This window comes from Urocitellus parryii, chromosome 6 (genome assembly GCF_045843805.1).
Source record: "Urocitellus parryii isolate mUroPar1 chromosome 6, mUroPar1.hap1, whole genome shotgun sequence".
Taxonomy (NCBI): Eukaryota; Metazoa; Chordata; class Mammalia; order Rodentia; family Sciuridae; genus Urocitellus; species Urocitellus parryii.
This window is the reverse complement of record NC_135536.1, coordinates 131070345-131142433: the sequence shown is the minus strand read 5'-3', so window position 1 is coordinate 131142433 and position 72089 is coordinate 131070345. Positions and strand designations below refer to the sequence as shown.

Below are 72089 nucleotides of genomic sequence, written 5' to 3'. Positions count from 1 at the left end.
CTACTAGCCTGTGTCTCTTAATTGGTGAGTTTAAGCCATTAACATTTAGGGTTATTATTGAGATATGGTTTGTTCTTCTATCCATATTTGTTTATTGATGTTACTAAACCTGATTTGTTATCCTCTTTGACTACTTTCCCCCCTTTACTGTCCTACCTCCCATTGTTGGTTTTCAATGTTATTTTCCATTTCCTCTTCCTGTAATGTTTTGCCAAGGATTTTTTGAAGAGATGGTTTTCTAGCTGCGAATTCTTTTAACTTTTGTTTATTGTGGAAGGTTTTAATTTCATCTTCTAACCTGAAGCTTAATTTCGCCGGATACACGATTCTTGGTTGGAGCCCATTGTCTTTCAGTGTTTGAAATATGTTATTCCAGGATCTTCTAGCTTTCAGAGTCTGTGTTGAGAGATCAGCTGTTATCCTGATTGGTTTACCCCTAAATATAATCTGCTTTCTTTCTCTTGCAGCTTTTAAAATTCTCTCCTTATTCTGTATGTTGGACATCTTCATTATAATGTGTCTAGGTGTGGATCTCTTATGATTTTGCACATTCGGCGTCCTGTAGGCTTCTAGGATTTGGGATTCTGTCTCAATCTTCAATTCTGGGAAGTTTTCTCGTATTATTTCACTGAATAGACTGTTTATTCCTTTGGAATGGAGCTCTGTGCCTTCCTGTATCCCAATGACTCTTAAATTTGGTCTTTTGATATTGTCCCATAATTCTTGGATGTTCTGCTCATGGTTTCTTAGCAGACTTGCTGAGCTGTCTATGTTCTTTTCCAGTTGAAATACTTTGTCTTCATTGTCTGATGTTCTCTCTTCTAAGTGATCTACTCTGCTGGTAGTATTCTCAATTGAGTTTTTAAGTTGGTTTATTGTTTCCTGCATTTCTAGAATTTCAATTTGTTTGTTTTTTATTACCTCTATCTCCCTGTGAAATTGATCTTTTACTTCCTGGATTTGTTTGTCAATGTGATCTTTCATTGTCTGATTTTGCTGTCTCATGTCTTCCTTGAGACTCCAGATCATCTGAAGCATATATATCCTGAACTCTTTATCTGATATTCCATCTGTTGCTGCTATTACCTCTTCTAAAGTTGAGTTGACCTGCATTGCTTGTGGTCCTTTCTTTCCTTGTCTTTTCATACTGCTCGCATTTCTTTCTGCTTGGTGCAACTGTTGTGTTTTGAAATTTACCCCCTATTTATGTTGCTCTTGTATACTTGAAAAGTCTCCCTTGCAGGTGCGGGCGGCGGCTGTGCCCCTACTCCAATTGGGGTGACGTGTCTACCACGCTGGCGGCTCTCTGGGCCTGTTCCGGGAGTGGAAGGCGGCTCTGCTCTGTCCCTATTCCAATTGGGGTGTCGTGACTACAATGCTGGCAGGTCGCTGGGCCTGTTCCGGGCGTGGGCGGTGGGCTTGGCTGGCGGGATTCCACCTAATGGCAGTCCCTAACCTCCCTGCTTGCTAATTAATGGCTTCTCTGAGGCGCCACGCCTTCTGTAGCTGCGGGGCAGGAGGCGCGAATCAGTTGGCCTGGATCTCCGGGGTCCTGCTGCTGGCTGTTTTGATGTTGCAAGCTGTTGGAGAGTGGTGGTGTATTCTTCAGCTTTCCCGGATGGTGGCCGCTGACTGCCTGGATGGAGTGTCCGCTGTTTTGATGTTGCACTCTGAAGGAGAGTGGCGGTGTATCCTTCAGCTTTCCCGGATGGTGGCCGCTGACTGCCTCGGTGGAGTGTCTGCTGTGGGGGATGGGACTGTACCGCTTCCTTCCCCTTCTGAGATCCCGTGCTCGGCCCAAGGGTCCGTGTGGGCTTGGCTGGTGGGATTCCACCTAATGGCCTTCCCTAACCTCCCTGCTTGCTAATTAATGGCTTCACTGAGGCGCCACGCCTTCTGTAGCCGCAGGGCAGGCCACGCGAATCAGTTGGCCTGGATCTCCGGGGCCCTGCTGCAGGCTGCTGGGATCCCTGGCACTCTATCACTTTCTCAATTGAACTTTTAATTTGATTTTTTCTTCTTTCATTTCATGTATTTCTATTTTTTTAAAGAACATCTATCTCCCTATTGAATATTCTTCTTATTCCTGTATTTGTTTATGTAGCTCTTTGTTGAAATGATCTTTAGCTGCCTGTATTTGCACTCTTATATCATCCTTTAATTCACAGAATATTTTATTTTATTTTTAAAAATGTTTATATCTTTTAGTTATACACAATACCTTTTCTTTTTTTAAATTTTTATGTGGTGCTGAGGATCAAACCCAGGGCCTCACACATGCTAGGCAAGTGCTCTACCGCTGAGCCACAACCCCAGACCCTCACAGAACATTTTAATTATGTACATCCTGAACTTCTTTTCTATAATTTCTTCTGCTGTGATGACCATGGATTCTAATAATGTTGTATCTTGATTGTTTGGGGGCACTTTCTTCCCTTGTCTTTTCATGTTGCTTGTGTGTCTTCCTTTCTAGCTCTGTGGATCCAAGACATTACCTTTTTTACCCTATAGGCTTATAATGTTCATGTAGGGTTCCAATACCTCTCCTTTGAGTGGAAGGACAATGTTAACAGATCCAAACATAAACAATATACAACCTTAAAAACAATTAGTTGCTATTAAGACGTTTACAGTTGGTCACATTGTACAGAAATGGTGGATTAAATTATTATCTACACTATAATCAGTAGGTTTTTAAAAGGGTTTAGAGTTTCTGATGGTGGACAAAGAACCAGTGGTGAGGTGTAGGATGATATACTGAGGAGGTAGGAGGTGAGGATATAGAGTTATTATATTTTAGGAAGTGTGTAAGAGAAATCTAAAGAGGAAGATTAGCAGCAGGAGAATAGAGAGGAAGTAATTTTGGATAGACAAGTAAGTGGGAAGACAGTAAAGTACATAAAACAAACACACATATATATTAAGAAAAATAAATGTTAAAATAGTAGAAATTGGAGGAAACAAAAAAGAATATATAACACAACTCTAATATACTATTCAGATGTCCCAGTCCTCAAAATCCTAATTCATTCAAATTACTTGGTTTCACATAAGTTTGGGATGTAAGGGCAGGAGAATAGGGAAGAAGAAGGAAACAAAATCTAGAAAGAAGAAACAAGGATTATTTTGGTTGGAGATCTGTGTCTTTCCTGCTTCCCTTCTTATCCAATAAGTGGGGTTGTCTGTTGTTAGCTGGTATCTCCATCCTCAGGATGGTGAAGGTAACCAGAGTGTCACTATGCTGGGTGAGCTGCTGCTAGGGAGAATGGGGAGTTAGAGACTGGGTATCTGGCTAGCCGGAGTTCCAAACTGGGAGTTGCTCCCACTAAAGTTGGTGATGAAGGTGACCCAAGATGGAGGCAGCTGCTTTCAGTGATAGGGTGTTGAGTCAGGTGCGGGGAGCTGGGTGAGGTGTTGGATGTGGATGATGTGTTCAGAGAGAGCTCTGTGGCATGCAGTATGTGGTTTCAGCTGTCTTCAGAGCCTATGTGAAGTTCCTGGGTGCAAAGTAGGCTACCGCGTGTAGGGGACTATCTTGATTGCTCCAGATTCCCAAGATGGCAGTGATCTGGGGAGCCCCATGGTGGTAGATGGGGGTCCAAACAGGAGTGGTGGCCAGAGTTCCTGTGCATGGGTAGCTTCTGGGTTTCCTGTGTAGGAATGGCATCCAGGATTTCTGTTCAGATAGGTGGCTGAAAGTTCTGCATGGGTGCTGATGTCGATGATCCCCCTCAGGCACCTGGTTGTCCTGTGTGGGAAAGTAGTTGGGAGATCTACTCTAATGATGAGGTCTAGAGCCCTGCATGGGCATGGTAGTTGTGATTCCTGCATGGGAGCAGAAATATTGTTTGAAGAGAAACAGTATTCTCACTACTTGAGGCCCACATCATGGAGTGACATAGAATGCTGCCTCCCTCTGGCCCCTATCTTGGATCCCCCAATTCTGGTTTTTAATTGAAATTAGTTTCTCCTTTGATTGACTAGTTTCTAGTATAGTTCTTTCCCTTGCTGGTTTTCACTTTTATTTTTCATTTCTTCTTCATGAATATTTTATTGAGTATATTTCATGGTTCAGGCTTTTTAGTTGTGAATTCTTTTGTTTGTCATGAAAGGTTTTTATTTCACCATAAATTATGAAGCTTAATTTTTCTTCATATAGTATTCTTGGCTGACATCCATTTTCTTTCAGAGCTTGGTGTGTGTGTATATATATATATATATATATATATATATATATATATATATGCTAAGACCTTCTAGCTTTGAGATTCTGGGTTGAGAAAACAGCTGCAATCCAGATTAGTTTCCCTGTAAATGTGACCTATTGTTTTTCTCTAGCAGCCTTATTCTGTACCTTAGGTATTTTCATAATAATGTGACTTGGTGTGGGTCTGTTGTAATTTTTTATATTTGGGGTCCCATAAGTCTCTTGTATTTGATTTTCCATTTCATTCTTAAGCTTTGGGAAATTTTCTGATATTATTTCATTGAAAATGTTGTGCATTCCTTTGGTTTTCATCTCTTCACCTTCATGTATTCTAATAAACCTTAAATTTGGTCTTTTCAGGTTATCCAATATTTCTTGGAAGTTCTGTTCATGGTATCTTAACATCTTTTCTCTGTGGTCAACTTTATTGTTAAGATTATGTATTTTTTAAAAAGTTAAAATATATCTATTTTAAGTGAATTGCAAAAGTTCTACCAACTTTAAAAATCAAGGTTATTTAAGTTGGCTATTGAAATGGATGTAAACAAATTCTAAAATCATTGATGTTTAAACTCCTTTGTATTTAGGGTCTTCTCTGTGATCTCACCAACATGTTCTAACAAAAATAGACGTGTAGGTTATATGAGAAGAAAGGCAATAAAACTAAATAAAGATCAGATGATAAGAATAGAAGAAACTTCGGAAAATAAATTAATGTCATTTATAAAAGAATGCTCAGAAGGGACCCAGTAACTAGAAATTCTGTATCTTACAGGTAATAAATAGCACAGTGAAGGGAAAGAATTATTCACAATCTCTGAAAATAGTTGGATAAAGAACAATAGCTAAAATCACAAGAACATAAAGAAGTAAAGAGATAAAAGAAAAAATCTGAATATAAAAGGAAATGGGCAGAAAAGAGACTTGAAGAAAGACAAAAGTTGTTATGGTATTATGTAAAAATGTGGATGTGTAACCAATGTTATTCTACAACTTGTATGTGGGGTAAAAATGAGAGTTCATAACCCACTTGAATCAAATGTATGAAAGATGATATGTCATGAGCTTTGTAATGTTTTGAACAACCAATAAAAAAAAAATAAAAAAAATTTTAAAAAAAGAAAAAAAAAAGATTATGTATTTTTTCTTCATTGCCTGGAACTCTGTCTTCCAGGTGATCTAGTCTCTTGGTGATGCTTTCCATAGAATTTTTAATTTGGTTTATTGATTCCTTCATTTCAAGGATTTCTGCCGCTGCTTTTTTTTTTGGAATCCCAATTATTGAAGTGATCTTCACTTCCTGTATTTTCTCTGATTTCAATTCTTATACCATCCTTTACTTCACTCCTTTCATTGTCCTTTACCTCACAAATCAGTTTAACTATGTACATTCTAAACTCCTTCTGTGACATTTCTTTCACTGTGGTGTAGATGGATTCTGTTATTGGAATATCTTGGTTTGTTTGGGGCAATTTGTTCCCTTGCTTTTCCATGTTGTTTGCCTTTGCATCTAATAGTGTAAATGTCAGATAGTAGAATTTCTACCCTGTGAACTTTCAGTGTCCCTGAAGGTTTCCAGCACTTCACTGTTTACAGGGAGACAAATAATAACAATAGCAAATGCAAACAATATAACAGAATTAAACTAAATACTTCCTGCTATGATATCTACAATGTTAATTGTCACAATAAACAGAAATGATGTGATCAGTTATTGCCCATAGTAATAACAGTAAGTGTGGGAGACCAATCTTGCATGTGACTGAGTCACACTCCCCGGCTGGGTGCTGAGGCGCTCAGTTGCAGAAATGTGGCAGAGATTTCCCCACCTTCTTGGGTCTGAGGGTTGGTGTCTCATGCATGGGTGTGTCTTGCTACAGCCCCATGGGTGAAGCAACGCTCACCTGTTCCTTTGTAATATAACCCCTTGCCCTGTTTAGGGTAGAATCTTCCATGGAAGTGCCTTGTATGTGTCCCCGTCTCTTACTGTGCCCTTGGGTGTGGCCTACCCAGGTGTCAGTCAACCTGCTGACAGTGGACATCATGAAGATAGACTCAGCCCCCTGAAACCTGACCCCTTGCCTCATTTGAATAGTTTCTCCTTAATAAAAGGGGTCAGCACGTGCTCTCACTCTCTCTCTTTCTATGGACCCTTAAGGTCAGAGGAGATGTCACAGCGACCCCAAAGAAAAAGGTATTTGTGTCTTTTGTGTGGTTATTTAGTACAGCCAAGTTAGCCCAGTTTAACTGGAGTAACCCCTGAGCCTTTTAGTTGCGAGAACAGAAACCCGGCAAGTAAGTTTGCAAAAAGGTTTACAATTTTGAATGGTGGTCAGGGAGAGACATGATGTAGGGTGAATATTATAAGGGAAGATGAAAGAAAATTGAAGTAAAAATTTAAAGAAAGAGTAAAAGAGAGAACAATAGAAATTGGCTGTTAGCAGAAGAAAGAGAGAAAGAGAATCAAGAGAAACACACAAGTGAGAGAAAAATATATAAAGTAAAAGTTTTCAAAATTAAAAATAAAAGAATTCAAAACAGGGCTGGGGTTGTGGTTCAGTGGCAGAGTGCTTGCCTTGCACATGTGAGGTACTGGGTTCAATTCTCAGAACCACATACAGATAAACAAAAAAAGATGTTGTGTCCATGTATAACTAAAAAAAAAAAAATAAAAAGATTTCAAAACAGAACTGAAATATACAGATCAAATATCCTGGTCCTCAAAAAACTGATCTGTAAAAAATAACTGTCTTCAAGAATGTTAGGAATGAGAAAAAAATATGAATATGTATAAGTGTCCATAAACCATTCAGGTTACAATTAAACAGAGAAAAGAAAAAAGAAAAAAATGAAATAAAAAAAAAACTTGATGAAAAGTTAAATAATTGTTTCTGTTAGAGTTCAAATGATTCTCAGCTTCCCTTCTCAGCAAGTGTTAGGTAGGGCAGTCTGGAGTGAGATGCCTGCTCCACCCTCAGGGTTGCTGGAGTGTAAGAGGAAATCCTATAGAATGGTACTCCTGGAGGCAAGATTTAGGCTTAGGTAGTTGCTGAGTTTCTCGTTGAATGACGATTGGTTTGAAGATTTTAAATTAGTGTACCTACAGGGCCCAGCAGTTGGTGGTCCACACCCGTAGACTGGACCCCAAGAATCTCCCCTAGGTTCCACTTGTGAGGTGGAGGAGCCAATCTCAGTCCCCTCTTTCACATGAGGACCCCACTTTTCCTGGTCTCTTGGGTTCAGTCTCCATACTAAATTTCTCCTGTCCCCTCCCTTTTGAATTCTTGGCCAGATACTTCTCTCCCAGCCAGTCTTGCAAGCAGCAGGATTGAAGGGAGAGGGGAGAAGTTGAGTGGGTTTCCACAACTAGTATTCCCCTGTGTAAATCGTACTCCATGTTTGATTTTTCTCTTGGTCACTCAGGCACACTCTATGTTTTGCAATGTGGGTTTGCCAGGAATTAGCTCCCATGGCTGCTGGCCCCATGCCACAGTTGCATAACGGTCCTTCCTCTTTCCTCTGCAGGCAACCAGGAGAGATGCCGTTTCCTTCCTGTACAAAGATACCATGCAGCATGCCTTAAAGTTTAATAAGCAGTGTCTTTGATCTCTGATATCCCTGTACCTAGACACACTGCAGACCTCCTAAAAATGCGGGTTTCTTTAATTCCCTTATCCCTTCACTTTGCTCGCAGAGGGACCACTCTGGCTGGTGCCTACAGCTATGACAGTGGCAGTGGTGTCAGGGATCTCTTTCTTATTATATTATACTTAACCTCCTAAGTCCCTGATCTGCTTTTGAATGTCCAGTGTTAAATCCCAGTAAAGTCTTCCCCTGCCTTTTTTTCCTACCACCTTGCTGAGAAGCTGTCTATCTGCTTTCTTGGTTTCATGCCGTGGAGCAGCCAGAGAAACAAACTTCTCTAGTTTGCCATCTTGAAAAACTCCCTTTTCTGGTCTGGAGTTGTGGCTCAGTGGTAGAGCGCTTGCCTAGCACATGTGAGGCACTGGGTTCAATCCTTCACAACACATAAAAATAAAGGCATTTTGTCCGTCTATAACAACCAAAAAAAAAATTCCCTTTTTAAAGATTTTATATAATGGAATAATACAACAGGTAATCTTTTTTTTGGCCTGGCTTCTTTAACTCAACATACTTATTTTAAGATTCATTTATGTTGTCCTATATATATGTAGTTCAAGTTTTGGAGGATCAAGAGCATGGTACTGGCATCAGGTCAGTTCTGATGAAGGTTATCTTGCTGGCAGAGTCCTGAGGAGACATGTAGTATCACATGGCAAGAGACACAGGGTGCACATGTTTACCTGTGTCTGGTTTCTGTTCCAGGCTTTAATCATGTGCACTCCACCCTAATGACATTCTCTAAATGCCCCAACTCTAAACAGCATAGTCAGATTATTTCCACCCTCTTAATACAATTAAACATATGAGTTTTGGGATTAAATTTCTGTGATAATGTCAGGGGAATAAACCACATTCAAACCATAAGTGATGTCTAGTTTTTAACTATTATAGTTGTCATGAATGTTTGTGTATAAGTCTTTGCATGGACATGTGCTTTCTTTTCTTTTTAACAAGTACCTGGGAGTGCAGTGTATGATAGATGTATGCTTAACTTATTAAGAAACTGCCAATCTGGGAGTGTAGTTAAGTGTGAAGTACTTATGTTGCATGCACAAGGCCCTGGGTTCAATCCCCAGCATAGGGGGAAAATATTGCCAAACTATACTGAAAAGTGGCTGTACCATTTTATATCCCCATCACCAATATATGAAATTGTTTTGAATCCCAATAATATGGGGTCTAATTTTATTCTACTTTTTGGAATTTATATAGGTTTTCTTTATGGCCTAACAAAAGATTGATTTTTTTGTAAATGTTGTATTGGTACTTGAAAAGAAAGTGTTCACTATGCTCAGGATATAGAATTCAACCTTATTGATTATGTAATTCAGAGCCTTCATAAACCTACTTATTTTTTTGTCTATTGTAGCTGTCATGTACTGAAAGAAATGAAATATAGTCTTATTGCTATTATGTTTTTGCCAATTTCTTATTAGTTCCGCAGTTTTGTCTTATGAATTTTATTTGTTTTAAAAAGATTCATGACTGCTAAACTTCATTGTGGATTCATTGTAAAGCTTCTCTCTGGTTTGAATTACATTTTAAATTTAATTTAGCCTCACCCATTTTTAATATTATTCTTTCTGCTAATTTTTTAAAGCTTTTGATTATGTAAAATTTCAAATATTTGCAGAAGCATGAACAAATGTACAATGCATACACATTATATCTGTTATTCAGTTTCAATGATTACCAACTAGTGGCAAATCCTGTTTGTACTGTGTATTTCCTGTATATCTAGATTACTTTGAAGCAAATCCCTCATATAGTTTCATCTATAAATATTTCAATATGCATCTTCAAAAGATAAAGATATTTAAAAATAAATACAATACCACTATCATCCTTAAAATTGATAATAATTTCCTAATATCACCCAGAATCATACTCAGATGATTCACTGGGTTCAATCCTTCACACCACGTAAAAATAAACAAATAAAATAAAGGCATTTTGTCCGTCTATAACAACCAAAAAAAAAAAAACCCTCCCTTTTTAAAGATTTTATATAATGGAATAATACAACAGGTAATCTTTTTTTTGGCCTGGCTTCTTTTACTCAACATACTTATTTGAAGATTCATTCATGTTGTGCTATATATATGTAGTTCAAGTTAAAAGTACATATATATAGGACAACATGAATGAGGAGATTAAATTAACATGATTGTTCCATAAGATTTTTATGAACTATTCATTCAAATCATGAGTCAGATAAAGTTCATACATAGCAATTGTCTCTTAAATTATAGGTTTTATGTTCCATTTCTTTCTTTTATTTGCAATGTATTTGTCAAAGAGACAGATTATTTCTTTAGTTTTCCAGAGTCTTGATTTTGAAGAGTTTATCCCCATAGTGTTCTTTAAAGAGTTTCCCAGTCCCTTGTATCTCCTATAAATTGGTAGACCTAGAGGCCTGATCAGATTTGGGTTCAATATTTTGGCAAGAATACTTAATGAGTGGTGCTATGTACTTCCACCAGTCAGCATAAAATGTCTACTTATCTAATTTTTAATGTTCAATAACATTTCATTTTAATTGATCCATTAATTCATTATGAGTTATAAAATGGCACATAATTATATCTTATAACTTCTTCTTCATTTATAAACTGGAATACTTCTGTAAGAAAAAATATCCCCTTCTAATCAAATATTTGGTTTCCATAAGATAAATCTTATATAGGAAAGCCAGAATACATTGTTGATTTTTTCATTTACTTAAACTTCCACAATAATGAGTTGATTCTCTAGTAATTTAACAAAGATAATCCATTTATTTATCCCTTTTATTTTTACTTTTTGTAGTATTTTATGAATGGATTTAACATTTTTGAAGTTTTTAAGTCCATTGAAATTATCATTTTTGTTAATATTCAGTTGTCTCATCTTTTGGCTTTTGGGTACTCTTATTACATGTTCTTTTGACATGATAATCATAATAATCTTTGGGTATGATTTTTGCTTCCTGGTATAAGATATTTGAGATATATCTTTTAAATTTCCAAAGCCAGGCCATAAAATATAGAAGAGGGAGCTTCTTCTTCAAATGTACAGTTCATTTGGAATTATCCAGTCAGAGAAAAAAAAGAATAAAAATGAAAGGAAATCAAGAAAGCCTGCAGGATTTATGGTTTATGCAACCATACCTATTATAAGAGTCCTAGGAGGAAGGGAAGGTAGGGGAGGAAGAGGGGAGAAAATCTTATTTAAAGAAATAATAACTCTTCAAATCTGGGGAGGAGAATACATATCAAAATCATAGAAGCCCAAGGGCCCAGACAGGTTGAATACAAAAGGTCTACACCTCTTCATACTATATCAGCACATTACAATTAACTGTGAAAGACAAAGATTCTCTTTAAATAATTTTAGAAGAAGCACAAGAAACGTGTCTTGTCACACCCAAGGGAACTCCATAACACTATTAGTGAATTTCCCAACAGAAACTTTATTATAGGTCAGGAGAGAGTGGGATTATATGTTCAAAGTACTGGAAGAGAAGTACTGCCAAATAAGAATACAAAGAATAAGATGCAAAGCTATCTTTTAAAAATGAAGGAAAGAAAATTGAAGGAGTTTATCATCAATTATAGACCTTCCTTACAATAAGTCCTTAAGGGAGGTTTTCAAATGGAACACAAAATCTGTTAAATATCAACATGAAAGTATAAATCTCACTAGTAAAGATAAAGTATATTTGACTATCATATAACATTGTAATGGTGGTGCATGAATTACTATTAATACTAATGTAAAAGTTAAAAGACAAAAGTATTAACTATACCAACTATAACCACACAAATTGGTAATGGATTAATAATGTAAAAAGAAGTAAACTATAACTTCAGAAAGACAAATCATGTGTAGACTGGCAAACATATAGAATTTCTATATGTAATTGACCTTAAGTGGTTATCAAATTAAAATATATAGTAACAATTGCAAGCCTCATAGTACCACAAAAGAAAAACTTATAGTAGTTATACAAAAGAGAAAGATAAATGAATCAAATCAAACTATTATTTTAAAAAGTCATGTACTAATGAAGGAAAACAGCAAGAGATGAAGGGAGAACAAAATAAATGAAAACAGATAATGAACAAAATGGTAATAGTAGGTGCTCACCTATTATGTTAGTCAGCTTTTCATTGCTGTGACCAAAACACCCAACAAGAACAACATAGAGGAGAAAAAATTAATTTTGGTTCGTGGTTTCAGAGGTTCAGTTCATGGTCAGCTCATTCTACTATACTGGGTCCAACGTAAGGTGGAGCATCATGGGGAAAGGGCACAGCAGAGGAAACCAACTCAACTTACGGAGGCCAGGAAGCAAAGAGAGAGGGTGGGAATGGGCTTCAGGGAAGATGTACCTTCCAAGGAACACCCTCAGTAACCCACCTCCTCTAGCCATGTGCCACCTGTCTATAGTTACTACCCAGGTAGTCTGTTCAAACTAGGATGGACTGATTTGACTACACGTCTTGTAATCTAATATTTTCGCCTCCTGCATTACAGGAGTTTTGGGGGGACATCTCTTCTCCAAACCATAATGTCTATCAACAAGCACTTTAATTGTAAATGAATTAAATCCTCCAATCAATGAGAAGAAAGAGGCTGAATGGATAAAAGAAATGAGATCCAGTGCTATGCTGTCCACAAGAGTCTCACTTTAGATATAAGAACACACACAGACTGAGGTAAAGGGATGGAAAAATATATTCCATGCAAATGAAAACCAAAAGAAAACAGGGGTTGCTATACTTATATCAGAAAAAATGGACTTAGAGAAAATCAATAGAGACAAAGAAGGTCATTATATAATGATAAAATTGTCATTTCAACAGAAGGATATTACAATTACAAATTGTTATACCCAACATCAGAACCCTTACATACATAATCAAATATTGGCAGATCTGAAGGGGAAATTTGAAAACAATAAAATAGTAGTAGTGGACTTGAACCCCCACTTTCAATAATGATTAGAACGTCCAGGCAGAAAGTCAATAAGAAATAGCTGCTTTGAACAACAGTAGGCCAAATGGATCTAAGAGATTATATGCAACATTCCACCCAACAGCATCAGAGTGGACTCTCTGCATATGGAATGTTCCAGGTCAGATCACATTTTAGGTTGTAAAAAAAAAAAAACAAGTTTAAGAAGACTGAAATTTTATCAACTATCTGCTCAAACCACAGTGCAATGTAACTAGAAATAACAGAAAAAAAAGGAAAACTCACGAAAAACATGCAAACTAAACAACATAGTCTCAAATAGGAGGAAATAAAAAAGAATTTTAACAATTTTTAGACAAATAAAAATAAAACTTATTAACTTACCAAAACTTAAAAGTTGCAAAAAAAAAAAAAAAAAGCAGCCCTAGGAGGGAAGTTTATGACATTAAATGCCTATGTTGAAAAAAAAAAAAACTGGGCTGGGGTTGTGGCTCAGTGGTAGAGTGCTTTCCTAGTATGCGTGAGGCTCTGGGTTTGTTCCCTAGCACCACATTAAAAATAAATAAATAAACAAAATAAAGGTATTGTGACCATCTACCACTAAAAAAATTATTAAAAAATACAAGAAAAAAGATTACAATTAAACAATTTAACTTCACAACTTAAGGAACTAGAAAAAGAACAAACTAAACCCAAAGTTAGCAGGAGGAAGGAAATAATAAAGAGCAGAAATACATGAAATAGAAAGTAGAAAAACAATATTAAAAAATCAGTGAAACAGGTGGAATTAGTGAACAATATGATAAGTGAGGTAAGTCAAGTACAGAAGACAGATATTGCATAGTTTTACTTACATGTGGGAATCCAAAACAACTGAACTCATAAAACAGAAGGTAAAATGGTGGTTACAGAGGCAAGGGGGTGGGTTGAAAGGATACAAAATATTAGGATGAAATAATTTTTTATATCTATTGCACACTATAGTAATATAGTTAAAGTGTACTGTAAATTTCAAAATGGTTAAAGGTAGATTTTGAATGTTCTCACTATAAAAATGATCAGTATTTAAGGTTAAGAATATGTTAGCTTGATTTAATCATTCCACAATGTATTAATAAATAATGTCATTTTCTACCTCAATATATGTGTGTGTATATACTCACAATGATATGTAATCAATTTGCAATAATATAGAGTTGACAATGGCTACTTCTGGAGAATAAGAATAGGGTGGGGAGGCAGTAGGGGTCAGAGAATTTTAATAATCATAAAAGCTTTTTAGTGCTATTTGACTTTAAGAATTATGTACATCCACTACTTCCATAAAGATGAAAAATAGATGATTAAACAAATCCTTTTTGCTTTTAGCAAAGTAAAGGAAAATGATGGAAGGATGTTGGGAGGATGATAGCATTATAATGGGATCTTTTTCTAGTTTTGTCTTATTCTGTTTCTGTCAAGGTTCCCCTGGTCCCACTTTCAACAAGTTTTATTATTTTGCATTCAGAAAAAAAGCCACTATTTAGGTGAAGTTAATACCTTATTATATCTTCAGGTACTTACTCTGGTGCCTTAGATCTTAGGTCAGAGAAGCTCCTTTTTTCTTTAACAAAAACCATATTGCCCCCCCCCTTCCTTTTTAAGTATCATGGAACAGCTCCTTGCCTTCTTCCTTCAGGAAGCTACACAGTCCTGTCAGTGGCTGGCAGAGTGCTCTCTCACTTGAGAAGCTCTAGAAGAGCCAAGTGGAGGTGCAGCTGTGGGCGATGGAAATGGAGCTGAGGAAGGACACCTGGCTAGGCTGAATGCACTGGGGCCAATTGGCCAAGGAAGACTGCTGCCAGAAACTCAATCGAGAATCCATGACTGGTCTTGTCGTGAGAGAATAGATGTCTCCGGTGAAGGGTTTGAGTTCTCAGAGGAGAGGAGGAACTCAATGGAGGACCAGAGTGGTTCTTGGCTTATATGATGGAAAAGCATAGACAGAGGTTTATTTAGGAAGGTAAATTCACATGTAAGGGAGAATATGGGCTGTCTCAAGAATGAGAAGCAGCCCTGACTTGGGCTGGGGGTCCAATATTTCAGAAGGGCTGAATCAAGGGCCGGACTGGAGGTGGATCCAGGGTGGAGCTACACAATTTCTTGCCAGTTTTCCCATGCTTGCGTATTTCCCTCATTTTACAAGGGTGTGAGCCAAGGTTTACATCTGTGTTTTCTGAATCTCAACGGTTTGATCCTTCATTTCAATGGCTTGAGGGTGTATAATTCTGTATTTCTCTTTCCTTATCCTAAATCCCTTTCTCAGTCTCATTTACTCAAGTCCAGAAGAGGGAGAGTTGAAGATGATTGAGGAGAGGACAGGAGGGACTGGGGTCTGGAAGTTGGGAGAGCAGATGGCTGAAAGCTCTCTCCTCTTGAGGCCAGAGGTCATATGGGATAGTGGGAGAACACTAGACCTGGGAACTGTCCTGACCCTACAGTTCTGTGCAAGTCTTTGCCTGTGAAATAGAGCTCCTCTTGCAGGGCTGATGCAAAAATTAACTGTGTTAAGTGGTCTGTAAATTTATGGTGCTTTAAAAAAGTACAAATAATTATTAATCGATATAGTTTAATATTAGTCAGGAAACTGGTGCTGGCTCAGTTTATCCTTAGATTTTTGTCTGGGATCTTTCAAGTATTTATCATTGTGGTTTCGTCTCATGACAAAGACATGTAGATTTTTCCCAGCAGCTACTGTTGATTCAATGAAAGAATTTCAACAGACTTAATATTAACTTCAACAGAAGTTATTTCTTTAAAAATTCAACACTTTAAATCCCCACTTTTTTATAGTAGGAAGAAAATAGATAAGGTCTAGAATGGAATATTAAGAACTAGCAGTATAGAAATAAAGAGATAAAGGCATAAATACCTTCATAGGGGTTTGAACAAAACTTCACAGTGCCTGGCCTTTAGTCAGCCATTATGTTAAGCTTAATTATTATTATATTTTTGGGTACTGGGGATTGAACATAGGGATGCCTTACCACTAAGCTACATCCCCACCCCATCCCCCTTTTTTGGAGACAGGGTCTAAGTTGCTGAGGGTCGTACCAAGTTGCTGAGGTTAGCCTCAAACTTGATTGTCATACCTCAGCCTCCCAATTCACTAGGATTACAGGCATGTGCTACCATGCCTAGCTCAGGGTTAGATTTTAAATGTGAAATTTTGGGAAATGTTTTTACAATGGAGTGGACCAGTCTTCCTATCGAGGTTCCTATTACATCAAGCCTTACTGACCAACTCCAGTGAGGTTATATTTGAACTGGACCAAACATGATTTCTTCATAGAGAAGACAGAATAACCCTGAATTCCACAAGTTACTGAGTTTGTAGTTAGAAAATCAAATTTGAAGGAAGCTATTATCATTACACACACTGAGCATCTGGATGGGATTCAGGGTGGAAAACTTCAATCCTTACCACTCATTTTTGCCAAAAGCAGGCAATGGGGGAAGCAGAACAGAGTGACTTAACACATAGACAGATACACTTAAGGGGCAGAAATCAGAGAAAGCACTGGATGTACAATTTTCAAAGGAAAGGCTCTTTTTTTTTTTTTACCAGCAGATCACAGAATCAAATATTAAAGTTTAATACACATGATCCCTACCTTTTGATAGTTTAACTTAATGATTTTTTGACTTTATGATGGTGTGAAAGTGTACCCATATGTCATTCCAGTTTTCTCTTTCAGTACAGTATTCGATAAATCACAAGAGATATTCATCACTTTGTGATAAAATGGACTTTGTGTTAGATGATTCTGCCCATATATTGGCTGAATGTTTTTAGTATGTTTAAGGAAGGCTAGACTAAGCTATGATGTTCAGTAGGGTAGGTGCATTAAGTGCATTGTCAACTACATGTTCAATTTTTGATGTTTTTTTTTCAGGACATCAACCCAGTATGAATTGAGGAATGTTTGAGTGTAAAACCAGAGAGCAAGAAGAATGAAAACAGATTAGATAAGGGGCATCAAAACACAGATAGGAAGTAATTTGTTCTGGTGTTCTATAGCCTAGTAGGGTAACCATAGTCTACAATAAGCTATGGTATATTTTAAAATAGCTAGATGGGCACAAAGGTCCATCCAATAGATAGAAATGATTGTTTGAGAAGATGAAAATGCTAATTACCTTGATTTGATCATCATGTATTGTATACATGTATCAAATTACCCTACTGTACCACACAAACACACACAAATATTATGTGTCAAAACAAAAACAAAACAAAATCCCAAACCCAATCAGATAGAAGTAGAGTGAACTGTGGTGGCTGGTGGTTATCCACATGCCTACTCCTCACATCAGCTTTGGCTGAGCCTCCAGAAGGGTCTGTGAGGCCTCTTTGAGGTTTCCTAGAGTACCTCCAAGTACAGACTGAAACCACAATTTTACAGATGGGGAAATGAGGTCCCAACGTCAAGAGATAAATTAGAGAGAGCATATCCTTTCTACCACATCATTCCTCTGCCTGTGGACTGGTTGGAGATTCTGGGTGTCTCTTGATTCAGCTTCTGTTCCAGGAAGGCAAATACCAAATTTGGGAGTTGTAAAGGGAAGCCCATGTGAGGCCTACCCTGAACCAGTATTCTAGGAAGAGGTGCTCACCTTCTAGAAGTAGGCTTAAGATCACTCAGAAAACAAGTCTTCTTCTCAACCAGCCTTAAAATCGCAGGACAAGGATGGGATCTTGAGGGATTTTCTTTTTTTTTTTTTATTATTAGTTGTCCAAAACATTACATAGCTCTTGATATATCATATTTCATACATTTGATTCAAGTGGGTTATGAAGGCTCTGGGTTCAATTCCAAGCACCACCACACACACACACTAAAAATATGAATGGGCTTTTCTCATGAGAGATTTTTTAAACACATTTCCTACATCAGACAGGACTTGGTAGCATACAATGCCAACTGCAATAACATGAAATTCCAGCAGAGGGCACCATTACTCAACAATTGAAAATGCCCACCAGCTTCAGCTTGGAAAACCAAGATGTTTCTTTATAAAACGTTTTTCTTGCTGGCAATATTCCTAGTTCTCTGCAAAGAACATAAGAATAGTCATTCTGACAAATCAAAACTTATCAATCACACAGAAGTCTTCTAGAGTGTAACTTTCAAAGCGTTAGGTGACTACTAGACATTACTTCTTCCACACAGTTTGCCTATAGGCACTTTTCAACTCTCTTGAAAAATCTGGTTTAATGAATGGCCAGAGTCAACCTCTCAGAAGAAGACATTTTGAGTGAGGGGAAGGTGAGAGGGCCTGGGCTACCTGCTCAGCTGGTGTCTGGGGACTGTTGTATACTTTACTTCTAGCCCCACCATTGCCGGAAAGCCAGGAACAGAGTCTCACTTCCCCAGGGGAAATCTGGGTTCAAAGGGTTGCTCCCAGAGATTGCAATATCCTTTGTAGATGTCCCATAGTCTAAGGGGTAGGAAGGACAGGTGGAGAGGTTGCCAATGCCATAAATGGGATGAGTGACAGGACCCTTCTTTTTTAAGAATGGTTTAGATTAGTGGTTCTCCAGTGAGGGGGGGGGCATGTTTTATCACCACCCCCACAGGGAAATGTTTGACAATATGTGAAGACATTTTTTGGTTGTCACAATTTGGTGTATGCAACTGACATTTAGCAAGTAGAGACTAGGGAAGCAGCCTAACACTCTACAATGTATAGGACAGTCCCCCACAAGACAGATGATCTGATCTAAAATGTCAAATAATGCTGAGTTTGAGAAATTGTTGTCTAGACTTGGGATCAGTAATTTTCAAAGTGTGGTCCCCAGACGTAATGTGTCAGCATCACCTGGGGACTTATTACAAATGTAAATTCTTGAGCTCTACCTCTGACCCACTAAATCAGGAGCTCTGGGAGCAACCTGTGTTTTATACACCTTTCAGATGATCTAATGCAGGCTCAAGTCTGAGAAACTTGTCTAGGGAATATACCACATGAGACGGAGTCTAATACTGCTTCAGAAATAACGTGCTTACAGTCATTGCAGGCTTGTTAACATTTAGATTATGATTTAGTTGTAGTTAGAATTTATATTTCTTTTTTTAGTACCAGGGGTTGAACCCATGGTTGCAAAATTATTGAGTCACATCCCCAGCCCTTTTTAAAAAGTTTTAAAATTTAGAAACCGAGTCTCCCTAAGTTACCTACCGTGGGCCTCGCTAAGTTGTTGAGGATGGCTTTGAATTCATGATCCTCCTTCCTTAGCCTCCCGAGTGGCTGGGATTATAGGCATATGCTATCACTACTGGCTAGAACTTATATCACATGTTGATATAAAATAATGCTTCCAAATTTGCCTGTATAAAATATACTTGAAGTGCATTTTGAACTTTAGATTCCTAGGCTCCCCTGAGACCCACTAAGTGGGACATCTCCATAGACAGGGCCTAGGGATGTGTATTTTAAATAAGTGTCCCAGCGGGCTGGGGATGTGGCTCAAGCGGTAGCACGCTCCCCTGGCATGCGTGCGGCCCCAGGTTCGATCCTCAGCACCACAAACAAAGATGTTGTGTCCGACGAAAAACTAAAAAATAAATATTAAAAAAATTCTCTCTATCTCTCTTTAAAAAAAGAGTTTGATATTGGCAATATCTTCTACCTGTTTCCTAAACATCAAGATGATCTTGATTTATTAAAAAATAAATAAAATAAATGTCCCAGGAAAATACGATCAATCAGATCTGAAAACATTGACTTCAGAAGGCAGTTTTAAGAGTTTTTTTTTTTTTTTTTTGATCAATGACATCATCCCAGGATTACCCCTGTCTAAACTAAAAGTTCTCAAGGTTGAAGACAGTTACCTGGGAAACTTTGAACCCCTCTCCCCCTGCCCAGGCCATAAGGCAGAGAGAGATTACATCTGAACCTCTGAGGGTGGGATCTAGCAAATAGCACTTTGAAAAGCTGCCCAGATGATTTCAATGTGCAGCCATGTTTAGGAATCAGTGATCTTAGAAAACAGTCTGGCAGTTCCTCAAAAATCAAACATAAAGTTACCATATTACCCACCAATTCCACTCCTAAGCATTTACCCAGAGGACTGAAAACTTGTTCATACAAAAACTTGTTTACAAATGTTCATAGCAGTGCTATTCATATAGCCACAAAGTGGAAACCAAACAATGTCCATTGGCTGATAAACAGATAAACAAATTAAGATGGAATATTATTTAGTGATAAGAAGGAATGATATGTTACAACATGGATGAACCTTGAACAAATTATGCTAAGCAAAAGAGGCCAGATGCAAAAAGATCACATTTGTATGAATTTATTTATATGAAATATCAATAATAAGCAAAACCATAAAAGCAGAAAGTAGATTAACAGTTGCTAGAAGTGGTGTGTATGTGTCAGGTTGGGGGATGTACAGTGATTGCTTAATGGCTACTGGGTTTTATTTGGGGATGATAAAATATTTTAGGACTAGAGGTGGTAGAATATTGTGCATGTACTAAATGCCACTGGATTGTACAATTTAAAATGATTAAAATGGCAAATTTTATGTTAAGCAACTTTCATATCAAAGACAAAATCAAAACAATGAAAGAAGTGGTTTATGAACTTTCCTAATAGAGGTAGATTTTAAGAAATCAGGCAAAATCTAGATATATTAGCTCAGCCGGGAAAAGATAATCTAAAATAGACAATATCTATGCTCCCATGGTCGTGGACTCTTGTTAGGGTATGGAGTAAATAATTCTTTTGGAGTTTGATTGGAATACATATCAAATCCTATGATTAAGAGCAAATAATCTAGTTTTCATTTGTCAGTTGAAATTTTGTTGATTTGTCTCCATAATCTGAAAGGTTAATTGTTTTATATGTTCAGAGGTTGATGGAGAAAATTATTGTTGAGACCAGTTTTCTTCAAGTGTGGGGTGAAGTCTCAGGTTATTTAAACTGAATATAAACAGGAGAACCACCTCACAAAGCTGCAAGTTTAGGGACTTGTAGGCATTTGACAAGTCACATTTAGGTAGCTAGTCATCTGGAGAGGGAGGCTGCAGTGCCTGACCTTGAGGTAGAAAGGTCATAGGGAGGTCATAACCCCATATCCTCAGTCATTTGCAAATGAACCTAGTAGGCAGGGAAAATTAGGATTTTCTTCTGGAAATTCAGCTTGTTATTTATTTATTTATTTATTTATTTAATATCTGCCCCCACTTACTGGACTTTAAATTTTACAAGGGCGGAGAACATTTCTATTATATTTACCACCATATATTCAGTAGTACTCAGCACATAGTAGGTGGGTTCTCAATACATCTCTGTTGATTGACAGCTGAAGGCCCTAGGTCAGGCCCTGGTAAGTAGTAAATGCTGACAGCAGGACTGCCAAACAGGTGGTAGGGTGGGTTAGGGCAAGCCTGAGCAAACCTTAAGAACACAGTTCTATGGGTACAGAGAGTGGGTTTAGCCCGTGACCAATGACCAGTGCCGGCTTCATGAATGAAGGTTCCAAATGTGAGAAACCTCTAGGGAGTTTTGAATTAAAGAGACAAGACTCTAATTACCTTTAAACCAGCTTCAGGACAGCTCCTCCTAGCTCCAGCCTCCAGCCACCTATTATGGTAGCGAGGTTTACTGAAGAGGAGAGAGAGAGAGAGAGAGAGAGAGAGAGAGAGAGAGAGAGAGAGAGAGAGAGAGAGAGAGAGAGAGAGAACACGCCAGGGAGTGGACTTCCATTGGGGAACAAAAAATTCTGGGGAAAACCCCATCCAATGAAAATTAAGGGGGGCAATGTCCCAAGGTCAGGGGCGACGATTGGGTGTTCGGGGTAGTGGTCAGACACCCCTCCGAACGGATAAGCCCTCAGACCTGAGAAGGGTGGGGAAAGCTCTGGACACAAGATGTGCCTAAGCGCCTCTCACCCAGCCAGGGAGAAAACTCAAATCACGTGAGAGGATGGCCTCCCACAAGTGGGCTTGCTCAAACCTGAGGATGAAGGAGTACAAGTCAAAAGAGGCTTCCTGAAAGCAATGGATCCTGAGTTGAATCTCAGAGGACCAAGGGTTAGTGAGCCAGAGACTGGAAAGGCAGTTCCTGCAATGTGCAGGGCCATAGAGGTTGCCCAGCTCTGGGACTATGGGGCAACTGTAGGGGTCAGCCTGGTGAGATCAGGTGGACACATGAATGATAGGCCTGGCCTTGTTAGGATTCTACCCTGATGGGAGCAGGAAGCAACTAGAGGAAGGAAGACATAGATCTATGCTATTGTAGAACTCACTAGGGCTTCTATTTGAAGGTTGTGTCTGAGTACAAATTAAAGTAGCAGTCTGCTGAAATAATCTTGAAGAAGGAATAGAAGGGAGGATAGGACTCTTTTGTTGAACTAACAGTGATTATATACATGAAGAAGAGGGGAAATATTGTGTTTGGGGTAGATAGAAAATTGTTGAGATTTGGAGACTGCTGACTATTGAAAGTGACATAAAAGAAATCTAAAGGTAGTAATGCTGCTGCTGCATCTCACCTAATACCTATTAAGTGCTTGTGTACCAATCTCTGTGCTAATTTCTTCCCATGTCATTGTCACTTGATTGCCAGCTCTGTCTCAACACAACTCACTGAGGTAGAGACTATTTTTATCCTCATGTGTGTGTGTGTGTGTGTGTGTGTGTGTGTGTGTGTGTGTGTATGAGGGAATTGTGACCCAGAGTTTATGGAGTAGTCAAGCCTTGACCTAGGGCAATTTGACTTGGAAAGTTGCACTCTTAACTGTATCTTGTATTGCCTTCAAGTTCAGTTTGTGTTGGCCAGGTGGGTGATGGCACCTCTCCCCCAGTCTGAGGATATAAGAGGAAAATGGTTGATGGAGGGGAAATTGAGTTTAGGACGAGTTGAGCTAGAGACACAGTGGATTATTCTGTGATAACCAATGGGTATTTATTTGCTATTCAAGAGAGCAGCTTCTTGGGCTGAGGATGGAGCTCAGTGGTAGAATATTTGCCTAGCATGTATAAGACCCTGGGTTTAATCCCTAGCAACATACACACAGAGTTTTTTTTTTCTTTTTAAGAAGACAACTTGGAGAGACATTGGCCTACAGACAGTAGTGGAAGTCATGGGGATGAATAAAACAATGTAGGAGAGAGCATGAGAGTAAGGAGAGAAAAAAGTTAAGAATAGGACCAGAAGACAGCAAAGAACCAAACACGTCCTTTGGCAATGGACATCAGGAAGTGAAAGTGGAGCCCTTAGTAGCATAAAGGAAGAAACTTGGGAGGTGACTAGGGGAGAGGCAAAAAATCTACTATTCTAAGAACTTGGCAGTACTAGTAGTAGGAGAGAATACCAAGAGAAAGGGACCAGGAGTACAGAAAGCCTTTTCTTTTCATCATTAAGATGAAAGAGATAGCAATGTTAGAGGTTAAAGAAATGGAGTTAGTAGAAAGGATATTTAATAATGAGTGGGAAAATTAGTACAACCACTTTAGAAAGCAGCATGGAGATTATTCAAAAGACTAGGAATGGAACTACCATGTAACCCAGCTATTCCATTCTGGTATTTATCCAAAAGATGTAAAATCAACATACTGTGGTGATATATGCACATAGATGTTCATAGTGGGCAATTCACAACAGCCTCATTATGGAACCAGCTCAGGTGTCCATCAACAGATGAATGGATAAATAAAATGTAATATATATATATATATATATATATATGTGTGTGTGTGTGTGTGTGTGTGTGTGTGTATACACAAACACACATACATAATGGAGTTTCACTTAGTCATAAAAAAGAAACTATGTCATTTGTGGGTAGATGGAAATGGGGAACATTATGCTAAGTGAAGTAAGCCAGACTCAGAAAGTCAAGGATCAAATATTTTCTCTCATACGTGGAAGCCTGAGAAAGAGAGATAAAGATATACACACACATATTTGAGGAGAGAGACAGAGGTAGAGAAAATCTTTAGTCTAACACTAAAATAGGTGGGGGAATCTCACAAAACAGAAAAACAATAGAATAGAGGAAAGGAATCAAGAGGGAGGGAGGAGGAGAGAGTAGAGGGAATAAAATCTACCATATTATGCTGTGTTTATACCACAATGAATCTTGTGTGTGTGTGTGTGTGTGTGTGTATAATTATAATGCACAAATTAAAATAACAGCAATAGAAGAGAGAAGAATAGAGTAAGTGAATCATTAGAAGATGGGAAGGAAAAGGTGGGAGAAAGGGAAAGTACAAGGGAATGAGATTAATCAAATTATGTTATGTGCATGTACAAATATGGTATACTGAATACCACTATTATGTAGAATTATAATGTACCAATAAAAAAAATAACAAGTGGGAGAGAAGTGATGGAGTGACATACCTAGAGGGTAAGGATATATCAGCTTTCAGAAAGAATAGGAATGTTTTGATTCCAGAGAAAAATATAGGTTTGAATCCATTTCAAACAGTACACAAGGGCTTTAGAAAGGTAATATTTGGCTAACAGCTCCAGGCACCATGTTCTGATATCTATTGCTGTGCTTTCACTAAGGCACCCTTCCTATGGGTTGCCCGAAGTCAATGACTGAGCATGGCAGGTATATAATTTCCAAAGAGCCCACTTCCAGGAGATACAGGACCGACTCAAGGATCCCCTAGTGGCCTTGCTGAACCTTCTGTAGATTGCATAGTGATCTTGGCACTTTCACCCAACCTTCCTCCCCCTCTTCCCTTAACTGGGAGGTCAGAACTGCATTGTGTCTGTTTGGCTCACTATGGCTTTTTCTAGTTTGTATCAAAGGAGTTTTTCTTAAAATCTTTGTACATTTAGTCTGCTTCATAGAGAATCCAGACTCACATAGCCACTCATAGGCACAAAATGGATAAAACTCTAAAGGTTGAGCCAAGGAAATATGTATCCCTCAATAACAGATGTTGACTACAGGGAGACTATAATGGGTCTGAGTGTGAGAGTAAAATGGGCAGTGTAGGATCCTGGTCACTTTATCACAGATGTTTGCACTGGGATCTAACACAGGCACAAAGTGGACTTTTAGGAGGTCTAGGCAGATATGGCCACATGAAGATGGGTGTGAATATAGATAGACACAGTGGTAAGGGGATGACAGGCAATGGGGGAGAAGCCAAAGGTGTTCCCACAGAATTATCTAAGAGTAGGAAGTGAAAGTCAGCTACTGAGAATATGGCCAGCGGAGTGGTATCTTGTAAAGTAAAGGAAAATGAGTTTAGGACAAGCTGAACTGGAGACTGGATTATTCTGTTATCCAAAGGCCATTCATTTACTACTTAAGATAGGGTTTCCTCTAGTTTTGGAAAAATTACTATGGGAAAATGAAGACAAAACTGATAATGGATGTAATGAAGGGAAGCAAGTGGGAAAGAGGTTGGAGTAGGAGGATGGGAAAATACCGAAGGGCCTTTTATAGAAGCTGGGATGATCTTTGGATTTTATATTAACTGGTAAGGGAAGTAACTGGAAGTTTTTGAGCTGGGATACCACAAGATCTGACCTATATCTGAGAAAGGCCATTTTGGTCACTGTAATATGTAAGAACAGAAGAGTTTAGAGGCTTCTGCAGTCATGCAGAAAAGAGATGATATGGCTTTGAGTAGAGTGGGACTAGTAGTGATGCTGGTACATGAGTAAATTTCCCTCTAATGACTTCTTTTCTGCCAGTAAAATATGAAATAAGGGCATCAACATAGAGGGGGGCTAAATGGGGTTGTGCTTTTATCTACATAATGGACACTGGCCCATTGTTATTCACTGCTTATCAGAAGTTAGAATTTACCAGAAAAGCCAACAGTCTGGAAACTAGGAATATGCAGTTCTTAATTATACCATATGACTGACATGTAACTATAGTTAAGAGAATGGCCAGATACTTATTAAGCCAGTTTAACTGGGACACTGGACCTACAGCGGTAAGGGAAAAAAGGTGAAAAAATTAAAAGTTATAAAAATTAAAGTTTAAAACTACATATTTAATGAAAGGCTTAAATCTATGCACAGTTTCATAGAGAATCCAGACTCACATAGCCACTCATAGGTACAAATGGATAAAACTCTAAAGGTTGATCCCACTATACATATTCTTTTAAATCACTTTATGTACTTTCCTTGGTAAAAGATCAGTACTCAGCTTATCTTCCCAATGAAGTATTTACTTTATTTCTTTTTGAAGCCATTAATTGCCTTAATTTCTATTTTGCAGTAGTTACTGACATGTATTCCTTGTTTACAGACTGTCCCTGATTTTTCAGTTCTGTAAAATTCAGTGTGTGTGTGTGTGTGTGTATGTGTATGTGTGTGTCTGAATGTATGGGCACGTGCACTCATAAAAAGACAGTCCATATAATGAAAACTTTTTTTAACAAATATTTGCCTTTTAAAACAAAAGATGTGCCATATATTTTTATTAAATCATAGAAAACATTTGTATACAAAAATGTCCTCTTTGGGGAAACTGGAATATTAAACATCTGGGTAACAAAACAGTTGAAAGATACATCTTGCTCTAATCTGAGACAAGTGTTAAGTGGTCACATTTACTAAAATTTTTTTTAAAAGTTGAGATAATTCGTAACAGGCTTTCCACCATTAGGCTAAAGGAATAATATCTCTTGAAACCCTCAGTTTTCTTTAAAGATGTTTTTATTACTTAAATCAACATGAGTTTAAAAGACAATACTTGGATTCTGAATACAAAATCTATTTTTTAACCTATGCAGGCTTTTGAAATCTATAAATGCTGGATTTTAGGAGATGGTCTCATTCCACAGGGCTAAGTTTCCTTTCTACAACAGCAAAAATGTATAATAGTGTAGAATATATTTCAGAATAAGTTAAATATTAAGACAGAGTATGGAAATAATGTCCTACTTTTCTTTCTACCAAATAAATTTCAAAGTTCATCCTAATCTTATACATTTACAAAAGGGTGAAGACTGAGGGATCCACTGATACTGAAAATATACAAAAACCATCAGAACCATATCCTCTAAACACTTTGGTGGAATATATACAAATGGTTCTGCCAGAATCATACTTGTATTCATTCCACAGGGAATCAAAATGAACACACTCTGAAGTTCACCAAATGAAAATGGGCAGTGGTTTTGAAATGTTGTCACTTGTTCTGCTACTGAGCAGAGATCCAGAGGTGACACTGACATATGCACTCACAGCAAATAATTATATAACATAAACACAAGTTAAATATTATCAAAATCATTTTAAATTAAATTGAAGACCACTACTTTTAAGTGCATGAAATATTTTCCCCCTCGTTTCTTAAATGCATCAGGAATCAACAAGGAACACACTAGAGGCCAATCCGCTTCTGCTGAGAAGTCCCAGGAGTAAGATATGAGATCTTCAGGGGAGGTAGGGAGCAATTATCCGCTCCAAATGGAGGCATGATTTCAGAAGGTCATTTTTCCAAAATCAAGCCTAGATTTCAGACTCATTAAAGAAGGAACTGAAAAATGGATTCTTTGGGACTGGTGTCTTGTCCATGTGGCAATCTTTTCCAGGTGAACATTTCTTCCCCAACATCCTTAATACTGTAGGCCTCACTTGAAACCACCCTCAGGTCCTGGGCCCTCATTGTTGATCTGTAAGACCTAAAGCTCTCCCAGGAAAAGTGTAAACAAATCTGGGGAATACAGGGTTTCTTCAAGGTTTCCTTATATCAGCAAAAAACCTCTTGGGATAAGAAAAATTATAATAGGAAGAGCTACCCCAATTGTTGACTTTCCACAAGGACTGTCTTTTGTTTATCCTGCTATGGAAAACTACATTGGCAAATCAAATACTTTTGGCCTGGCTTACTCAAAGAGTATTAAATAGTCAGACACATTTCTTTGGATTACATTATTCCTGAATTATGACAAATGCTTAACAGAGATTTTGGTCTACCATTTTGTTACTGGAGGTGACTTGGAGACAAGGCTAGACTCTTGTGCAGGTTGGGATTCTGGCTGTGTCTGTTTCTACTTCGAACAGATGAAAACATCGTGTTGCAGCCTGGCACTTTGCATTTGTGGAGCTGGCGGAGGTGCACAGTTTTGTAGTGGGCCCTAAAGGTTCCTTTGTTACTGTAGGTCTTTTGGCAGAGGTGACAGGTTATGGGCAACCCAGATGGCAAGCTGGCAAGACTCTGGTCAGCCTTCTCCATTAGGACACAGATGGGATATTCATCTTCCCCAGGGACAAGGCCTGGTCCTTCACAGTTCCCATCACTGTCCTCCATAAGCACAGTGCCTTCCTCACTCACCCCATCAGAGTCCCAGGAGGAATGGCTGCTGCTCTCTGACTTCATGCTTGAGGTAGTGCTCAAATCCAGGATGGTGCCCTCACTAGGGGGGCCAGAGTTGTAGCTCTCCAGGCTGGCACTGTGGACTTGGGTTATTGGGTAAATCAGACTGCCCATTCGACTTGTTCCCTTGAAGATGACAGATGTTTGGGATGCTTGCTGTGTGAAAGTCACATCCTGATAGGACTCCTTAGCCACATCTTTTATAAGGTAAGCTGCACGAAAATGGTCTTCACTGCTCTCCAGTGCTTCTTGGTTCAACACTTTTGGGTGGAGATTTAGATTTGAACTGTGTCTATAAGAGTGAAAAGATAGTTAGCAATCAGTTGGAATGTTTCAGAAAGAAACAATGTTCTTAGTAGAGAGACTTACTAGACATCAGGAAAAACTTGTGGAGCGAGAAAAGTGATGGTAAGGTTTTAGGTCCCTGTGTTTACTGCATACCGGCCCAACTGTTATTCACTACTTGTCAGAAGTTAGCATTCACCAGGAAAACCAACAGTCTGGAAACTTTGGTTTTTATCATCAGATTAACATAATACCTCATCTAAAGAGAATGGCTAGACTACTTCAATTAGGCCAGTTTAAGTAGAACACTAGAAACAGGAGATCCTAGAAGAATATCAGTCACAAACTATAAAGACCTAAGCAGAGGATTTTATTTCAATGAAACCAGGAAATTTCTTGAACTGCACTAATACAGTCATTGAGTACCTGAAAAATGGCTAGCATCATTTATTGAAATTACAATATTTTAGAATTGAATTAAATGTTATTAAGACTTAGCTAAGGGGCTGGGGATGTGGCTCAAGCGGTAGCGCGCTCGCCTGGCATGCGTGCGGCCCGGGTTGGATCCTCAGCACCACATACAAACAAAGATGTTGTGTCCACCGAAAACTAAAAAAAAAAATATTAAAAAATTCTCTCTCTCTCTCTCTCTCTCTTAAAAAAAAAGACTTAGCTAACTTGTTTCCTTTTATATTTTAATGTGGCTATTGGACAATATTAAAAATTTCCTATCTGGCTCATTTAATCTTTCTGTGGAATAGTGCAAGTTTAGAGCATCTGTACACACTTCTCAAGAAGCTCTACAGGTGTGGGTTAAAATCTGGCAATAAATTGTGTGTATGCATGTAGATTAGTTCATATTTGCAGCATTTCACAATATACCAGACGGAAGTTTTGCAAATGCAGCAGTGTGAGCATACCACCAATCTTCTACCCAATGATTACTCCTAAAGGGCAGATAATGAACATCCATTATAACACATGCCTTTTACTCATATGTTATCATCTGGATGTAACTTGTAAATCAATGTTGTTCTTGCTTGGGGATCCTGTTAACTTCTGACAAGCAAAACTAACCTTTATGAAGGGTTACAATCTTATAGGGAACAGAAGAATAATCCCAAAGAAAATGCCTTTCCCAATACAGATCAGATTGTATGCCAGGGTCAAATTGGGAAAAATATTCTTACTAAAGTGACTAAGAATGGAATTTTCTTTTTCAAATCTCCTAAGATATGTGTGTATATTGGAGACTTAATAATATTTTATAAAACATATAACATTTACTATGTAATTTTTATTCATAATTTTGGGGGGACATAATCAAAATTATGCTCCTAGTTTACCCACTTTGCAAGCAGCACTTCTTAACTGTAATTCTGCCCTGTGATTATGTCAGCATTCTGAGTTGAAGGGCTGGTATGCGTTGGTAAAACCAGACACTAGATTAACATATAGGTTCCGGTACACACAAGTGGTTACAAAAGAAAAAAAACAGACAAATATATTGACTGGAACCTTGTACAGAAAGGTCTCTACTGCAACAAAGAAAACCTCTGAGTCTTTGCCCATCTAACTCTTGAGTATCCATGAATATTAAGAGCTAACTTATGAGCTCCTCTTCATCCTTCTTTAGCCACAGAAGGTTAATTACATTTCCAAAGGTTCCATGTCCCCTTATGACCAATAACTACCACAAATGCAAAACCTTTCTAACCCTCTGGACCATGTGTCAGGCTTCTGTTTCCAAGACCTTGCAAACCCTGTTCTTTTATCTTCCCTTCAACTTCTAGCTTCCCCTTCAACTCTTTTTCCTGACTTCTATTTTAGTTGAGACCAGTGGTTCTCAAAGTACGGTCTGAACAATCCTAGTGGTCCCTGACTCTCTTTTAAGAGTTTGCAAGGGTGGTCTGAGCAATGCCTGTGGTTCCCCAAGTCAAGTGTTCATAATTAACATACTATATACCCTTTTTACTCTTATTCCGGGTGTACAGTGGAGTTTTCCAGAGGTTACTGATATGTGATATTACAACAGACTAAATGCAGAAGCAGATTCTTACATCCAGTTGTCTTCTAACCAAACCAGATAATAAAGAGATTTGCAAAAATCTCTTGCAACAAAGCCACTCATCTCCCTAATTTTGTGTTTTTGAAAATGTAGTTATTTTTTCCTAAAAATGTTATTACAATAATATATACTTATTGTTATTTCAAAGTGATACAACAATTTTTTTTTGTTTTGGAAAACATACTTATTTTTTCTTAAAAATGTTATTATAACATGTTTATTGTTTTTTCAAAGTGATATAATGGATATTTTTTGTTTCAATTTCTAATATGGTAAAATATTGACAGCTATAAACCAAACAGAGAAAAACTCTTGAGGGTTCTTTGCTAAGTGTTTATAAAGCACTGTGCAATCAAAACATTTGAGAGTTCCTGGTTTAGAGGCATTCCTTCTTCCAGGAAGCTTCCTTAACTTCCCAAGGAATCTGGTGAGGCACCTTCCCCTGTGCCCACAGCAGCCCACATTTCTTCCACTGTAGCAGTTTTCATCATATTCAGCTGTAAATGATTTTTACTGTTTTGTCTCCTCTACTACTCTGAAGGCCTTGTGGGTAGGGATGTGTCCCTACTAGCTAATACAGAAGATTCTTAATAAATATTTGTTGGCTAAATAAGCATTCAAGGTACTGACCCCCTCCCTCCCTGATGGGTCCTGATAATTGCTGCTGGCAGTTAACAGTGGCTCGAAGATGGAAAGTTAGTTGTCCTTAGAGCAACATTTCTCATCTTTGACTCAGAAATGGTGGTAGGCTTAGGCCCGTCTACAAAGTCCCATTTAAAATGGTATCATTTTAAGCATAGATTCTAGGTACAATGCACTCCAAGTTCTACGGGAGTTAGTAGTTTTAAATTTAGAATACAAGATATTTTCTTATTGTGGTGGGGGGCTCATATCTACAAATAGGCCAGAACACAAAAAAATTAAATACATAAAAAAGTAAATATCAAATAAAAAAGTATCCAGAATCAATGTGCATTCTAATCTAGTGGATACTGAAGGCTAGAACAGTCCTGTAACTATCAAAGATAATCTGACTGATATGATTACCTCTTCTTAACAACAGCTTATTCATGGACAAACATTTCTCCTTTGAAAGGAGAAGGACTAGTTCACTAATTAGGGTACCTTGGTGGTTTGGTTTAACATCCTTGCAACAGAAACAGGAATTTTAATATCTCCTGTGCTCTATCTTATTTGTTAAAGACAATGAGTATGTTCTTATGAACCCTATCAAGGAATGTGTGTGGGAGTCTGTACATTTTCACCCTCTTAACAAACGTGGCATTACAATTTGGACTAGGTTAGTGGTTGTGTTAAACTGCTTCAAATTGAGCTTGTTTGAGCCAACATTTATGATACTACAAGTCATCTGATAGCTGATCCTTTCCCTAAGTCTGTTAGGGTTGTTTTTTGGCATGCTTGCTCTTCCTTTTGTAGGGTGACCTGGAGTATGGTTAGGGACCCAAGTTCATGAAGAAAAGCATAAGCAAGATGGTAACACCAGCTTTGTGCCTCCAGAGTGATGAGACATGCTCCCCGGTTAGGCATAAACAGTTTGACTCTGTGTATCATGAACACCCAGCATCTTTCAAACATACAACACAGCCCCCAATCACCTTTATTCTTTGATATCCTAGTATTTAAAAAACTTTAATCAAGCAGTTATTCTTTCTTTTAAATGTATCTGTTTAACTAGAAATCAGAGAAAATTTTCACTTGATGGACTTCATACTATGAAATTGAAATTAGACAAGTTTTGGGAAACTATAGTGATAACTTAAAAAGCTCCCTTCCCTGTCCTGAGTCAAATGGCTACTTGTCTTTTAACCAAGCTTCTGATTTGAGAACTACGAAAGTATTCCTTATCTCACACCTTTGGGCCTGATGTGTTTCTGAATTCAGAATTTCTCACACTTCAGAAAGGTAGGATGATTTATACACTGAAATATTATGTTAATGCCCCTATAATAAATTCATTAACATTTCTGTACTAAATATACATAGAAGTCTGCACTAAGATAGATTAGAAAAAGATTATTAATAGCTTCATGTCATTTCAGGTCAGGTTTTATAGCCAAGAGAGTTGAGATTTTTGGAATTGAAAGTTTGTGAATGTGGAAATATGGAGATTCATAGAACAATGATTCTCACACTATGATCCCCAGAACAGCAACACCAGTATTGCCTGGAAACTTGCTAGAAATGCAAAATTGCAGGTTTCATCCCAGAAATTCAAGGGGTAGGACCCAGAAGTCTGTGTTTTAACAAATTCTATGGATGTTAAAGTTTAAAAATCACCACCTTAGAAAAAATAATTGCCAAAAGATGCCTTACCTGTCTCTGCTCCTGCGGGATGGAAAAGTGGCACTACAGCCCTCCACTGTGCATGTGTGTGTTTCTTTGGCATGCATATTTTTGTGGTGCATTTTCACACTACAAGCATTTTTAAAGGTCTTTTTGCAGATGTCACACTGGAAGCGATTTTCTTCCTTCTGTCTTGCTAATGCATGCTGATCCATGTGTTCCAATTCTTTAGAATCTTCCAGACAAGGAAAAGTCATCCCCCTGTTTGACAAAGCACTGAAGAGTCCTCCAGCAAGTAGGCGCTGCTGTAGTTCCATGTAGTCAGGAAAAGGAACTTGGGACTCCATTTCAGGTGTGAAGTGATTTTCACGGCCACCATCCTCCACTTCCCTTGGCACCATGGTCAACACTAGCTTCTGCTCAGTCTCCCTCTCTGAATTATGTGTGGCCTGTTCAGGGGTTTGGCTGACAGTTCCACAGGACTCTATCACTGAGTTAAGATGGAAGGGCCTCTCTAAGCTTCCTGAGTGTGTGTGCTGCTCCTCAGGTGTTCTGTCTGGCTGAGGACTACAGTCCTCTGGCTCATCTTCACTGACCACCTGCAGGGGCATGTCTTCATCTGAACTGAGATTGTGCCTTTTCTCATTAGCTATTTCCACAGCTTCCTTCTCTATTTTGATTGGCATACTGGACTTCCGGGATTTCTTCTTAGGAAGAATATCAAATGGCATTTCATTGGAAACCAGTTGTTCTGGGATTGAAGAGGACAGTAGAGGGAGAGAAGGCAACATCCCAGGTGTATTTGCCAGTTCAGCAGGAGTAGCTGGACTACGGTAGAAAGGAAGGACTGGTTGGACTGTTTTTAGGTTGGGGAAAAGCACACCATTTTGTCCAATGCTGGAGAAGGATGGTTGGCCTTTGGAATCCTCCCCTGGGCTACTGTAGCTGGGTAGAGGCCCACAGTCTGGAGACATCACTGTGAAACCTGGGCGTTTGTAGTTCTCAGAGCTTGTCAGGCTAAGGCTGTTCCTGAGATCTTTGTCCCGGTTATTTCTGTTCATTGGCATGTGAAGTCGAGGGTTGGGGTTGGCACTGTGGCGGTTCCGGCTCCTGAGGGAGCTAAACACCATGTTACACCCTTCGATGGTGCACTTATGCTTGATCTTCAGGTGGACGGCGTTGTAGTGGATTTTCAGAGTGCCTTTGTCATAGAAGGTCTTCTCACATGCAGTGCAGAACACCCGGCCCTTCTTTGTGCTAAGGTTGGTCCTCTCATGCTTCACTTTGGCCTCAGGGGATAACTGTGTCCTTTCAAGTTTAGTGACTATGCTGTATGAGCTGGAGTCACTTGAACGGGCACTGTCTTCTTTTTGAATAACAGAATCTGGACAGTTTAAACATTGCTCTTTTTCAACCTGAAATGGTGTGGAACTAGAGGTTAAGAAGCTGCTGTCAGAGAAGGGCCCATGGATTTCCTGTTTGGGTTCCTGGCTTTGGTCCTGACCCTGTTCCAACATATATTGTTCAGGCAATGACCCTATCAGTGCAGGAGGCAGAGGGTTGAAGAACTGAAAAGGCAGCATGAAAGTCATGTTGCTTATGAGGTTCTCAAAAGGGTGTATGCTAGTGGGGTTTCCTTTGTCCATGGGAGTGGGGAGGCTAGAACTCCTGTGACTGCAGCTCTCAATGAAAGCCCTGATATCTACATTTGCTGTGGAAGGAGGTATGATGATGGACTGTTCTTCTTTCTCTTGAATTGCCATGAGCTCAACTATGGACTTGGTCTCTCCAAAACGAAGGAACTGCTGCAAGGTAGCCACTTCTTCCTCGCTAGTCATGATGCTCCAGTGATCCAATACCTTCCCTGACGCATCCTACATGGAAATCAGAATTTAAAAGTGTGATCAATTTACTACTCTTTACGCATTCCTTTAAAAAAGTAGTCATTTGATTAAGGTCTTCACTAGACACAGAGAGTCTTTGTGCATTATCAGAAAAAGATGACCCCTCTGGATGAAAGTATACAGGGCTTGTGGACTTCAGCCCCTGCCCACCTCACCCTACTCTCCTAGGACAGAAACTTTGAATAAAACATAAACTGCACAAATGTAAGCAATGATCTTATGACAGGTTCAGAAAAGAGAAATAAAATTATATTACTCAAGCCCAAGTAAGGGAAATTCAGTTGTTATTTTTCACCTCATTTCAAACCAACTGATGTCTTACATGAGGCATAATCATTTTCCCCACTAAAATTAAAATATACATCATTTGAACAATAGTAACTTCTTTATCTAAAGAGTATAGATGAAGCAATCAGACTAGACATAGCTGAAGTATTCATTTGTTGCAAGTTTAATAATCTTCCCAAGCAACTACAGAAAACAAATGAACCTGTATTGATCTATTGCTCATGCTCACAAAGCAGAGCTGTAATTACACTGGAGTGTTGGAGATCTTTCAAACTCTAGCAAGGCCTAACTTTTCCCAAAACTATAATAAATATTTTATAACAGAACATGTATTTGATGGCCTACTGAGATTTTTCACAGTGTATGTAAGAGTTTTGAAGACGATAAGGAACGTAACATTATAAATTTTTCATGTACTAGAGGTTCAAGGTAATTGATTCCATATTTTTAATCCTAACACTAGAAAGCAAGATTATTAGGATCATTAAATATTGATCTATGTCATAATGTAATATCATAATGCTACTGTACATAAGTGGCTGTTTCTAGACTGCAAGGGGTCCAGCACTAGAGGTGAGCAAATATATTTCCAGGGTAACTTTATGGGTTTTAGAGTTAAGCAGAAGTGGGTTCAAACTACGGACTTAACATATACTAGTGCAATGAATTTCAGCCAGACCTTTAAAAAAATACTCTGAGATTCTGATTTTTCAGTTAGAAAATGGTGATAATATACTTACTTCATAAAATTACTGGAAGAGTGTTGGGTATTTAGTTTTTGTTTTTAATGATATTGTCCAAGACTGAAGTTTATTTTAGCATTGGAAATATATTCACTTCCCATTTCACTGCAATTTTTACTGAATTTTCTAGTATAGTAGCAAGAAAAAAGTTCTGCAACTGTTTCATATCTTTTCAAAAGATTAATATAATTCATCTCAGGAAATATGTTCTTTTCTTGAGAACCTTGATTGCCTCTCTCAATATAAAACACGAAGGCTTACATCTATGGCATGGTCTGGGAAGAAAGGTTAAATTGTTCTGAAAATAAAGAACAGAAAAAGGTATGAAGGGAATGGAACATTGAAGATGAGAAAATGTGAGGAAGACAAAAGAACTGCAGGGGAGGAGAGGTAGGGGGAGGAGATGAGGGAGGAGGGAGAGTTGAGGGAGGGGGAGGAGATGAGGGAGAGGGAGAGGGAGCGGGAGCATGATCACACATGTGTGAGAATGCCAGAGTGAGCAAGCAAATGCACAAGTAATAGAGAACATATGAACAAGTGCAAGAACACAGAAATATTACAAGAAGTAGAGCCTAGGAAGGAAAATCAGCATTGGGATGCCAGAAAACTTTAAAGAACAAGATGAAGCTGCATAAATTGTAAGCTGCTTTCTGTGTGGTTCTGGAACGTAAGTTTCCTTTCTGACCCCAAATTCTCAGTAAAATCTGATATAGTAGCATCTTGTGTCAGTAAGTAGTTTGAGAATAATAAAAGAACTGAAGGTACCACCCAATTGGGACAAATAGTTTACTATGTAAGAGGTAGCTTAGTGAAACCCACATTAAAAAAAATGTCATGGTCCCACAGCCTGAAGTTCCACAGATATCTTGGGAAGAGCAGAGGATTTCCCCCATAAAAAATATTATGTAGGGGCATAAGTCATTAAAAATATTAATGGGAAGGATGACCACCAATGACTATTACTAGTAGGCAACTAGGTCATATCAGTTACCGGGGTACTAATTTCAGAACAGTGACCACGGTCACTGTACCTGCAGCACATATCCACGGATGTAATCCTGAAGGGTCCAGTCCAAGGCATGCAAGATCTGGAGAACCTCATCTTGCTTCAACACACTGAAGAGCCGGTCCAGTAGGATTTTCAGGCGAACGGGGATGGCCTGCGTCCCATAGAGCATGAGGCTGCTGATATCAAACACCACATTGGATTGGACAATTTCCACCTGGCTTGTTGGATATATTGGGGGAATCCTCAGCTTACTTAGAGCTGAAAATAAAATTGAAGAAATATAATTTTGAAAAATTCTACATTTAGGAGAAGAACTATACAGAAAATAGGCTGGGGCTAATTCTCAGTTACTTGTCTCAGTAGAAAGAACATGAATATGCAAATGATTAGTAGCCTTAATACCTATCAGGCTTTAAGTTATTCACAGGAACTTGTAAACTAAAATTGACTGGCTTTAAGGCTTTTCTTCCTTTCTTGAAGTATCCCTATGAGTGAAATTATCACAAACAGGGAAGGGACAGGGAAAAACAAAGGTGGCAAGTTCTGGACTTAGGAATCTGGAAGATCTTGGTTTAAGCCCTAACCTAATGTTTTCTACTTGTGGGGCTTGACAAATTAATTCATCTAAATCCAAGATGTTCAGTGCAACAGCCACCAGTCACATCTGACTATTTATATTTAGATTAAAATAAATTTAAATATAAGAAATTCCATTCTTTGGTCACACTACTCCATAGTTACAAGAGACTAGTATTGACGGATGTCCAATTATAAATTTCAGGTAAACCATGAATAAGGGATATTTTTATATTAAAATTTTATTAAGGCAAACTGAAGCTAAAAAAATAGAGGTTACTTATTAGTCTATACCATTCCTATCAGTGCCAAATAAATAGCACTGAAGTTCCAGTTTCTGCATTTAGAATGGGGTTAATAATGCCACGTGTGGTGGTGCATGCCTGTGACTTGGGAGGCAGAGGCACAGGCTGAAGGATCACAAGTTTAAGTAGCCTCAGAAACTTAGTAAAGCCCTAAGCAACTTAGTGAGACCCTGTCTCGAAATTTAAAACAAAAGAGTGGGGGTGTTGGGAATGTGGTTTAGTGGTAAAGTGTCTCTGGGTTCAATCCCTAGTACAAAAAAAAAAAAAAAAAAAAGACTACTCTAGAATGGGGTTAATGAGATACCATATAAAGTTGTAAAAATTCAAAGAGATAACATGTAAAATCTTTCAGCCTGTTACCTAGAACATACTACTTAGTAGTTAGCTGCTATTCTAATATCTGTAAGCTATTATGAGGACTATAAGCCAAGAGAAGGGGGAAAATAAAGTTACCATGAGCCACCCATCCATGTCTGCATTGCTCACACTGACGATGGTTTATTTTTCCAGGTTTGAAACTTTGGCAACTACAGTTCAGAGTACAGCTGATAGCCTGCAAAAGAGAACATATGTGTGCACAGCCATGTAAATGCTGTATTGAACATAACACTGCATTTATAAAACAAAACACATGCCTCCATTTAGCATCATTTATTGAGCAACAGTGCCCACTGTGGCAAGCCCAAAGGTGTATGTAGTACCTCAGAAAGGCAATCAACTGGCCCAGCACTCAGGAGACTATAAACTTCATAGATTTTTCTACATATGAAAATGGACAAAAAATATCAGGATTTATAAGAAAAGATATAGCTTAGAAGGAAATATGCCACTTTGTTATTAAGAGCATAGAAAAGGTCAACAACCACACTTTTATCAGTCTCTAAGCTGACCACAGCAGTAACTCTGCAAGGTGTACAGAGGCCATCTTGGGATAAGTAAAATGGTGAACACTCTGAACCAAAAGTATTATAGGTATGGAATTTGTTACCCCCACCTCAGGATGAGGTAGAGGCTGAAAAGAGAAATAGATCTGAGAACATATAAGGGTTGACTACATGAGGATGATTTCCTGACCCCATTTACTGGAATATGTGTCTGTTAGAGACAGAGGTTGGAAGATAGAATCCCTGCATTGATGCCCCAGTTACATGTTATTGTGCCAGTTTGGTGTGGATGTGTAGAATATATAAAAATAAAACTGAATCAGAAAACAGAGATGTGTATGTTCAACAAAGTTCTAGTGTTAAGAGCGAAGCTTCATATATATTTTTAAGATGAATTCTTGAAAGGAGATAGAGGCCTGAAGAATATAATCTATTATTAAAAAAAGAAAAAGCCTTAAAGGAAATCTGTCAGTGAGGTTCCTGGGAAGAGCCTTTGGGTAGAATCTACATGATTAAAGAGAGCCTTGAAACTGGGGAGACTGTGTATGTTTGGAAGAAGGAAGAAAATGCCTTACAATTATAGGTTGAGATCCCTAATCTGTCAATTGAGGAACTATGTGGCATTGCACGGAATACAGGGAAGGGAGAATATGGCCAAAGATTTGGGAAACTCATTCCAAAGAGTATATCACCAGTGTTCCTTTAAAAATCAGTTGCTGGTGGGATTTTAAGATGGTATAGACACTTTGGAAAAGTTTATATAAAAGTCTTTTGGAAACAGTCTGACAGCTCCTCAAAAAGGTGAGTTTATAGACCCAGAGGGGTTGGGGTTGTGGCTCAGCAGTAGAGTGCTTGCCTTGCATGTGCAAGGCCCTGGGTTCGATCCTCAGCACAATATAAAAATAAAGAAAACAAAGGTATAAGAGAAATAAACTTGAAAAAATGATAGACTCAGAAATTCCACTCCTCAGTATATAGCCAAGAGAAGTGAAACATGTCTATACAAAAACCTGCACATGTATTTTCATAGCAGTATTATTCACAATAGCAACATTATTCAGCATTATTTCACAAAAGTGAAAAGAAACCCAATATACATCAACCAGTGAATGAATAAACAAATGGTATATTCATATAATGGAATATTATTTCCAATAAAATGGAATAAAGTACTGATATATGATACAACATGGGTAAAAACATTATGCTAAGAAGCCAGGTACAAAAAGTCACAGATGTTTATGATTTGTATGTATATGATGTATGTGTATGAAATATATTATTTCATTTACATAAAAAAGTGGCTATGAGGAGCTGTGGAGGGAAGGGAAGTGACTGTTAATGGGTGGTGGTGGGAGAGTGTTGTTTTTATTCTGTTTACAAAAGCAACTTCATTGAGATATTTGCTTATCATTCAATCCATGCATTTAAAGCATACAGTTCAGTGATTCTTAGAGTCATACAACAATTATCACAATATAATTTTAAAACATTTCATCATCTCCAAAAGGAACATTGTGCACAAGTTTATAATGGATATGTTTCATTTCTCTTGGGTAAAGTCTAGAAGTAGAACTGCTGGATCATATACAGGTATACCTCATTTTATTGCATGTTCATTTACTGTGCTTCATGGATAAGGAATTTTTACAATTAGAAAGTCTGCAGTGGCCTGGTGAGGTGGTGTACATCTGTAATCCCAGCAACTCAGGAGGCTGAGGCAGGAGGATTGCAAGTTCAAAGCCAGCCACAGCAACTTGGCAAGGCTCTAAGCAACTTAGTGAGACCCTGTCTCAAAATAAAAAATGAAAAGTGCTGGAGATGTAGCTCAGTGGTAAGGCCCTTCTGGGTTCAATTTATGGTACCAAAAAAAAAAAAAAAAAAAGAAGAAGAAGAAGAAGAAGAAGAAGAATGTTAGTTTGTGTCAATCCTATGTTGGACAAGACAAGTCTATTAGTAGCATTTTCCCAACAGCTAAGATGATTATTAGTATTTTTTAGCAATAAAATGTTTTAATTAATTGTTTTTTTAAAACATAATGCTACCACACACTTAATAGTATGGCATAAACATAACTTTTGTACATTCTGGGAAACCAAAAACATTTGTATGGTTTGCTTTATTGTGATATTTACTTTATTCCAGTAGTCTAGACTGAAGTTCATATTTCTGGTATGCCTGCAGTAGCACAACATTTACCCTTCTAAAGAACTGCCTGTTTTTCCAAGCACCTGTACCATTTTAATTCCCACCAGCAATGTGTGAGGGCTGTGATTTCTCAGAACATCCTCACCAATACTTGCCATTATCTTTTTTTTTTTTTTTTTAATTAGAGCCATTCAGGTGGGCGTGAGTGGTATCGAATTATGGTTTTTATTTCCATTTCCCTGATAGCTAATGGTTCATCATCTTTCCTATGTTCATTGGCCATTTGTATATCTTCTTTGGAGACATACCTGTTCAGATCTTTAGCCCATTTTTAGATTGGGTTGTCTTTTTTGCATTGAGTTGAAAGAATTCTTTATATTTTCTAGATACCAATTCATTACCAAATATATGATTTGTTAGTATTTTCTTCCATCCTTAGACTATCTTTTCACTTTCTTGATGGTGTCCTTTAAAGCACAAAAATTTACAATTTGACCAGGGTTTCTCCCCCCCCCCCTCGCATGGTGTCTGTGGATTAGAGCCCAGGGCCTTGTGTATGCAAGGCAATCACTCTACCAATGGAGCTGTATCCCCAACTCCCAGGGTTTCTTTTTGAGGTAATGAAAATGTTCTAAAATTAGATAGAAATCATGGTTGCACAACTCTATGAGTACACTAAAAGTGACTCAATAGTACACTTTATAAGGCTTTATAAGGGTCAATATTATGGTATGTGAAGAATGTGGAGAGAACGCATAAGAAATGGGAGAAAATCTTTGCCACCCACACGTCAGATAGAGCATTAATCTCCAGATATATAAAGAACTGAAAAACTTAATGCCCCAAACTCAAATAACCCAATTATCAAATGGGCAAAGGAACAGAACTGGCACATCTATGAATAGTCAACAAATATGTGAAAAAATGTTCAATATCTCTAGCAATTAGAGAAACACATATTAAAACAACACTGAGATTTCATCTCACTCCAGTCAGAATGGCAATTATCAAGAATACAAGTAACAATAAATGTTGGTGAGGATATGGGGAAAAAGGTACACTCACACATTGCTGGAGAGACTGCAAATTGGTGCAACCACCATGGAAAGCAGTATAGAGATTCCTCAGAAAACTTGGAATGGAATCACCATTTAACTCAGTTATCTCATTCTTTGGTATATACCCAAAGAATTAAAATAAGCCGTACTACAGTAACATAGCCACATCAATGTTTATAGCAGCTCAATTCACAACAGCTAAGCTATGGAACCAGCTTAGGTGCCCTTCAAAAGATGAATAGATAAAGAAAATGTGGCATATATACACAATGGAATATTACTCAGCCATAAAGAGAAATGAAATTATGGCATTTGCTGGTAAACAGATGGAACTGGAGGCTATCATGCCAAGTGAATACAAACCAATCCCCCAAAAAACAAAGACAAATGTTCTCTTTGATATGCAGATGTTGCGGGGGTGGGGGATGGGGGGTGTAAGTACTTTGGATTAGACAAAGAGGAATGAAGGGAAGGGAGGGGGAATAGGAATAGAAAAGCTGACAGAATGAATCAGACATTTTAAATGGTCATGTAATCACATATGCACATAGGAAAATAAAATTAATAAAATAAAATAAATAAAATAAAATAAAATAAAATTAATAAAATAAAAATTTATCTTAAAAAAAAAACTAATGACCCTGTTTAAATACAGGTTAAAATTTCCATGATTTGACTGTCTTTTATTATTTCTTTAGGATTATGATGGGCCTAAATAGAGCTGCAACCAAGGATTTTCAGGTGAAGTTATTAGGGCTGTTCTTAACTGAGGTGTGCCACAGACAGTAACAGCAATGCCTTATCTATTCAAGAGGCTATTAAAAAACAGCAAACATGAGAAAAGGTTTTGCTTTTTATAAAGTCACATAACACAAAAAATGAAATCACAACTCTGAATTACTCTAATAACACATGCATTCTCCAGAGGGAATAACATCATCCCCAAAGGAGTGAAAATTGGTTCTTGTGAGGTGAAAAAAATTACTATTCTTTTCATGCAATAAGCACAGATACATATATATACATAAAAAGATATATAGTACATAGTATGGTACTAAAATTTCATTGGGGAGACACAATTAGGAAAAGAATTCTAAAATCTCTTTAGGTGTGGGAGGTAATGAAAAGACTGAGAAATACTGTTCTAATGCTAGAAATTATTTCATTCTTTGGCTACAGAGTTTCTATTTGTACATGCATGTAAAATGTATAAAATACATCTATATAACTATACTTCACACATTATATAGTTATTGTGAAGGCAAGTTGAAATGTAAAAGTGAGTGATGGTTTAATTTACATTACATATCATCAAAACAAAAAAGCTTTAAAGGCACTGTTAGGTTTGTTTGTGGCACACGTTATATGTTGTCCAGCATCTCAAACTTAGCCACACCCTATAAACATCAGTTTATGGATGAGTCAGTTATTTGTATATTGTCAATAACACTCAGTACGGAACTCTGAAATATTTCACAATCTAGATTTTATAACTATGACTGTCAAAGGAAATTTTAAAAGATGCCATTCACTCTTTAAAAACAAGATGTTGGAACTGTAAAAGTAAATGCATATTTCATTTATTTGGAAAATAAGATCTGTTTTATCCAGAGAAAGAGATATTCTTGAGCATACGCTTCCTCCAATTTATGAAGACTGATCAAAAGGCATGGGCACATGAAAAATCCCAGAAAAATGCTGGGTGACCCTATCTCAGACTCAAAAGTGCTAAACCATAGTGAGAACAATTCTAAGTACACCTAATAGTCTTAGACTGAATCTCATTTCTTGTCTTATCACCTGATTCAGGATTTCTCAACTTTGGCACTACTGACCTTTTTGGCCAAATAATACTTTGTGGCTGTTATGTGCATTTCAGTGTCTGGTGGCATCTACCCACCAGATGCCAGTTACACAAAAAATGTCTTCAGACATTGCCAACTGGCCCTGGGACCTATATCACCCCCAGTTGAGACCAGTGACCTAATCTGACCATTCAGTTCCAACAGCTTTCAGTTTGAGGAACAACAATTTTATGTACAGTTCCAACATATGCATGCTGCTTTATGAGAAACATTCATTAACAAGAAACTTTCATGTGTTCTACATGAACCCATCTGAATAAGGCTTAATAAAGCTCATTAAACAACTATGGAAATAAATCTCAGAGGAATTATTTATGAACTAAAAAACCTAATTACAAAGTCTAAGAAAACTTCCAATATTGAGGCCCTTGGATTTTTCCACCCATCTCAGAATTCCACAATGTTGTAAAATTATAGCACCATTATTTAAAGATAAATTAAAACTTCTAAAAGGAAATCAAACCAAAAAATTCTAATTACAGGACGAAAAGTACTCATGTAAATCAAAATGGAAAACTCTTTTAAAATTTACATCCTTTTCTTTGGAATCCTAATACTTATTCCATTCTTCAGAAACATAAAGCAGATGTTTATAACATTCTGAACTCATCAAGACATGATTATTGCTTCTTATGCACTCGTCTTAATCAGACTATTTCCAGAATTGTTATTAGTCACTTTGATGTGCTACAAATCAGCATTCAAAATTCTGGTTTACTTTTTTGTAACTATCATTTTCTCATTCATTCATCCAAAAACCACTGACACACCTAGAATGTGATGATTCTGTTTATTTGCTGTCTTGGAATAAAAAGTTATGACCTAGTTTTTGGGGATGTTGGGGGACTTACTTCATCTTCCAGACACCAATGCTCTACCTTCAGATTGGGGAGACTATTCTGTGGCCCTCTTGCCAGAGATGCTGAACTGAATTCCTGGCAGTGGCTGGCCCAGGCTTATAGTGGGCTGGATGCATACATATCTAGCGCTGGACAGTATAGGACTCTGATGGATTTTTATTGAGCTCAAGAATAAAAGCTGTTTTCTTTAAATATGTTTTCATGCAGATATTTTTATATCACCAAATATAAATTCTGGAGGATATTCTTAAGGGACTAGAAGGAAGGGGGAGAAGGGAAAACAGAAGATTTTGGGGATTCCCAGATTTATAACATTGGCCCTGGGAGGCCATCTGTGATATGGCAGAGGCACAAAGCCGAATTGTATCCAGTCAGGTATTATTGTAGGATTAAGTTAGTCTGCACTATGCAGTACACTAGACACATGTGGCTATTTAAAATAAATGAAGTCAAATAACATCTAAGAATTGAGTTCCTTGGTCACACTAGCCACAGTTCAAGAGCTCAGTAGTTATATGTGACTACTATATTGGACAGTAGAGATACAGAACATTTCCTCCATCACAGAAAGTTCTATTGCATAGTGCTGAATTCAATTGTGAGACTAGCCATCCTTTGACATGTAATGTGCATATTTAATATGTGATTTCACATAATCCTCACTGCCTTGCTGTGAGAAGGGAATTACTCTCAGGAAGCTTAAATTTATGGAAGGGTGTAACATTTAAAGCCAAACAGTTGGTAAGCTTTACTGAAAATTTATTACAGTCAAGACACTATACTAAGCAGTACACATGTACTTTTTCTTTCTTTCTTTCTTTTTATCACATCCACATAGGGAGGTATTACTAGCCCAATTTTATAGTTCAGAAAGTTGGGAAACTTATAGGCAGTAAGGGTGGTCTCAAATCTGGATACAAGGGGTGAACTATATATTGAAATATCAATATTTGGTGCTACCTGTGGTTTCATTTAATATTTGTAATGCTCAGAGTTAGGCATTGACATATACTTCTGCACATAACAACATTAAATTTCCATGTAGCAAAGAGATTTCAACAATTGAATAAGTATTTACTGAACATTTATGAGCCAGGCATTATTCTAAATTCTAGAGGTTAAAGTGTTGAAACAGACTCCTGTCCTCAAGGAGCTTATTATATTCCACAGGAGACAGAAAATGAACAAGTAGTCTATGGCCATACCACCCTTAGGGTCAGGCATGGTTAGTTCTTGGATAGGAGAAAATGAATAAGTAAACAAACAAGATGCTTTCAGAATAAGGTAAGTATTATCCAAGAATTAATATGCAGAATGCTAATGATTTCACTAGGTGGCATGGAGAAAAAGGGACAGGAGTAAGTATCTTCTAGATGGGGTTATCATTAAGGGCCTCTGAGGAGGTGGCATACAAACTGAGTTCTAAGGGATGGCAAAGAGCTGGCCATGTGAAGATATGGAAAGGGAGGGAGTGCTTTAGGCAGAAGGTACAGCAAGTACAAAGGCCCTGAGGCATGAAAGAGAATGGGGTGTTCAGGGAATAGAAAATAGGCCAGTATAGCTAGAGTGACTCTAATGTAGTGAATGGTAGAAAATGAGGGGCAGAGAGGCAACAGAGACAATTCAACATAGGACCTTTTGGGGCAGGCCAAGGAGTGTGAGTTTTGTTCTAACAGTGAGTCTTTTTAAGCAGATGCAAAGTGAATATGATCTGCCTGTTAAAAAAAATACCTTTGGTTGCAAAGCCAGAGCATGTGAATTTCTTCCCATTTACCTCACTAAACTCCTTTCATGGAGAGATAGTAAAACCCAGGATTGGCCTCAAACTATTCTTATTTCTGTTTAAGCCACATAGCCTTCTTCCATGCTGTGGCACCTTTGTCTTCAAAACAGGTTGGGTACCCATCCCGGTCAATCTCAGAGGCTGTTAGCCATATTAATGTGAACACAAAGATGGAGAGTTGAAAAGACCAACTAGGACTGCTAGACTGTTATTGACACCTATCCATAAGTAAGTTCTTAGGTCCTCTGAGCTCTGATGATCTGACTCTGCATAGACATAGCAATCAAAAATATATGAGATAAAAACCTCCTTAGAGTTGTTCCACAATGAGTCATTCCTGAAGAAGACAACACAACAATTAAAACTCTAAACTAATACCTAGTAACTAGCACTGGACCGAATACTTGGTAAATCATCTGCTGGTATCATACGAGAGAATAAATGAATGACTGAATGAACAAATCAATGGAGAACTGAGCCATGCTTAGAATTATGGATGCCCTCCTAATATTCTTTTTCCTGATCTGTCTTGGTAAAAGAACCTTAATTTCTAAGTCCCAACTGGTGGCCAGGTGACTAAGTACTGGCTAATGGCATATAGGAGAAGTTACTGGTTGGAGCATCATGGAAAGCTCTTGATAAATCAGAGCTGACTGAGCTTAGATTCCTATTTTCCTTTTCCTCCTTCCTGGAACAAGAAAATGATGGTTGAAGCCCAGAGGGCATTTTGTGACTATCAGGCATCCTTAAGGTCATACCCTAAGGATAGACTGAAAAGAAAGGATGGTGACCATTTAGGTGCACTAGCAGCCACATGTAGTTACTAGTTTATACACTGATCCTCCTATTGACTGTGGAGAGGGCCACATTAATATCCACATGGAAACTAACTCACTAGTAGAGATTATTAAGGGTCAAGTTTAGAATCTGTGGTCCTTTCTTAATTTTGAAATTCTAAGGTTGTGCCAGATTCTCAGTGGTAAGAATCATTAAGTCCCCAATTTGAAATCAAAGAATCCAATCTGCCAAACCACAAATCACTTTTTACAAGTCATTATTAAGTTTTAGAATAAAATGCTTCAGGTTTTTCCAAATTGTATTTTCAAAATGTTGAATATAGACAATTGCTATTAATATGTTTGAGTCCTAGAAAATTGCAGTGCATACCAAAAACTGCCAACAGGACACCATAATCCAAACAATGCATCTTTTAAAGAAGTGGGGACCACCCTTAGCTGTAACGAGAAGGTTTGGTTTCTCTTCGTTTGCAATGAAAATGACATTCTCAAACCCTCTATGCTGCATCATTCAAAGGTGGAATCTACTGCTCTACAGAGCTGCTCTGCCTCATACCCATTCTATATTTCTTTCATGTTTTTCTTATTAGAACCAGTTTTTTCTTTCCTTCCTTTCCTCCTCTCACTTTTCACTAATTTCTTTCATTTTTTTTTTTAAGTTCATCTCTGTTTTTCTCACATACGTGAACCCACAGAGGTACAACCAGGATTCAATTGCAAATAGTACCACTATTTGCCAGATGGGCAATAAAGACAACTGGAAAGAAAGAAGAAATCTTGTGAAATTCCTTTATGTAAGAGAGCTTATCTTTGGCTGTTAGCATTGGAACTGAAGTCCACCTGGAGAAATACACATGGGCCAGATGTTCATCTCATCAACCTATTATGCCATCATCTTCCAACAATAGCTTAACAAAATGATGACAATTTACTCTAAAAGTTTTGTTGGAAAAGCTACTACCATGTACTAGGATCTATGAGGAGCTTTGTGACTGTACAAACACGAGTAACTTTCAGTGTTATTGCAGTAAAGGAGCACATGGCTTCACTGGGAATAAAAGTCACACAACTAAGTTGGCCAAGAACAGCAGAGCAAAGAATATGATTTGTCAAAAATTATCACAAGCCATTCACCGTGTTAAAATCTAACTTAAAATACACTCAAACACAAAACGTATTGGCCACCTTCACAGAATGCTAGTTATTCTGAAAACTGGTAAACAAAGGGAAATAACCAAGTATGAACCCTTTTCTATACAACCTACATTTCAGAGTAACAGAATCAATGTTGAGACAAAGATTGTTTTTGAATGTGAATCAAATAAATTAAGAACCCGAATACCACTGTTCCACAACTCCTAATGAAAAAGAAAACAACCAGGCCATTTTCATTTGGATGGAAGGCTACATATCACCACACATCTGATGTTCCTACTAATCTGAATCAAATCAAGCCTCAATTCCAATGTATGGGGGCAGGCAGAGGAATATTTAAATGATAATACAAGGAAGAAACCATTAAAATCCAGACTGGGGAGCACATATATAGGATAAATAGAAAAGCTACAAGAAAAAAAGTAAACATGTACATTGAAAGACAATGAATAGACCTGACTTGGATCCCAATTTGAACAATGGTAATAGAGTTTATTAGAAAGTTTCAAAACTGAATGGAAATTTGTTGACCCTGATATTGAGAAATAATATTTTGATGCTGGGGATTGAACCCAGGATCTTGCTCATGCTAAGCTGTCCTGACACTAAGCCATACCCCCATACTGTGTGTGAGTGTGTGCGCATGCACATGCTCTCCTGTATATTGTTTTTGTTAAAAAAGGTGCCTTTATATTTTAGAGCTACATATTAAAATATTTGTGAATGAAATTATGACACTAGGATTTGCTTCAAAGTAATCCAGTGCTGGTAGTGGTAAAGGGATAAGGGAATATAGATAAAATGAGACTGGCTAAGAGTTCACAACTTTTGAGCTCCCAAACATATCAGAAAGCTTCACTAAACTACCCCAATTTTCATTTTAGAAATTTTCTGTAATAAAATATGAAAAAGTAAATAGGTCAAAATTTCCATCTCTCCAAAATTTTTGTTTGAGTGAGATGGCAAACAGATGAAGAGAGCAGTGTTATGCAGAGACCAGAGGAGACTGCCTCTAGGGGGAAGCAGGCATGCTTTCAGTGCATGTAGGAAATACCATGGGCCTGTACACAAAGAAAGTCTCACCATGCCCATGTATGTCAGGCCCAGGAGCACAGAGCACAGGTTTCTGTTAAGGGCAGTGAGAGTAATCTTGAAAGGCAACCTAAGGTGGGGGTTGGGAATAGGCTTACCAGATGCGCACTCAGAAGTTTCTCTGTTGGGTTCAGGGAACATTAGGGTTCTGAACAACGGGGAGGCACTGTTAATCATGATCATGATTGAAAGAAGGGATTTGAAGAACCCCAGAAACCAGCATTTGTAATGTAAAAATGACACCAAAGGAGAACTGACAAAATCTGGGTTCTCATTACAAATAAGGAATAGCAGAAGAGGCTAGTCAAAGATAACTGAGGGCATGGAGAAGGGCCTGGCTAAGACAGGTGGGAGGTAAAGTTTTTTCAGGTGACAGATGCTGGGCCAAGTCTACTTGTGTACAAAATGCATGTGTGACACACTTGCAATGTTCTCTTGCTGCTTAGTTCAAAGAAGGTAATGGGGAAAAAAACTTGTTCTTTGAAGTCTATAAATCAAAGTATAAATATTGTGCCAAAACAATTTAACATCTGTGCATTTTTTCTTAAAATTATTAGTTTTTAAAACTGAAAATATAAAAAAGTTTAAAATATGCAAATATTACCTTAGAAACCAAACCAAATCTTTCTTTTAAATTTTTTTTCCAATTATACAGAAGTAAAAGTGATATGGATATATAAAAATTCCCCTTTGTAACCTAAATTTGGGAGACCTCAGAGGTATTCTTCAAAAACATTAGATAACAAAAATCAAAGAAGTTAAATGAATGTATAGAGAGTTTCTAAACATAATTGAATCAACCAAGGGGGAGAAAAATAAACAAGACACTTAACTTTAGGATGTTAGCTAAGGTGGCCAGTTACATAAGGAATATAACTTCACTATTGGTGTGATCCAAAATAAAGGTGAAACTGTAAACATTTTTAAGTAAAATCTTACAAACATTTCTTTCAGGTACTTAATGAAAATTAGATTTTCAATGCTAAATTTTTAAAAAGAAAAGTTCAAATTAGTTAATTATGCCATCCTAATCCCTGTTTTAAAATTTAGCATCTGTATCATCAAATGATAGAGTTGGCGGTATAAAATTTTACCTTCATTATGAAATAATGCAAGAAACAATCAGAGGGCTACGGAACAAGGACAATTCTTCTGGAAGCTGGTGTAGAGCTGGAAAATAATTTTCATGTTTGAGTATATGATATGATTACACAAACAATCTGCAAGAAAGGACAATCAAACTAATATAATTGTATGGAAAAGTTAAAAGCCTGAATGAGAGTTTATCTGAGGTAAACATTTCCTTCTACCCATGTCTGCTTGGATCTGGCCTTCATATTTCATTTCCCACCTCTCTCTTCCTTCACATTAACTGAGTGAAATTATCATCCCCTGAAAATAGAGTTCTATTGTTATTTGTTAGACTGATTTATAATAATGAGCCCACATGTGGACAGGAACAGTGATGCTTGTTTGCTTATAACTATGCAAAGTTTGAGAAGGCCATAAGTTGGACCCCAGAGAAGCAAGGCTGCTGTTTATACCCACCCTCTGACTAATGTAAGCCTGTGTCTACGTTGAGAAATGGTGCCACATTGGAATCCTGGAGTTTCCAGAATTAGGAAAAAGGACTTCAAAGAATGACAAAATAAGGAGAAATAAGGTTTTCAGGTAGAAATCAATTTAAAAGGGGCAGAGGGGGGGACAAAAAACCCCCAAAAGTTCCAGATGCTTCTTTTAACTAACATAGTTATCTTTAACACTTGTCATATAAATTGTCAAAAATGAACGAATGAATAAAATGAAAACTCTGCAGCAGTATACTCAGAATAATGTAATTTTATAAAATAGTATACTGACTCCCTAAATCTTGATCTTAGATACCAAAATGATGGGTGGCTCAGCACTGATATTTTGCTACAGCTAAGGTATTTCTAGTTCTTTCTAAAAAAGGCTGTTTCTGGCAAAAGTAACTCACTCTAAATGACATCTGTAGAGAAAATTCACCCTGGAGTGAAGCACACTCCTCCTGCAAATAATTTACCTTGTAGAACCTTCAGGGCAACTCTTTTAATGACCACCATCAAAATAACTTCTCAACTATATATACAAAAGCTGAAAGACACTTTGCTTCCCACCCCATATACTACAGCTTAATTTTACTAGCAAACTGAACTTTTAAAATGTTCTCCTGTTTATATTTATCCTTTGAAAATTATAAATGGAAATTATAAATGACAAGTGTAATGCTTATCTGTTCTATGGGGAAACCTATACATTCATGGAATGGATTGTCTTTCCAACCCAATGATCCTGAGGTATAGAATGTTGGCATGGGTCTGGTAAGCAGGCCTAACATGCATGGGAGAGATGTAATAAAAATATAATCTTCTATGTAAACCTTATGTTTCTAAGGCAACTACTCCCCATTGGTTAATATTTCTAGTAGAAATTATACCTACAGCAAATAGATAATTGTTTCACATACTGGTAGACATCAGCGGCCAAATAACAACCTCAAACTTGTAACCAATGTCTCTCTAAATGAAGGAGAAACACGTCACTAAGTCCTTAGCAGTCTAAAGAGACTGTATGAGTATAGACAATATTAAAAATTAAATTACGCAGAGGTCTGAACATAATTACGAGTTTCCAAAGTATGAGCAGCACCTATGTTAAGTGAAGATTTCAACACTTCTTCTCATCATTTAACTATAACAGGAACATGTTCAACTAACAGTTGAGTTGAAACCGTAAGAGTTTCAGAGTAAAATTAAAGTTTTCAAACTTATTAGACAAGAAATCAAATAATGACTCATGTCTAATTATTTTTAACTGTCGGAAGGTATGCCAAAAAGAATAGTTATTTATCAAAATTCCTCTTGGCAAAAGGGGCAGGTATCTTTTCATACATATTTAAAGGAAAAAAAAATCAGATCCAAATTTGTAATATTCAAAGTGATGTTCTTTTACATGCTGATTTTATTTTGACACATAATTTTAATGAGGTTTTAATAATGTCTGTCAATAAATCTGGGAAGGAATAACTGAGAATGGAGTATATTTATCACTGAACAAAAGTTTTAACACATAAACACATTTGCAAACTCAGTCTATGAAATCTTCTGAAGAGATCCCATAAAATCTAATCATATTAAGACAATAAAAGAATGAAAGGACACTAGGGGGAAAAAAAGATCTGCAAATGCTATTTTTCAATTAAGTTATATTGTCAAGCCAAAATCTTGTCGCTTTGATGAGAAGAACGAATTTAAAAAAAAAAAATTGTTGCTGCATCTGCTCGGTGGTCCCATTCAGTAACACATGTCCTCCCCTCACCCTGACAGGGATTCCCAGGACACAGCAGGCCTCTTTCAGGCCCCTTAAGTGTTAACAGGAGGGGCCTGGCTGCGACCAGACGTCTGGTCCGATTTAAACGCCCTGTCTTCGGAGGGCCCTGGTGAGCGCGGTCATAAAACCAGGGGACATCACTGCACCCCCGTGTGCCTGGTCGCCCCCGCAGAAACACACAGCTCCACTCACACCATCAAGGCTGCTAGCTGGCATTCCATTTAAACTGTCAATCCCAGGCCGATGGCAGCCCGCAGCCACAGAGATGCCTGAAATGAGAAGAACATGTTTCCACACCGCATCTGAGAAAGTTTGGCTCGGAGCGACGCATTGATTAATATCAGATCTCCTCCCTCGTTCCTCTCGACAATCGTGTCACATCTGGCTGACAACCTCTCAGGAGCTGACGCGAGCCAGGCCGGGGGCGCGCGACCCGCAGCGGCCTCGCCCGCGCCCGCCGCCGGCTGGCAGAGCGGAACCAGTCCCGCACTGGGCCCCGGCGCCTCAAGTCCCGGCACGGAGCAGCCCCGCACGCGGTCCGCGCTCCCGGGCAAGCACCTTCAGGCAGAGGCACTGCCGCCTCGGGGACCCGCGCTCGCTTCCGGCCGCTGGCAGGTGCGGGTCTCTCTTAGGAGTCCGACACCCCCTCGTCCGCTCTCACGTCGGGCACCGACGCCCCCACCCACCCCAGTGCTCTCCGGAGTTAGGACCGCCTCGCCTAACGTCCCGGGGACGAGGTCAGCAGTGGCCTCGATAAAGCCGCCCTGCAAGCTTTCTGACCAGACCCGTCTAGTTGTCCATTTGCAGTGTTTGGTCGTTTTGTTTTTTTTAAAAGACACAGGACCTGTCCGCCGGCGGACAGGGCCCTCACTGCCCCTGTCTTCGCAGTTCTCACCGAACCCACCCCAGGCTACACCCGCAAAGCTCTCCACAGAAACAAACTTCAGGTAGAAAACCGGCGGCTTGAAATAGCAGCTGTCTCATTAATTCTGAGGTAAAAAGGGTTCCAGCCAGGGTAGGGGGAGGCTCTCACAAGTCCGAACGGTGAGTGCAAATGTCCCCGGCTGAAACGCGGGCGCTGGCAGAGCTGGAGCGTGTGGGCAGTGGCGGCAGGCAGACCCAGCGCTTGCGACGCGCCGGCGGCTCCGGGACGTCGGGCGTCCACGCGCGCGAGCACTCCGTGGCCCCCCAGAGGGAGGCGACGCTCCCCCCCCCCCCGCAACGCCTGCGCCACTGCGCAGGTGGCCCTGCGTCGGTCCCGAACGGCGCTCGTCGCCCCATGCCCTGGAGGGCGCCGCGCTCACCTCGGCCATCCTGCGGCTGCAGCGTCGGGGCTCCCGGTGCGTGTTTCCGGCCCGGGCTGCCCCGCGTCCGCCCCAGCTCGGCGGGCGCCGCCGCATCCAGCTCCGCCGTCGGGGCCCGACGCGGCGAAGTGGGCGGCTCCCCGTGCCGCGTGTGCCCGCGCCGCCCTGCGCCGGGCCTCCGCGCCGCCCCGCCCCGCCCCTCCCCGCCCCTGGCTGCCGAGCCTCGGAGCTGCTGAGCCGCCGCCGGAGCCGCCTCCAGCTCCGGACGCCGCTCGAGCGCTAAGTCAGTGCAGCTGGAGCGCGACCGCGGCCCAGACCCGGAGATCGCCGGCCGCTGCGGGAGGGGTCCGCCCGCTGGGCTTGAAGGCACTTGTTGTGTCTGACGCAAACGTGTCCGCATTTGCCTCTTTGGGGAGGGCAGACGCTCTGAAGTTCTCTGGCTGTCCTCTCTGGGGCTGACTGCCTCCCCAACCTGCCTGGGGCGTCCTCGTCCTCGGGTCCCTCCCTCCTTGCACCAGAAACTCTTTGCAGCGAAGGTGTGCGGGCGCGTCACAGGACGCGAAAAAAGGGGGTCGCCAGGGGGCTCTATTAAAGAAACCAAACAAACACCCCCTTTCCTTCTGCAGCGACTTTGCTCTTTGAGCTTCAGTTTGTTTCAGTTGTAAAATGGCGTTAATTTCTCACCTGTCTTCTTGTATACTAAGGACAAAATGATATTAAGTGTAGTGGAAAACCAAACTGGAGTTGAGCTCTGATGGATGGATGGGGAGGGGCCTGCCCTGAGAACCTGCTTTCTGGGGCCTGAGGACAGAGATGACCCACAGCTGTTGAAGCAGGACTCCACTTTCCTTCTGCCCAGGGCAAGGCAGAAAAGAACCCGAGACAATCAGGCCTTCTTTCCTCTTTTAGAGGATGCCTGACACTGACTCTGGAAGACATGGGCAGATCTCTGAGATATCAGGAGGGAACTTAGCACAGGAGAATGAAAGTATACGGGCTGCATGGGGTCCAGAGGGCCCTGCTGCCTCTTCATAGGCTGGCCTCACGTATCTGACATTCTGGCCAGGTGAGTGTTCTATGTCTATATCATGGGGCCCTTCTTGAAGGATTGAAGTGACATGACCTCTTGCAATGAGCCTTGGCCTATGGGGAAGATTCAGTTTTTCATATGGCTAACTTCATGAATCCTTGCTTTATTAATTTCCAGTCTAAACTGCTTACCTCCCATTCCCCTACCTCACTCCCACCCAACACCCAGGATTTAAGACTTCCGTCTTTTTGCTCTTTTACTGTTGTTACACAATGCTTTCTTTAAAGAGTTCTGAAATGTCATCACCTTTCAGAGGCCTTCCCTGACCCACCAAACTTCCACTTCATGTGCTTTTGCCCTTTCCTGCCCCTGTCCCCAAGCACTTAAAAAAAAAAAAATTTAATTGTAGATGGACACAATACCTTTTATTTATTTATTTATATTTTTATATAGTGCTGAGTATCAAACCCAGTGCCTCACATTTGCTAGGCAAATGTTCTACCACTGAGCTACAACCCCAGCCTTCCCCAAGCACTTGTTTCTGACTCTTTTAACATGTTTATTGTATTTTGTAGTCTAGTTGTGGTGTGTCCTTGTTTTAACTACTTTGGTCATTACTCATCTTAGTAGCTTCTCCGCTATGAGACAAAGCTCAAGTTTAGAGTTAGAATGACGGGGCAGAGTGTGTTCTGAGCAATTGGAAACTACCAGAGGAACAGAGGAAGTCAGCTTTCTTGGCCTCCCTTTCCTCATCTGTTAAAAAAAAAAAAAAATGAAACCCTGTCTCAGGCCAGATTGGCAAGACTAAATAAAATAGTCTCTGTTCTGCAAATGCTGCTCTCTTCCTTTCCTTTTTGCTGTATCTAAAACTGATTTTTAAATTAAATTTGTTACAAGAGGGGTTCTTGGTTGCATATTATTGAAGGGCTATATATGCTTATTATAAATATGCCAAAATGTTTAAGTCCCAGGTAATGGCCTACTTCAGTGTCTTTAATATGTCCAAAGGTTTGGGTCATTATCTTTGTGTTCACTTCATGTGTCTTTTGTTTGTTTTAGTAAAAGTTATCACTTGCAACAAATGTTGGGATCAACTTGTTTAACTCTATTCCTGGTTCTGAACATAAGGAGGATTTCAACAATACAGAGTTTGAACACAAGCTACCTCTCTGAACACACATCAGTGGGGTCAATGGCTACGTTTTTTCAAAGAAGACAATCTTGACCCATATGTAGGGAATTAGTAGGTCTGGGTGAAAAACACTAATTAACCTTTTGCATGTTCATCTAGAATCATGTACCTAATAGCACCATGTGATTTCTGAACTCAGTTCTCAAATTTATTCCCCAGATCTGATGGTCTTCTCTGTGATTTCTTGGAAACATAAGCAGAAATTGGGACAGAGAAATCACCCTGGAATATACAGAAGAATGTGGTACTGGCTGGGTCAAGACTGCACAGACCATGTTCTTATTCTTCTCAGGTTGCCAGTAGGATTTGGCATGGCCTTCACCTTTTCTAGACTTTAGCTTCTTCGTCTGGTGAAGGAGGGCATACCTGAGAGCCCACCTCGCTCTTGAAATCTTCACTTTTTGCTTCTGTGATTCAGCCTTGCCATTTTCTTTTTGTATCAAGTTTCCTGTCTTAGCAAGTGATAAAAACAATGTCTTCACTAACTTTATAGTTGTTTGAACACAGGGATAAAAAAATCTTTACTAAAAGGGGGAAAAATAAAATCACCGTGACCTAACTTGATTTTAGGGAGGCAAGAATTAACTCTTTGGAGATGAGGGACTTAGTTGGATTTCTGTCTCTGAATGAAGCCTTTCCTAGGGTGGGTATGTTGTGACTCCCAGTCTCAAGAATCAGCCACAAGTGCTGAGGGGCTGGGCTGGTGGAATCAGGGGGGAATGGGCAGGTAAGGACTGGAGAGCCAAGGCCTGTCTGAAGTGGGCAATTGTTACTCTACTTGTCATCAGCTGGGAATGTGAGCTCAGTTTTGCCAGATTTCTTGAGTTTTCAAGAGAAGCTGGAAATGTTCTGATGTTTAAAAGTTGGCAATTAATTCAAATTTTTGATAAATATAGTTTGAATCAAACAAAATGCTTGTGAGCTGAATCTGGCCAATGTGCTCTTCATTTGCACGCTCTGCTATATATTTTTGTCTTCCTGAGGCTTGGGGTTGAAGTACATAGTAGGTGTGCAATAAATATTTGTAAGTGAATATTATGGTGAACAGCTCACAGCCCATCTTAATTCTAAACAGAATTATCAAAAGCCAAACTGAGTTTATAAGCCAACCCTGTGTTAAATTCATAGTCCCAAAGTATCTGATAAACCTTTCTAGAATTTACACCCTAAAGACTGTTCAGTTGTTTGTAAATCTGTTAGGAAACTAATTCTCACAAGCAATTTTTCCCTAGTAGGTACAAATGAGCTTGGAAAAAAAATTATAATTGAAAGTATTTTAAATCATGGGAATCATTGTATTTAAAAGAAAAAAACTCTATACTTTTTAGCTAGGAGGTTTGGGTGCTGATGATAGGAACATTGTATTACAGTAGGGCAGGCAGGCAGGCAGGCAGGTAGGTAACTTGCCCAGGGAGGTAGCCTCCTCTCACCTGAGCCCACCAGAGGCCCAGAGGAGGAGCCAGCCCTGGGGCTGTTGGCAGGAAGACTGGGAGAAAGCCTGCAAAGGCTTTTGATATAGAAAGTGGACAGAGAGCTGCAGCCCTATCAGAAAGTGTGCTGTGGTGGCCTCTTCTGAGTCCTGCACATTCCTCTGAGGACAGTGTCAGGAAGCACCAGGAGGTAAGAGTCACATTTGTACCGTCACCTCCTGGCCCAGACATGGACACCTGGTGGTGGCAGGTCTGGGCATATCTGTAGCTCTGCTCCGTGTTGGAGCCTGACTAAGCAGCACTTGGGCCAAATTGGCCCCCCCACGCAGCTGCCTGCTGCGGGGCAGGCCGGCCTGCCACAAACCTGGCACAGGTGTCGCAATTTTCCCGTTGGAGTACCAAGGCTGCTTCTTATTGAGGGAGAAGAGATGAGACCATTCCAAAGACAGTACTGGGTTTTGGTGGCAGATTTTTTTTCCTGTCCCTCTACTCTCACATAAGGCCTGGAGTTAGAAGAACCAAAATATCCTGCAGGTTCTGCTGCACAGCAGTGGACACACCATGCCTGGCATTTTGGGTTTTCATAGTCAAGGTTGCCAAATCTCAAGGAGGTGGAGGGAGGGGCTTATCATCAAGGAAGAATGATAAACATAATAGTAAATTTAAAAGTGAAACAAACCCATGCCTGATATTAACTGCCTCCCTAAATATGTCTGCCAATGATGTGACTTGTGAGCAGCAGCGGGCCCCTCTGGAATCAAGAAAAAAACACTAATTTCCAATATGGATTTGTTATGGTTCTTTTAAGTATAATGCTTGGGAAAATATTGCAAATATTTAGCTACCATTATTTTGGTACATCTGGGATGTGTGAAGTTATCTTCTCATTTAGTCTGTCCTCCATGGCCTTTAAACATTGACAGTCACAAAAACAAACAAAACAAAACAAAACTGTGACCTGTCTTCCAAACTACTCCTTCTCATCGCCAAGGCAGTGGGAGGAAACTACCTGACTGGACACTTTATTTAGTACTACAATTACATTTCTGAACTCAAGGAGCTCTATTTCTAATTAGCATGTATAAGAAATACTTAGTTGTTTGAAAATCCCTTAGATAGGCACTTTACAGGTTGAGTTGATGAATTTTGGGTGAATATTCTGAGGACAGAACAAGTACTGCTTTGATATGTTTGGGGAGGCTGATGAACATGCATCAGAAAACTTTTAAGGTACATTATTAAGATGTGTTGTGTCTTCTGCACATTATGCAAAGTGAAGGAGAAAATATTTGGGTTACCATAACTGATAATTTCAAGTGAGGTCATACTGCTTTTTGAAATTTGAAGAAAAGGTTAGAGAAAATGGGCTACAGGACAGAGATTTTTAAATTGTTCTCTATTGCTTACTGATCTCAAGCTTAAAAAACATTTCTTTAGGGCTGGGGTTGTAGCTAGGTGATAGAGTGCTTGCCTGGAAAATGGTATTGTGTCCTTCTACAACTAAAAATATTTTAGAAAAAAAATTTCTTTGAAGGGGAGGCCACACTTTATTTTTAAGGGGAAAAAAGCAAACTTCGAGTTACCCATTTTGTTATGCTTTTTTAAAAGTCAAACCATCTTTCAATGTCTGAACTGGCAAATTTAGAGGAAATAGAGTCTTCTTAACCCAGCTTATCTCTGATCTTGAATAGTAAGCAATCCAGAGTCTATGCAAAACAAAGAATGATAGTAGGCACTATGCAGTGATTGCCTCTTACCCTCTATTTTATTCCTTCCCCACTGTGTAGTGACCAAGTCCTCTGGGTGGTTACTCAACCTCAATCCCACAGTGATTGGCTCAGGTAACCCACCCTTAAACCAATCAGCAAGATATTTTCCTGGCCACAGGAACTGGTTCCAGATGGTCCAATCAGTTTAAAGTTCAGAACTTTGGTGGGTATGAGAAGCCAAGCTCTTTCCCTATAGGCCACAACAAGGAGATAATGTGATCCATGTTGTTGCTGGAAGTCATCTTGTGAACAATAACAGAAAATCAGTCAGGGGATGGAGCTGACATATGGAGATGAGTAGAATTGAGAGAATTGGGAAATTCAACTGAAACTCTGATTAATCCATTCCTGAAATCTTTGGCCTTTTTAGATCTCTGAAAAATTAAGACATGTTTATCATTTATGTCAGGTGAGATGGCTTTTTTTTTCCATCTTATGTTCAATTGGAAGTTTCTCAACTTATAGAAACTTACATTTAGTTTTAGTGGAACATTATTCTGAATAAATGAACTACCAAGTGTCCTCTGTCATAACAGTCTTTTGTTCATTCTTTGCTCTTTTATGATATTGGTGATAGAGAATTAGGAATTTCCTAACAGAGGCCCTCAATCCACAAACCTTGGACCAGGTGAGGAGATTCTTCCAATCAAAGCACATTGATGCTATAGTCATTTATTCTTTACTCTTAAGTATTTTCCAAATATGCTCTGATCACATACTTAAAGTTTTTGAAGATGTTTTTCTTCAGTGGCTCTTGAAACTTTAGATAGGCACTGTTTATTTTTATTGCTAGCACAATGCATTTCTGTACATAGTAGGTGCTTCATAAATATGGGTTTTACCTATATATGTATAAATGTTGAGACTTAAACACACGTTTCTGACTTGTAGCCTCTTAAAATTACCTTCTTATAAATGGCATAATGGAAGACTTCTAAAAATGTAATTGCTAACTGCACTTGGAAATCCACTTTGTCAAACTGTGGCTTCTAGCACCTTGTCTCAAACACCAAATCAGTCTTGATGCCCATGTTTTCCAGAGGTGTGGCTTTTAATCCTCAAATTACAACACAAGTTTTAACAGGCCAGTTTTGTCTGTCACCAGGAGTTTAGTAATTAAAAAAATGCTGCAGCACTAATGGTTTATCAAAAGGCCAGTAAGCAAGTTGGAGACAGTATACAGATAACAGACCTGGTGTGCTCTCTGAGGGAATTCATTTGAGGAGCAGCCCCATTCTCTCTGTTAGGCTTAATTCTGGGCCAGTTGCTGAAACAATGTAAGACTTCCAAATGGACGCTAGAAGCAAGCCCTGACCAGAGGTTTTATATATGAACAAAACCAAGGGTCCTGAATGTCCATTCTAGGAATCACACATATCAGAGTCATTTCACAGCCATGGATATTTTGCAATAGCCTTTACTACAAACACTTCAATAAAAGTTAGTGGTTTTCTCAGGAGTCCAAAATGGCACATAACAGCCAATGAGTAACCTGCAAGTAATGCCCATGGTGACAATTTTGCTTTGTTCTGTGGGAGCATAAAAAACCCAGTCAGGACACAGATTGCTCTTCGTGAGTGTTGGGAAAGGAAAATCCGCATATTCAAAGCAGGGAGTGTTCTCTTTATCTGAGGTGGCTGCCAAGTCTTAAATACTAAAACATGTAGGTGTAGTTCAGGAAAGAGAAGGCGTTTCAAAGATAGCTTGATGGAAGACAAGGAAAAAAAAATACTGGCTTATTTGACGTAGATGTAAGTTTAGCCCTGGAATGGTAACCTTCTTTAAAACCTTGGTGTCTTCAGATCCTGACAGAATGGGTCTGACATATCCTCAGGCCAGTGCTTCTACAGGGCAGAATTCCTGCCTGAACTTCTCCTCTCACTTTCCCTCTTCAGGACACCCCTAATGCATTGCAGATGTCCCATTTGGTTAGAAGCACGTTTCAGATACATCTGCCTTTCTTGCTTTTATGCATAAAACACCTGCAAATCTTTATCTTTGGTTAGATTTACCACACATTTGAAGCTTTGAAAGTTTGGTCCAGTGGGAAAGAAACGCATGTCACCACCCTCCTTCTTAAGTTGAATTCCATACCTGACAATAGCCTTTGGGGGATAGGTTTTCATTTTTCTTTAAGGATATTAGTAAGACTTTAATAGCCTCAGACCTATTCAGTGGAAAGCTAATTAATTTCTTTAATCCTGTTGAGTTTGGGAAAAATCCATGGTGACTATGTAGGCAGATATTTTGTGTGCATGCAAGTGTATATATGTATCATATGTTATCTTCCTGATTTTCTGAGTGTTAACAAGGAACATGAGACCACAGCACCAGGGAAAGAGAGAACAATATGATGCTGGCAATCTGGCTAGGATGTAGTCACAGGACCCACTTCCTTAATTGTACCTTGAAAATACCTGTGATGTATTTCTTTTTTTAAAAATTTTAAATTTGTTTAAATTAGTTTTACATGACAGTAGAATGCATTTATGCACTTTGATATATAATACATAGATGGGATATAATTTCTCATTTTTCTTTTTTTTAAGAGAGAGAGAATTTTTAATATTTATTTTTTAGTTTTCGGTAGACACAACATCTTTATTTCATTTGTATGTGGTGCTGAGGATCCAACCCAGCGTCCCACGCATGCTAGGCGAGCACGTTACCGCTTGAGTCACATCCCCAGCCCCTATTTCTCATTTTTCTGATGTACATGTTGCAGAAACATATTTTGATCATGTAGTTACATATATACATACAGTAAAAATGTCTGTTTCATTCTACTATCTTTCCTATCCCCACATTCCCCCCCCCATCACTTCCCTCTGCCTAACCTAAGGTAATGCTGTTCTTCCCTAGTGCCCCCTGCCTTATTGTGAATTAGCATCCGCATATTAGAGAAAACATTTGGCCTTTGGTTTTGTGGGATTGGCTTATTTCACTTAGCATGATATTCTCCAACTCCAACCATTTATTGGCAAATGCCATAATTTTACTCTTCTTTAAAGCTGAGTATTATTCCATTGAGTATATACCACGTTTTCTTTATCCATTCATCTATTGAAAGACACCTAGTTTGGTTCCATAGTATAGCTATTGTGAATTGAGCTGCTATAAACATTGATGTGGCTGTGTCACTATAGTATGCTGATTTTAAGTCCTTTGGGCATAAACCAAGGGTTGGGATAGCTGGGTCAAATGGTGGTTCCATTCCCAGATTTCTGAGGAATCTCCATACTGCTTACCATAGTGGTTCCACCAATTTGCAGTCCCACTAGCAATGTATGAGTGTATCTTTTTTACCTCTTCCTTGTCAACAATTATTGTTGCCTATATTCTGACAGGCGTGAGCTGAAATCTTAGCGTAGTTTTGATTTGCATCTCTAATTGCTAGAGATGTTGAACACTTTTTCATATATTTGTTGATCAATTGTATTTCTTCTTCTGTGAAGTGTCTGTTTAGTTCCTTAGCCCATTTATTAATTGTGTTATTTGGGTTTTTTTTTTTTGGTGTTAAGTTTTTTGAGTTCCTTGTATGTCCTAGAGATTAATGCTTTATCAGAGATGCATGTGTTAAAGATTTTCTCCCAATCTGTAGGCTCTCTCCTCATGTTATTGTTTCCTTGCTGAGAAGAAACTTTTTAATTTGAATCCATACCATTTATTGATTCTTAATTTTACTTCTTGCATTTTAGGAGTCTTGTTAAGGAAGTCAGATCCTAGGCTGACATGGTGAAGATTTGGGCCTATTTTTTCTTCTATTAGGCACAGTGTCTCTGTTCTAGTGCCTAAGTCTTTGATCCACTTTGAGTTGACTTTTATGCAGGGTGAGAGATAGAGGTTTAATTTCATTTTTCTACATATGGATTTCCAGTTTTGCCGGCACCATTTGTTGAATAGGCTATCTTTTCTCCAGTGAATGTTTTTGGCACCCTTGTTTAGTATGAGATAACTGTATTTATGTGGGTTTGTCTCTGTGTCCTCTATTCTCTACCATTGGCCTGTGATGTATTTCTGATAAGTGAGTAAATCCCTCTAAGCTCAAGGAAGATTTTAACCACTCTCCATACTCATTCATCTTTAGAGTATTTCATCCCTTCATCTAAGGAATGACAAATGCCATTTAAATCGTTGTGAGATAATAAAATAATGAACTGCTTCTGGGAATGTTGAGAAGAAAATCCCATTCAATGTGGTTTTATAAGTAGGCCAGAAGTTTTGGCTAGCTGCATACTAATTTTATAACTTTAAACAATACATTTATCATTTGGGGCCTCAGTTTCCTCATCTGTAAAATGAGGGAGATGGATTCAAATCATTTGTTATTCCACAAATAATCATTTCCTTCTATGTGCACTGTACAGGCATTGGAAGACATAACAGATCCAGTCTTGCTCTTGTGCAGCCCCTCAGAGTAGCATCACTTCTTGATTACTTCCATATCATGCTGGCATTGGGAACTGGCTTAGAACTTTCCTCTCCAACTCCACATTCATTAATTCATGGATTTTAGTGTTCTCTACAGGTCTCAACTTCCTCTGTCTTCAAACTTCTTGACCCATTCCCAACCCTTTTAATACTTAAGTGTATTTTGAACCTGTAGAAACCTTTAGTTTCTTACTCCTATGTTACCTGTATCTGTCTCCTCATTCTCATTTTTACCTATGGAGTCAGGACCCTATTTCTATCATATAAATTACTCTCTCTAGTAATCTATGGTTCCCAATAACACACTCTTCTTCTGCAGCACCCACCAACCAAATTCTAAACCTGGATCAGTACTATAATGAGCTTCAGCTTCAATAGGCACACTGAGTGTTGATAGAGAAGCAAAATGATGTCAGAGTTGGTGTTACCACAAATTCTACCCTAGAGCCACATTTCCGTGGACAACTTCCTCCCCTATTTCTCTCAGTGATCAAACCAGAATACCTACATACCTATTTTAACCTTTCTTTTTTCTTCAGTCTCAGAGGAGAAAACCATCAAACCACCCTTTGAGATCCTATTAGTAATAACCTTTCTTTATTGTATTTTCAACATTCCCTTTCAATTAGTTCCCTTGGGCTCAGCCAATAAACATTTTTATTTATTTTATTTTTTTTAAGAGAGAGAGAGGATTTTTTAATATATATATATAGTTTTCAGTGGACACAAAATCTTTATTTTATTTTTATATGGTGCTGAGGATGGAACCCAGTGCCCTGCGCATGCCAGGCGAGTGCGCTACCGCTTGAGCCACATCCCCAGCCCAACCAATAAACATTTTTAACTCCATTTTAAGGGGGAAAAACTACCCAAATAGTGGACTGTCTTGTACATAGGAGCCCCCTTTCCCCTTTAATTCTGTCACTGTTGATACCCTTGAACAGTTCCATCCTGCATGGACTCTGGACTTGACTGAGTAATTTGCTTTGGCCAAAAGGTCATTAGCAGGTGTGATGTAAGTGGAGGCTTTGGTGAGTGCGTGCATACTGAGCTTCTTTCACTTGGAGTCTAGCAACACATTATATCCTGATGGAGAGAATAGCCATGTGAAATAAGCCCTAGAGCACAAGAGACCATTTTGATAGGAAGGTTTAAGCACATGGACAGAGAAGTGTAGAGTCCCAGTTAGCTCAACCAGATGACCTGACAGCTAAAAAGCACCCAAAGGAGAGACCAGCTGAAGACTCAGTTAACTGATAGGAATCTAAGAAATAATAAATACTTATTTTAAGTCACAGGTTTCAGTGTGATCTGTTATGCAAAGCAGATGATAAAAATAACCCTAAAAATTAAAAAAATAAAATAAAAAATAAACAAACAACAGATCCCCCAGAACATTCCTTTAATTTCTACTCTCTCTACTCTTTCTTGTTTTCTTCTCCAAGTTTTTTGAATAGTCTGGTGTTGCTGCCTGAACTCTTCAATTTCTAAGCTAATAGATGTGCTTCAATAAGGGTTCTCTCTGCTGAGCTAGTCTTGTGGACCCCCTTCCTTGATTTCTATGATGCCTCAAACTCCTTATTCCTCTCTCATCAGATATTTTCCATTCCTTTATTGGCTTCTTCTCCCACCATCTGCCCTTTCATGTCCTCAGGGTCTGTCCTTAGCCAGCTCCCCCCCCCCTTTTAAAAAATACTTCATCCTCTGCCTGGGTGTTCTCTTTTACTGCATGATTTCAGCCACAACTTTATGATACTGATGATTCCTAAATCCAGCTGCTAGATCTGGGTTTGTACCTTATGAACACAATGTAAGAAACAGGCACAGTGTTCTGCCTGTAGACCAGGGAGTGTGTATTCATTTTCTATAAGCACCAAATCATTTTCTGCCTCCATGCCTCAATTCCTGTCTCCTCTGGCCTGCACTAGACTCACCATTGCACACTGCTCTCAACATAGACCTTTTAAAGCACACTGTCCTCCAAGATGTCTTTGTTGATAGTTGCCTATTTTCCCTTCCCATGCTGGGTTAGATATCCCCATTTCACGGCTGTACTCTGAGAATAGATTTCCTTAGAGTTTAGCACATTTTAATTGTTTGTTGATATGTCCCCTCTCCATTTAAATCTGAGGCCCTGGAGGGCAAGGATCATATCTTACTAATAAAGTATCTCCTAGGGGTTTTACAATGTTCAGTGTATCATTTTTTGCCCCGAAATAAATGTTCAATAAGTGATTGTTGAAAGAATGAATTGTAGATTTTCATTTAAATGTTCCCATTTAAGGTTTTCATTTTGGTACCTCTGCATTTTAATTTAATTAATTTTTTTGTGGTTCTGGGGGTTGAGCCCAGGGTTTCACACATTAGGCAGGTGCTCTATCACTGAGCTATACTCCCAGTCCCTGTTTGAGGTTTTCATATCTCTATTGCAAAGGGAAATTGGCCTATAATTGTGTCTGTGTAAGTCAAAAAAGTTTGGAGTCCATGGACATGCTTACCTTATGGAATCAATTGATAGCTCCTAATTTCTCTGGTGTTTAAGTTTTTCAAACATGGAAATGACCTGTTACTGTAAGATTTGACAGTATTCCTGATCCCTGGTGGTAGGGATAGATTTTTTTTTAATGTTTTTTTTCCCATTTATTTTTCCATATTAATCTGAAGCTTTTTGTATCTTGCACTTTAAATTATTTTGTTTATTTTTAGGGAGAAATGTGCAACTACTTGCTATTTTTAAATTTAGTAATGTAATTATGTACAACTATATAATTGAAAATATATTTTAGCTATTTTTATATCATTTTCCTAAATTCTAATTTTGCTTTCTTTTCTCTTAGATTTGCTACTATATTATTTATTTGTTCTTTAAACAAATAAGCTTTCATCTTTATTATTCCCCTCTTATTTTCCTTAGGGTGTGTATGTGTGTGTTCTATTTATAGAAATTCAAATGGAACACTTTTTTTTTTTCCAAAAAACCACTTCATGAATTCAACCCTAAAAATATATTTAGCAGGTAGGCATAGTGGCACACTAGCCATTTAGGAGGCTTAGGTAAGAGGATTGCAAGTGTGAGGCCAGCTTCAGCAACTTAGTGAGAGACCCTAAACAAATTAAGAAGACCCTGTCTCAAAATAAAAAAATAAAAACGGCTGGAGATATGGAGATATAGCTCAGTGGTAAAGCACTGGTAGGTTAAATCCCTAGTACAAAAAAAAAAAAAGAATACGTTTAGCTACATTTCCTATGTTTGCTTATATAAGCCTTCATAATTGTTTTTCTAAATTATCTTATTGTATTATTGATATTTTTCTTTGAACTAGATGTCATATAAGGCTTTTTGATTTATCAACAACCTTTTTACTCCAAACTTAATGATTTTGCACTTTATTATGTTATGATCACTTATTATGATCCACATAATTCCTACTAGTTTGAATTTTTTGAGAGGGTCTTGCAAAAAAGTATTTTTGAATTTCTATTAATTAAGTATAATTTATTAATTGTGCCTTAAAGTTATATTGTCATATTCATATTATCATATCATCTAATTCTTCTCTGGTACATCTTCTATTTAATCTGTTACAATTTAATTATAGTGTATTAAAATTTTCACTGGAGTTGTATGTATGTGTATGAGTGTGTGTGTGTGTGTGTGTGTATGTGTTCGAGATAAAGGTTAGGGACTGGGAATCTTGGAAGACTGCCTGGAGGGATGGTGCTAATATATGCATAGTCTAAAACCCAAGGAACTAAATATACTAAGGTAGGAAAAGTTACACCAATCAACTTTCCTTTTGTCCTATATGTCAGTTTCATTGCAGTTACTATCCTGTGTTATAATTTCTTGTTTGTATTCTCCATCAGACTAATAGCCTTGTTCATTACAATTATCCCAATAGACACTCAATAAATATTTGTTCACCAAATAGATAAATAAAATATCGTTGGATTCTCTCTTTTCAAATGAATGTGAGATTCCATGGTCTCTACCATGGTACCAGTCTAATTGCTATATTTGCTCTGACTTCAGAGATTTCATGACATGCTTTCTCAGAGTTTGTTTTCTATTTTTGTGCTGACATGTATATTCTGTTTATTTTTAGCTATTTGGAAGTTAATCACCATATTGTTGATCCTCGTAATAATTTCCTTTAAACATCTTACATTTTTTTTTTGTTTAGAATCTTTTGACCCACTTTTATGGCCAAAAAATATGGCATACTTTGTAGTTTCCCTTTTCTTTTTCCTACTTTTCTTATTCTTCTAAAATTTAAAATATCAGATAATAGGTATATTAGTTACATATTGTCATATGACAAATAACCTAAAATCAACTGATTTAAAGCAACAAACATTCATTATCTCTCAGGCCAGCTTAGCTGTGTCCTCTGTCTCAAGGTCTCTTATAAGTCTGCAATCAAGGTGTTGTCTGGAGCTGCAGTCATCTCAAGGCTCAATTGGGAGAGGATTTGTTTCCAAACTCACTCATGTGGTTGTTGGCAGCCTCAGAAGATCCACTTCCAAGCTCACTCACATGGCTGTTGGCAGGCATCAGGTCCTGGCTGGCTGTTGGCCAGAGGTATCAGTTTCTTGCCACATGGGTCCATCCATGGGGCAGCACACAACATGGCAGTGCTTGGATGCTTAGAGCAAGCAATGAAGAGAGAGAGAGAGAGAGAGAGAGAGAGAGAGAGAGAGAGAGAGAGAGAGGTAGAGAGAGAAATGAGGGCGGGGGGACGGGGAGGGAACGCAAGACCTTGTAACCTAATCTCAGGAATGATATCCCATTACTTTTGCTATCTTTTTTATGTTAGAAGACAGTGAAGGTCCAGTCCATCTTGTGGGGGAAAGCTGGAATACCAGGAGGAAGGGGTTATGGGAAGCTATTTTAGATGTTGCATTTCACAGTTGAAAACTTTCTCTCCTTATCTTTTCAGTAGATGTATTAATTATTGAGACATCAAGAACACTCTTTCCCAAATACTTGTAAAAACTTAATGTAGATTTTTACACTTATCTCCATAACTTAATTTCAGTGACAATTATTTCTTTTCAATTATGCCTTCCCAATAGTTCTCCCATTGATTCTAAACACAATGATTTGAATACTCTTGAATACTCTCCATGAATAGCACTGAACTTGTTAGTATTTTCAGTCTCCACAAATCTTAGAATATTGCCTTTATACATGAATAACCCATATCCAGGAATGGAATCATTGAGTGTCACATCTGAAAATGCTTTTTTTTTTTTTTTTGGCCTTTTAACCAGAGTAGTTTCAGAAGAAATATATGAAACAAGCCTGATTTCAACTTATTTAAATATGATCTTCTCCCATACTCCAACTTATTATCAACTTATAGGTTACTTTTTTCCCTTGAGGTTTAAGAATGCACAAGGATTTGTATTAATATTGTTTCCCTTTTAATTGACCTTATCTGAGATAAAGTCAGTCCTCTTGATTTCTAGTACCAGGTTCCCTCCCTGCCCCCAAATACTGTGAGTATTGATAATCAAACTTTAACCATTTTTTCCTTTTTCATCATGAATATTTTATCCATGGGTTGATTGTTAGGTCAGTGTCCTCTTCTTTGTATCTATTGTCTTCTTTTAAATATTTTATTGACTTATTTTACATTTTATATATAATTCTTGATACTATCATTTATTTGGGTGAATAGATTTTTAGTAGTTTTCATTCTGATTTTAATGAAGACCCAGTTTCAGCTCTTGGGGATTCAATTTTGTTATATTCTCTTTTAATGCTGACTTGTTCACTGATGTGATGAATTCCCTTATCTCATTGGAAATATAAAACAGGTTTATCTTAAAGTTAACCTACTTCAGGAGGATTTTTCCTTTGGGGAACTCTTACATACTCTTTAGAGCTGCAAAATTTTTTCATAGGTCCCATGTTCCTTCTCCTTTGAGTTTTATTTTTTTCTAAAAGTCTTTACTGTACTTGACTGGAAGACCCGAGGGACTAGACTGCTTAAAAAACCCACATCCCATGATTCATTTGAACATGGAGAGCTCTCTCTGGGACTAGCGCCAAAGGTTCAATCAAAGGCTGCCAATGACTCCCTTAGGAAGTTCCTGAATCTGAAAATGAAGGATAGACCAGGAATAGCTGCAGGTTAGCTAACTTAAATCTTTCTTGGAATAGGACTAGTGTATAAATCAATCAATACATGCAGGTCACTCATCTCTCCTCTGCTGAATGGCTGAACAAAGAGAATCTAGGGCAGACCATGTTCTTTCTTATTTATGCTGGTGAATTATTTCTTTGTTTTGGCTCATGTTTCAACACTTCTTCTTTATCTTATGCTTTTTCAGGTAATTTCTGGTCCAAATTTACAGTCTATATTTAATCTACCAATATATTTCTCCCTATTTTGGGCTTTCCGTCTTTCCTCACATCCCATCCCATCCCATCCCTCTGGGTTCATTTTTCTTCTCACTGAAGTAAATCCTTTGGTAGTCTTTTCAGTGAGGATCTATGCACTGCAAATGCCTTTGGACATTATAAATCTGAAAAGCCTTTACTTTTTTCTCTTACACATGAATGATAGTTTGGCTGTGTGAAGAATTCTGAAGTGTTTTTTTTCTTGTAACATTGATGATATTTCATTAGAAATTGTATGACTTCTGATATTTCTGATGAGTGGTTTGCTGTTGGTCTAACCATCATTTTATAGCCAGTAATCTATCCTGCCTCTTCCATAGCTTTGATTACTTTCTATATCCTTGATTTTTTGAAGTTTTGTAATAATGTAAGTAGGAATAATTTACATTCACTTTTCCTGCTCAGGATTTCAATATGAGGAAAAATTCCCAGTCAACATTTATTTGATTATTGCTCTCCCTCATTTCCTCTATTTTTTTTTTTACTCTAAACTACTCTTAGAAATCTACTTAGAAATCTCTAATCATTATCTGGATTTCTGAATTGCTCTTGGATAATTGTTTTTACCTTTGTCATGCTATGCTTGATTCTGAATAAATTTTTGCTGCTTTTTCTTAGTGTGATATTTTTCTTTTTGTGTCCATTACAGATTTTTTTTACATTAATGAACGCATTTTTCATTTCTAACATTTATTGTAATTATTTTTAAATTTTCCTCTTATTTCACTTCTGCCTACTTTTGTTTTATAACTTTTTATTCTTTTATGGATGTTATTTCTTCATTTATTTCTTTGAAGACTCAAATAGTTATTTTAATGTAATTTTTACCTCTATTATTGTCATTTCATCTGGAATGAATTTATCTACTGCTTATTGATTTAGAACTTCATGAAAGAGTGGAGATCAAACTTAAGATCACTGTAAAACAGAGATTAAGGCGGGACTCCCCTACTCACTAATGAAGCCTGAAAAAAAAAATTCTGCCACCTGGACCTATAGTTTTGAAAAAGTCACATATCTAGGGAGATGGGGAAAACTCTGTCTTGCATCCGGGGCCTGAGAAAAGTCATCATTGCTCAGAGTTTGGATCTGTGCTGTTCTGCAATGATCCCAGCTTTGGTTCCCCTTCTCTCATGGGATTTTTTAAAATCCATCAACTCTGTTTACCACTTACAACTTTGTATTTCTGATAATTTTTTAGTCCATGAATGTGCAAAATAAGCACATTCTTTTTGACTATGACTATTATTGTTATTGTGTTTATACATTTTATCTGTTATTGTCATATGTTTAGAGTTGAAGAGGAACTCAGAATATGAATTTCACTTGATTTTGACTTTAAGTCCTGCTTCCAAATGTATAATTGATTTTAAATGTTCAGTATCAATTTCATGTCTTTAGTGTGTCTGCCTTTCAATACAATATTCTGGTTTCCAATAACAATTTAAAAACTCACTTACAATAAGCATTTGATATGATTCTTTAATCTTGAATCTCTAACTTATATCTATGTTAAAAATTAGCAAAATCATATTATATATTATTCTCCAAACTACTGCTTCTCTCAAAACTTAAATGCCTTTGAACTTGTGGATGTATGTCAAGGTATGTGACTACTCTATTGAACAACTCAGTGTAAGTTATTTTCAGTTTTTGTTTATACAGATTTGGTTGCATTTCTTAGGCAGAGGTGTTTGATGACTTTGCTCCTGGACCAGTGCATTATTGGGGCTTGAGGCTAATAAAGTGCACTAAACATAGGTCTGCAGATGCCCTCTCTTCATCCAGGGTGGTTTGGACATCAGTGAACACTTGTATTATTCCAACAGTGTCCACTAAACATCTGCATGATTGCCAGAACACATTTGGAAGTG

At 38.3% G+C, this 72089-nt stretch overlaps 1 protein-coding gene across 1 annotated transcript; it reads right to left on the bottom strand.

Annotated features, from left to right (window-relative positions):
- Positions 1-27782: 27782 nt before the first annotated feature.
- On the bottom strand, positions 27783-54354 carry Bnc1 (basonuclin zinc finger protein 1). The gene is made up of 7 exons (XM_077800155.1): positions 53684-54354; positions 53059-53258; positions 52843-52919; positions 38111-38249; positions 36799-37034; positions 32863-34706; positions 27783-28467 (listed from the first exon to the last, which is right to left on the bottom strand). The coding sequence occupies exons 1-7, from the start codon at positions 54352-54354 to the stop codon at positions 27783-27785; spliced, it is 3852 nt and encodes a 1283-aa protein (XP_077656281.1).
- Positions 54355-72089: the final 17735 nt, after the last annotated feature.

What these genes read in the sequence shown, in the direction of transcription:
- Bnc1 (XM_077800155.1), bottom strand. Translation starts at nt 54,354, where the DNA reads ATGCGGACACGTTTGCGTCAGACACAACAAGTGCCTTCAAGCCCAGCG. An exon ending in TGCACTCACCGTTCGGACTT is followed by an intron (nt 53,259 to 53,683) that starts GTGAGAGCCTCC and finishes CGCACCTGCCAG; the next exon opens with CGGCCGGAAGCGAGCGCGGG. An exon ending in CAGCTAGCAGCCTTGATGGT is followed by an intron (nt 38,250 to 52,842) that starts GTGAGTGGAGCT and finishes TGTTCAATACAG; the next exon opens with CATTTACATGGCTGTGCACA.